We start from the raw sequence: 72,089 nt of genomic DNA, 5'->3' as shown, positions 1-72,089 counted from the left end.
GTGACTCGGGTCCCTTGTCAGGCGTTGTGCCTCACCCACACGCGTCCCTACAAAACTCAAGTCATTAATGTGCACATCCCTCTTGGAGCGGGAAACTCCAAGAGGCGACTCGAGCGGAAGACGGTCTCCCAACCGCCTTCCGTCTCCACAACAACAAATAACCAATCATGCCCTCCGACATATAGAATAACACAAATATGCAAGATACCGTATCACATGCCAATTAAAGACTCGTCCAATGCAATTAAATGGCAAATGACTCATTTAACAATTAAACACATCATCGAACTGAGTAGGATAAACCTACCTTTTAGCAAATCTCCAAAAGCAATCCGAAATCCAATAATAATACCGCTTCATAAAACCGTCACCTAATTAAAGAAATTAAATACGTTTAATTACTAACTAATTAAATTAAATACGAATTCGATTAAATAAAACCGTCTTAAACTATTTAAAAACCTGACTCACGCCTAAGCCGACAACCATCATGTCCCGCTTCCACCGTGGACCACCACCACCGGCCATGGTGGTCCACGGCCAGCCCATAACCACCACGGTACACCTCCCCTCACGACGACAACAACATACAAACACTAGCACACGACCACCAAACCCGCACCACACGAACCACACCCACCGTGGCCACCACCGGCCACGACCGACCTCACCAACACCCCCCACCTTGTCCCCTAACCTTAGTCGACACCAGCCCTCACCGACAACCACCGGCAACACCACGACACTAGCAACAACAAGGACGATAACAACAACCCGACATCAACCCGCACACCCTTCTTTAGACTCAATTTCCGACCACCACAGCCACCCTACCCACCACCCAAGACCACCAATATGACCTACTCACTCCCCTCAACACAACTATCATAAAAACAACCCTGGTCAGCCATGGTTTATGGGTCAAAAATCCGTCTTAAGACAGTCGCACAAAATAGCTATAAACATGTATATACTCGGTCAAACCACTAATTGGATGGTCAACGGGGTCAGTGGGTGGTCAACGGCGGTCTATGGCGGGTCAAAGTCGAGGCGGGTTAGATAAAATAATATAAAAAACTATTGTGAGGCGGTTTTACCATACGATCCCGAGGCGGAGGGCAAAATCTTCACTTCCTCTTCTTTTCTCTCTTTCTCTCTTTTCTCTCTAAAAAGATGGGTGGAGATTGTGTTGGGATTACAAATGGATAAGGGTGGGTGGATAAGGTAGGGTGGGGGTATAAGGTGAGTGCGATATACGTACATAATACACGTATAGTATATCGTATTATTATTATTATTACAACTTATTATTATTATTATCGTCATTACCATCCTATAATTATTATTATTATTATTATTTCATTAATCCGTCTCATAAATATTTCATATAAAATACAATATAATATTATTTATATAATTATAAAATACGGAGTATTACAATCTTCCCCTCTTAAAATAAACTTAGTCCCCGAAATTTAACCTCACTCTTCCCTTTTTCTCAAGTCTCCTCAAATCTCATCACTGATTCTCATGCACTCTATCTCGTCTCACATGCTCGTCTACCATATACGTTCCTTTATAAGTATCACACTCGTCCCAAAATTCTTCACTCATTTCTCACTACTTTCTCACATTCTGTACTTTCTCTTTCCTAAATTTCCGAATTATTACATCTACTCCCCCTAAAAGAGAATTTCTTCTCGAAGTTCGACTATCAAACCTCAAACTGCGGTCTCATATGCTCGTTACTAAATTCCACAAATGACTATGTTTCAGGTTCAACACACTCTCTTACCTATTGCCAATCCATTATCAAATCTCGTATCGTTTTATGTCATTGCTATAATCCCAATCTAGAAACCTCTCTAGAAGTCTCTCTACGGGTACTCCTACGAGCCTCCCAAAGGTCAAGCAGCAGGTGTAACCCACGGTTCGAAACTCTAATCTCATAGATAACTTCTAACTCATGTTGGTTATATGAATACGTATTTATCACGGGGTGTAACTCGATTATTACTACGTATCTATATCACGTCAATCCTCATACATTAACATGTATACACATCCAAACACCAACTATACGGACTCTAGAAAATTAAACAATCAACTAAGGCAAAATTATTATAATGTGACTCAACCATGTTCCACATTCTCATTTTCGGATATCATGTCACGCATATACCGCGTCAAATCCACCACATGATCACACATGTGTTTCCATATCTATTCCCATTCCTCATTAATACTTATACGGAAGACCACAATCAATATCATGTAATGACCACTAGGCGACACATAACTTGTATTTTCGTTTTACTTGTACACAACAAAATAAAATCATCTCAATTAACACGCATCAAACAAGGTTATCACATCATTCTTGTCATACAATTATACATGTCAATTAACAACTTTCATCTGAATTTCACTCTTAAATAGCAAAACTACCTGATATGGTCAAACGTAAATAATTCACAAAATATCACCCATGTAAGGTCCACATGTTCATCCAACACAAGTCAACTAACATAAACCGCGATATAAGGGTATACACTCAATATTTGGGTCAAGTATGAACAAAACAAGGGTCAAAGCAGATCACTCGGTCATGTATAGGCGGCCACTTGGCCGAGGAGGCGGCCACTCGGTCCAGTGTGTGGTGCACTCGGTCGAGTGTCACCTGGGAAGAAGGTATTCGCTCTCAAACTTGCTTCCAAGCTTTCCTATTTCATCACACAACTGCTAATAGACAAACTCTTGGCCATAAGGCCATCATTCTACCTCCTCAAATGGGCACTACAACGAGATCACGATGTATACTATGGGCCCTTCACTCGACGATTTGGAGGCAACTTTACAAACAACATCTATAATATCACCGTTAGGCCAAAATCTCACCAGCTACTCTCACTCGTCGTGCATGCATACTTAAATTAAACGGTTACCCTATCTAACATCAATGATCAACTAGCTTAACAACACTATTTAACCCACAATACTTTTAATACTACTTAACCACCATTCAAGGTTTAAACCAATAGTATTCATTCCATGCCTTACCACTAATAACATTATACATGTACCTCTCTACTTGACTCAGATCCGCATCACTTACTCAATTTCACCTCAATTCTAATAAAACACTTGTTTCCCATTCATAACCCTCAAGATGCCACACTCACTCATCGCACATTATTAACATTTTGCTCCTTATCCTAATGAGCTCGTCGATTCACTCCTGTCTCACGTCCCCTCAATCACAAGTCTATACGCCCTCACTCGTCAAAATCATACAATCCGCAAGGTAAGCTAAGCATTGACTTATGCATAAACAAATCAACATATTATCAACAAAATTGCAACACTATAAAGCAAGGAAACCTTATTTAAATATGAAAATGTAAAATTTAATCATATACCCTATGGTATAAAAAAAAAATTGGCGAAATTTTAAGATGAGATTCTCGAATTAAGGCAATGCATCATATCGTTAACGAGATTGGAGTCTTATTACTCAATTAAATCCGGAAAACTTTAAAACAAGATTTTCAAATTGGAAGATCATACCTAGCATCATCGTACAACATTTAGACCAACACAATATTACGTCAACAAAGACTAGGCACCAAGAAATAATTAGGTCACATTTGAAGGCAGGGATCCAAATTGTTCTTTTTGAGATAACTTTCAAAAGATTAGCGCAACGTTTCAAAATGAAATCTTGATTCAAGATGATACATGCCGTTACTACCAAGGATAGTAGCCTCCTTGGTTAATTAAACTAAGTTTCAAACGGAAACAAATCAAAGTTTAAGAATGAACCTTAAAGTTTCAAATTTTTCAAGACAAAATTTCAAATGTACGACAAAATTAACAATACAACCAAATTTTGGTCCTTGCTAAACAATTAACCAAGCAATAAATGCAAAATCAAATTATCGACTCAAGAACATATACTTTCGAGTTCATAAGTAAAAAAAATTTGGGTAAAATTCAACATGAAAACTTCATATTTGACATCATAAATGATGAAAAGGGGGATTAATATCATTAATCAAACAAAACATGCCATTAATTGGCAGAATTTGAAGGGATTAGCACAGGTTTAAACAAAATCAAGTTGTGAAAATAAGAGGAAAGAAAACGTCACATACATGTTGAAATCATTCAATTTAAGGGACTAAAATAGGGTAAAAACTTGAATTCGAGCAACAAACAATCAACAGTGACGTTTACAAGAAAATGACTTTAATTGAAGGAGCAAAGAGATAAAATAAGCAAATAACCAAATTTTAGCGAAATTCACAACCCGAAGAGTGGCACTCGGTCAAGTGCTGAGTCCACTCGGTCGAGTGCATGTCCACTCGGTCGAGTGCCTACTCCACTCGATCGAGTGACTCACTTCCATAAATTTCTTAAAGATGGTCCACTCGGTCGAGTGCTAGGGTTCACTCAGTCGAGTGACTGGTACTCGACCGAGTACTAGCTCGCACTCGGTTCGATGCCCCTCTATGGTTTGCAATTCCTGACTCACAAACATTATATTTATACCAACGACTAATCTACTAACAATCATTACTAATCATATTCTAACATGTAATAACCATTCATCAAAACACATTATACATATGAATACTTACATCCAATTTTCACACGATAGATGCGCCACATCATAAATAACGATATCAAGCAAAACCTATCGACGTGTAATAGTAAACACGTAATCACGCCACATTTCACATATCATCATGCATCGAATGGAACCATATATAAGGCAATGAACTAAACTATGATCACAAGTACATGTAATCAACGACACTTCATTTCAGTAAATAAATCATGTAAGATGCTAATCAAAATTCATATCACGCATACAATCATGCAACATGTCACTTCACGTTTACCGACTCATAACCACCCACGTAGTGACCAACCGAAATAATAGGATCTAGTTTTGAGATGAGGGATCCTTCTCACCCAAAACTGACCTCCTATTGTACTCATGTCGGGTTCATTTTATTATACACTTCTATGTTCATTTTGGTTCATTGGTTTAAGTTCCAAACTCATCGCTCTGATACAACTTTGTAACACCCCAACTATCCAGCCAAGATAATTGGAGCGTTACCATCTCGGTTTCCCGAGGTAGTGTTTTAAAACTTCAATAAAAGAACATTTTATAAATAAATGTAATGTTTAGTGAATTACATAAACGTAAACAAATGAATAAAAGTATAACTCATGACAACTATACTCTCTAGCCAACTATACTCTTCTCGTGACTCATCAAGCTCGTCCCATCTCCCACGTGTTATCCAAACAACCTGTACTTAACCTGCTCCCCATATGACCAAATAATTTCATATGGATCAACACATGCCACCCCAGAGATAGGTGACAATTACGCAGACACACAAACGTCAGTAACGATAAATAAAATGTGACACGACTCAAGTGCGTGAGTCTACGACAGGACCATGATATGAATGACACACAATTATCTAACCATCACGCCGGTACCGGGACACGCTCAGACGTACCCACAACCAATGGTGCCAAGAACACGTCCACGACACCACACTCATACAATATACTCTGAACACGTCGGTGGTACCGGGCCCAAGAGCGACCCGGGTCCCCTGCCAGACGTCGTGACTCACCCACACGCGTTCCTCCAAAACTCAAGTCATTAATGTGCACATCCCTCTTGGAGCGAGAAACTCCAAGAGGCGACTCGAGCGGAAGACGGTCTCCCAACCGCCTTCCGTCTCCACAACAACAAATAACCAATCATGCCCTCCGACATATAGAAAAACACAAATATGCAAGATACCGTATCACATGCCAATTAAAGACTCATCCAATGCAATTAAATGGCAAATGACTCATTTAATAATTAAACACATTATCGAACTGGGTAGGATAAACCTACCTTTTAGCAAATCTCCATAAGCAATTCGAAATCCAATAATAATACCGCTTCATAAAACCGTCACCTAATTAAAGTAATTAAATACGTTAAATTACTAACTAATTAAATTAAATACGAATTCGATTAAATAAAACCTTTTTAAAACTATTTAAAAACCCGACTCACGCCTAGCCCGACAACCATCATATCTTGCTGCCACCGTGGACCACCACCACCGGCCATGGTGGTCCACGGCCAGTCCATAACTACCACGGTACACCTCCCCTCACGACGACAACAACATACAAACACTAGCACACGACCACCAAACCCGCACCACACGAACCACACCCACCGTGGCCACCATCGGCCACGGCCGACCTCACCAACACCCCCACCTTGTCCCCTAACCTTAGTCGACACCAGCCCTCACCGACAACCACCAGCAACACCACGACACTAGAAACAACAAGGACAATAACAACAACCCGACATCAACCCGCTCACCCTTCTTTAGACTCAATTTCCGACCACCACAGCATCCCTACCCACCCTACCCACCACCCAAGACCACCACTATTACCTCCTCACTCACCTCAACACAACCATCACAAAAAAAACCCAGGTCAGCCACGGTTTATGGTTCAAAAATCCGTCTTAAGTTAGTCGCACAAAACAGCTATAAACATGTATATACTCGGTCAAACCCCTAATTGGGTGGTCAACGGGGTCAGTGGGTGGTCAACGGCGGTCTATGGCGGGTCAAGGTCGAGGCGGGTTAAATAAAATTATATAAAAAACTAGTGTGAGATGGTTTTACCTTACTATCTATGGACGCGGGCCCACGGGGGCGAAAAGCGAAGCAAGCTTTTCACTCTTTGGTTTGTTTTGAATTTTTGGAGTCGCCACCAATTTATTGTGGAAAATTGGAAATCATTCGAATACCTCGTGTCATGTCAAGACACAAAGTAATGACATGAACACTAAGCACTCGTGCCCCTTAGCATTCTATGTCTAAAATGACTCTCGTGGATGCCAAATAACACGGATGTTCACAAAGATCTGGAGTAAGGGGTGAGGGTACGTATTAGGAAGCTCTTTTGATCGAACACCTAATCCCGCCCGCCTCGATAGCGGCCTCTACTAATGATTAGGGAAATTTTCTATACTCGATATATTGTCGATTTATATGCATGCAATGCAACATCCAATAAATTAATCCTAACATGTGAGAATTAACTAAGTCGGTTAACACGTGATTTAACATGCAATAAATGTCGAGGAAGAAATTTAGGTTAATTACATGTGAAAGCATACAAGCAATACAGTAAAAGAAATACAATAAAAACACAATAAAGAAAATTACAATAATTACAATGGGTTAATTGATTTATGTCGAAAATACATTTAAAACAGATGGTTTGAGAAAAGAAAGAATAAACAAATAAACAAACAGATTATAGATGATAATACGATTAATAGTTAATTAATACGTAATTAATAAACTAGGTCAAAGCAGAAACGAGAGTTCAGGGACAGAAATCAAACCGGAACAGGCGCATCAGAGCTGCGTCCCTTGGAAGAGGCGCAGCAATCGCTGCGTCTGTTCCTGAGTTGAGTTCTGGCTGTGAAGCCGGAACTGCATCTCGTTAATACTCGTAGATAATTTAATGCTTGATTATGAATAATTGACTCGGATGAAAGTGATTAAACGGATTATTTACATGTGAATGAGGTCATAAAAACGATAAAACATGAATGAAACTAATTAGGATGAATTATTACAAGATTAAAAGATTATTTACAAATTAACAAACTAATCAAATTAATTAGATTAAACAGGCTATTAATAATGAATTAACGATGGTGACGAATGAATAAAATATACAAGTATATCAAAGATGAATTCCAGAGATTCAATATGGGTAAATCGAACCTCTAAAACCCGAATTGATTTTAATGACGAAAACCCGCAAATATGAATTATAAGGGATTTAAGTCGGGATTTAAAAGATGAATTAATTATGAAGAATTATAAACATATTACAGGTTAAAACTATCATGCTTAAATTATCGTGTTAATGAAAAAATGAACAATTGAAAACGAAACAAAACAAAACAATCGAATTATCAAAAGACGAAGGAAGAAGAAAGGAAGCAGGAACTGCGGCAGCCTCACGAAGAGGCGCAGCAGGTACTGCGTCCCTTCGAAGAGGCGCAGCACTTGCTGCGTCCTTTTTCGACGGTTATCTCCTGTTAATCCGTAAAAAAGGGTTTTTAAACAAGGTTTTACAAATCGGTTTTAAGAATACTTTCGACATAAATCTTACAATAATGATTACAATAAATAATTAAAAGAAGGATTATACACCCTCAGACTTACATGTTTGACGAAACGAGATGAACTAAGTTAACGTTTAGTGATGCTCGACTCGAATGTACGACGAAAGTGCCCTCTAGGAGGAAAACGAATAAGATTGATTAAAGTTGATTGATGTGGAGTTGGTCAAATTGGTAGGTCATGCAAAACGAGGCTGGTACTCAGAAAGATCCGAGCTTACGTGGTCGAAAGTTCAAGCACGTAGGCGCCAAAAATTAAGAACGTGGTCTAGAATGCAAAGGGAGAAGAGAAGGGCGGACACTCGCGTGAGAAATATGTGAGACCGAAGGTCTCTATTTATACTAATCACACGGAGGAAATAGGGTTTTCGGAGAAACTTTGGAAGTCAATCTCGAAAAGATACGAAAAATACGCAGAAAAGGACTGAGGAAGAGGCGCGGCAGGCACTGCGTCTCTTGGAAGAGGCGCAGCACTTGCTGCGTCCTTTCCTCAATGGTTTCCTCATGCGGAAGAAAGCTTTCCGTGTTTCTATTATGGAATAGCGGATTAATCTCGTTTCCTTAATATTTTGTGTGAATATTACGGGAGATATTTTACCAAAGATCAAAAGATTGGAAAAAATATGGAATAGAAATATCCGAAACATTCCATAACATTCTGACTCGGCTATTAGAAAATGAAGACGGTTTTTTTGACCCGTACTCCAAATGTACTCTAATTACTGCCAAAATGATCATATCGGCACGTAGATGACAATTAAGAGGTAGACACAAGTGTTTGAGCGATCACTTGACGATAAACTTACGAACTGTCACAAATCGTTCCGTATACCAAACATGCGGCCCAATCATCACCGGGTGGTTTGCGGGAGGTGCAGAAATGAGGTATCTACAGAGCCCCCACTTTGACTGAGGCTTGGACAAGGCAAAAGTCAAAGTATAGCCATCAGGTCAATCGAAGATTACAACCTAACGACTATGGCGACGCGAGGCGGCTCAAGGAGTCTGAGCCAAGGACCTGTCGTCGGGAATATTTTAGAGTCTGTCGACTATCGGGGAGGGTCGTTTAAAGTCCATTAGACTACGTAACGAGGCTCGCCAGCCATAAGAAGAGACCATACCTGAAATTCCTTGAAACTCCAGGGGAAACAAAACGCGATATTGGGAGGAGGCAGCAAGACGTAGTCAGGACCTGCTGGGAGAAATCTGCTTGGGTCGGCTTCAAACAAACTTCGGAAGAGCTTAGGGTCGATGTTGATCTCCATGTCTCGAGAGGGACGATTGCCTGTCCGTGAAATCTCGCTGGGGGAACATAATCGGGAACTGATCTCCATGTCTCGAGAGGGGATGTCTGTCCGTGTACTCTCGTTGGGGGAACATAATAGAGGTGTGTCGAAACACCTGTTAGAGAATATTCGCTCGTTGTGACAAGAAAGGTCTTGGTAAAAAATATGGCGACAGTTTGCAGCTAGCTTGGAAATACGGGTCCGGGCGAAGAATAAATGTCAAACGGACCAAATATGCGATATGACATCGAGGAAGAGGCGCACCAAAGATGGGCCCACAAAATAACAAACTTATAACGAATCTTCAAAAATTCGTATGGTGGGAAACTGAGGAAGAGGCGCAGCAAGAGTTGCGTCCCTTGAAAGTGCAGCACCTGCTGCGTCTTTTCCTGAACGTGGCATTTCCTGGGTAAAAACCCGATGAAACAGAGGCTTTATTTCATAATTTCGAAACACAAATTCTCTATTACTCTCTCAAATTCCAACCATTTTTGGTCAAAAATTGATCAAAAACTCGCATTTGCCATGACTAATCGAGGTATGTGTATTAATCTTGCACTAATCTTCTATAATTGATCAAATTGGACCGACAAAATCAGGGTTTTCAACCCTAATTATGTCGAAAATTTGGAGCTTTTCCCCCAAATGATTTTGCCTTACAAAATTGACCTTGTAAATGGCTAATTAGTAGTATAAGGATCATAACCATGTATTTGTTTTGGATTTTCGTTGAGTTTTAAGCATTAGAGTTAAATTGAGACGGTCTCACAGCTAAACCGTAAATCGCTTCGAAAATAGCCCTAGGATTACCCATTTGCGACGAAACTTGATATTTGGAATCCTTCTATGATGGGTAAACTTTCTATCATCTCGGAATTTTGATTTGTGACGGCTTTTTTAAGACACTTTCTAGGGCATAATCGTCGTTATAACGAAATACTGTCGAAATTCCGATTCGAACCCGTGAATAGGCTTCAACTTAGGCTTGGTTTGACCCAAATTACCACACGAGCGGTCGGGCTTGTGGGAAAATGGCCAAAGATGGCGAGAAAAGAGCGATTTCGGAGCCTTGGAAACTCGAAAATCCCCTAATTAAGGCTTGTCGTCACTTGACGCGGCCTAAATTCACTTTAATTTTGCAGGTGATGAGGCTTCTACGTCAGGGAGAGCTCCCATGGACGTGGATACTTCTATTGACCCTTCTCGTTCGCTTGAGGAGGCGTTAGACAGGCTTTTACCGTCGCGGTGATGGCTGATGAGGACGAGGTCCTTGATGAGGAGGCTCTTGAGGAGGAGGAGGCCCCGAGGCGGGCCAACGTTGGACGGGGTGGTCGCTAGCTGAGGGGAGCACCTGCGTGGGCTGAGACGTGGGACAACAGGCACCCACTTTGGGCTGTAGAGGGTCACATGTCCTACAGGACGGTGAAGAGCTTGGTAAATCGAATTCATCACTCTTCATTCATCTTCTTTTATTTCTTTTTGTTATTCCTTTTCTTCTACATTCAAGCTAAAGATAGCTTTTGTTTCGAACCCAAATAGGAGGTCGGGAACATCAGATCGTTCTTGGGCTACATGACGGCGATGGGGTGCTACGAGAGGCTGTCGGCAGAGGAGCGAGCCATCATCGAGCAGGGAGCATTCGGTGCTTTGGTGCAAGTTTGGAGGGATATCACGAGGAGGAAGCTTCGGGCTAACCTCAGCCTAGTCCGAGCTTTCTTGGACCGGTTTTGGGATACGACCTCCACATTTCACATGTCTTTTGGCTAGGTGGGGGTCACGTTGGAGGATTACGGCATGATTTTTGGTTTGCCGTGTGGGACTGAGGTGGTGGAGTAGCCAGAGACAGCCATAAGGGTAGACTCGGCTGAGGCTAGGAGACTGATCGGCTAGAACTTGATGCCGAAGGCTGCTGCGGTGCCCGGATTGGTGCCTAGTTCTTACGTCCGGGACTATTTTGCGGGGGAAGACCCCGGCGTCGATGGTGATCGAGGGGAGGGAGACGGCTCCTCCTCCCTGTACTACAGATCAGAGAGTCCACTTGTGGCTCTGGTGGTTCCTGTCTTCGATCTACCTCGGAGACAAGGGAGAGAGGCTATCGATGAAGCTCCTTCCCTTTCTTTCTGACCTAAGAGACCTAGGCCGTTGGGACTGGGCCACTGCTGGTTTTGCGGTCCTCATTCGCTTTATGAGGGCCATGGTTCGTCCGGAGTTAATGGAGACGGGGACTTCTCCTGCCGCTGTTGGCCCTAGACTGTTGTTGGAGGTATAAACCTTCATCTTATTTCATGAAAGATAATTTCCTTTTCTTATCGAACCACGAAAGATCGTTGTTGACTACCTTGTTTTACAGGTTCTACTTTCCGGGCCTCGCGCCCAAGAGGACGGAGCCGGTGGAGAGGGCATATCCCGTTGTGAGGGATTGAGTGATGTATCGTACGAGGAGCCGGCATTCCATCCACGACGTCTGTCGACGGGAAGTGAATGCTCTTCAGTTGAACGGCGCGAGTACTTCACCTTGCGTTGTTTGTCTTTCTTCTTTACTTTTTAGAACTGATCATAAGAATGACCCTTCGTTTGCTTTTCTTAGTGGGTGCCCAGGCCTTGGGCGGACTACGCTGGCGCTCCTCCCTTTGTGGCTGAGGTCCTTCGACCTAGGAGCTCGAGCCGGTTGCTGCTTAGGACGTCGATGGGTCCTGTGTGGTACTTGGGCGAGCGTTTGGCTCGTCAGTGCTCTCGGGATGTCTTGACGGTTCCCATCGATCCTCCTCGGACGATGTTCAGGGAGCCTTCTGAGGCTGAGAGGGAGGCTGACTTAGCTGGCGTTGGTAGTGACGCCCTCCTTCTTCCTGGTGAGGACTACTCGGCGTTCCTCTACGGGAGGCTGGCGTACTGGTCGGTCGTGGTAAGTGTGTTACTCTTACTTTTGATTATTTTAAGAACACGATGAATGATCATCGGTTAATGGAAATCATTTGACTTTGTAGGAGGTCAAGGCGGCGGGCATCGAGCCCCCAGAGTACCCCGAGACCCTTGAGTACACTGACGCGACGGGGATGACGACGATCTCCGAATTGCGCGACTTTAATGTAGCGGTGAGAGATGCTGGCTTGGACGAGTGGCAGCATCTGATTCGGAGGGTGAGTCTCCTAACTTGTATAATTTTGTGTAAGAACACATTTGCTTGAGTTTGTCCAACTGTTAAGAATCTCTTCTTTCGAAATGCAGGTTGCGCCATCCCAGTTCGTGGCTTTGTGGAGGGTAGCCAACCGGCTGCGGGCTACTGCCGTCGAGGCGCTTGCTGGCGGCCGAGGACGTCAGGTATGAACCTTCCATTTACTTCATTTTAAAATTTTCTAACTTTACTTATGTTTGAAATAATTGACATGAGCCAATTCTTGTTGTTTGCAGAGGGAGCGTGAGCTGGAGCGAGAGCTTGCCCAGTCCCGGGAGGAGACAGCTCGCCTGCTGAGGGAGCTCGAGGTCTGCGACGCCGAGGTTGCTGCTCTCGAGGCGAGAGTTGCTGAGCTAGATGGCGACCAGCAGTAGTTTGCTTGTTGTTCTTTTGTCTTCGGCTGTATTTTGTACATTTTTAGGACCTACATTTTGGACATTCGGACTTTGTTTTGGGGCTCGGGCCCCCAGTTTGATGTACATATCCCCTTTTGGTTGTATATATGATGGCCTGAGTGCCTTTTCTGTTGGGTTGCTTTGTTTGTACCTGCAGGTTAGCTTTGAATAGGTTTGGTAGATGACGGTTTATGTCGTCATGCTGCCGAAATTTACACGGAAGTTCACATAGAACATACATTTGTACACATGGTCTAAGTTAGCACAAAACAACGACTCGGAAATGCAAAAAAAATGCAAAAAAAATGCCGGAAATGACCGGACGGTAGGGAGGGCTACCCCCTAAAAAATGGAAAAAATAGAAACATATAAGTTTGAAATGTAATGTGGAACGGGAGTGAAATGATTCCCCAAAAAGAAAATTAAAAAAGAAATGTATAAAATTGAAAATGAATAAATTAAATTGGTGAAATGATTCCCCAAAATAAAATAAAAAAAGAAATGGATAAGCGTGCTAAGATGACGAAAATGTCGATATCACCTTGAAATGCGTGCCCGTGGAATTAGGAAACACGAAACATGGCAATTTGACGGATTTACCAAAATAATAACCCGTATGAATAGGAAGTTATTATTTGAGGAATTAGGAAAGATCCAACGCGAAAAAACACAGAAAGAAGGCTGAGGAAGAGGCGCAGCAAGAGCTGCGTCCCTTTGAAGAGGCGCAGCGGGTGCTGCGCATGTTCCTTAGTGTATCCGTCCTGAAGGATTTTAGGAAACAACATTTAGTATAAATAGAGACGTCGAGGGAGGTTTTATTCAACTAATTCTTCCGTCTTTCCTTCGTATTATTACATAAAGCTCTTAAAATAAGCATACATCATGAATACTCTCGAAATTCGTCTAAAAGAATGGACAAATGAGTTCTCTAATGTGGAGAAACACGACATGGGTGCTTATAACTTTGGATCACTTTTGAGCTTGAAGTGGATCAAGGTGGTCAAACCATTCCTAGATGCTTGTCTTGATTATTGGGACCCGGATTATCACGTATTTGCTTTCCCCGGAGGCGACATTTGCTCATTTCCCGAAGAAATTGCTGCGATTGGTGGTTGGAACCCGGAACATTTGCCTGCTATTCCCTCTACTTCTCAAGTATATAAGAACAAGTTTAGGTATTTGCTTGGGTTGACAAGAGCTGAGGTGGACCGTCTTGTGACCTCAAAGGGAGTGCGAATGTTGGACTTCATTGATCGATTCATCAATAGGGCCGATCCCACTATCTCTTATGTTGCCAGGCGAAGGGCATTCGGGTTTTGCCTACTACATGTATATGTCCTTCAATTTCATGTTGATGAGGATTTGAGAGGTGATCCTCGTTATTTGAGCTTGATTGAGCAAATGGAGCTGCGCAGGAGCCCAGCTTGCCTGTGCTTAGGAGAGATCCTGTTGGGGTTAGATAACAGGAAAGCCAACCGTGACCTTCCTTATCTGGGAAGTCCCATTATTTTGCAGGTAAAGAATTTTCTTTTTTTTTCGTTTTTTTTTTTTTTACGTTTCTTTTTTTTGCTTTTTTTTTTGTTTCTTTTTTTTTGCTTTTTTTTTTGTTTCTAATACCTGCTTTTGGGTAGGTCTTGCTTATGGAGCGTCTTCGGTTGATCGAGCCCCTAGTTAATGTTCCTGCTTATCATGCTCGCTCAATCGCGATGAGGACCAGGCTCTACATGGTGGATTTCACTCGAGTCTGTAACTATTGGGAAAACAAATTGAAGAGTGACGATGGTCCCTTGATTATATGGATCGTACCATGGTGACATCTCAAATCTGTCACTGGAGTATCATCCTTGGATCCTACCCGGTCTGTGCGCATTCCTGGTTTGGAGTTTATGATATGCATCTTTCCGGAGAGGTTGATGAGGCAGGTTGGATTGAAGCAGATGATTTCGAAGCTTGACACATCCCAGACGCCGTGGCGCTTACTACTGAGAGTCGAAGAGAATTGGCCATCAAATGGGCTCAAAGAAATATGTGGTTCTTGAACTCTTCTGTTAGTGCTTTGTGGATGTTGGATTCCTATCTGCGGTGGAGGAAAGCTACTACTCCGGAGGAGCGCGAAAGATTGAGGAAACGCGAGCCTGTTGACTACAAGGTTCGTGACGTAAAAAAGGAGAAAGAGAAGCATCTGACTGAGGGAGAGGAAGAAGTTGGGTTTCGAGTTGTTCATCCTTCGAAGAAACCGGAGACTTCTCCTGCCATCGAGATGGTGGTTGACAAGAATGGCAAGGCTAGACCACGAGAGAGACCATTGGTGATTAGATCGGAAGTGACGCAAGAGCGTCCGGCTCGAGATCGGGACAAGAAATATGATAAAAATGACAAAGGCAAAGGGAAAATGGAAGAATAGCCTAAGTCTTTTATTTATTATTTTTATTATTATTATTATTATTATTATTATTATTGTAATAAGAAGGTGGGGTTTTTAGAATCCTAGCCTATTTTTATTTTTTAAATCTTTTATTATGTAGTGTATTATTATTAAAAGAAATGAAATAAAAGAGGTTGATTGGTTATGAAACCGTTACGATTTTCTATCATTATTCTTGTCGAATTCCAAATGCATTTGCAAATGTCCTTCTATTCACATTTAAAATAATTAATGGGTCGTATCCTGTGAAGGATTGCCTACGTATTCATTTAAAAAAATGAAATCAAACCCTTGCGCGTAGTTCAAGTAAATGTAAAAGAATAATTGTTCTAAGCAAGAGCTTGTAATGAACTTAGAAAATAAGCATGAGCTTTCACTTACTCCTAAAATGCATTTCAGTTTATTTGATGATATGAGGATGACAAATTGTCAATATGCAAGAGCAAGATGACATTAGCTTAATTCAGCTTGGCCAGGGGCCGTTTATTTCGTGCCACAAGAGCGACACGTGAGGTTATGCGAGGCGCGTTTTTGCTCCTATTCTAGGCATAGTAACGTTTCAGTTGGTTGAGGTTTGTAGGGTTGGCAAATTCGTTCCCATCTAAGTCTGTGATCCTAACCGCACCCCCTGGAAGTATGGACTTGACTAGAAATGGCCCGGCCCAATTGGGTTTGAATTTTCCTCGTGGATCAACAGGTAAAAGAGCTCTAATTGATTTGAGGACCAAGTCTCCTTCTTTGATGTTCCTTGGCTTAACCCTTTTGTTGAAGGCTCGTTTGATACATGCCTGATATGTTTGCACATTGTGTAATGCACGCAATCTTCGTTCATCCAGGAGGATGAGTTCTTCATATCTATCCCTCTTCCAATCGGCTTCTGGGATTTGAATTTCTAGTAAAATACGCAAGGATGGTAGTTCTAGCTCGACTGGTTGTACAGCTTCCATGCCGTAGGTCAAATAGAAAGGGGTAGCCCCAGTGGGCGTCCTAACAGACGTATGGTATCCCCATAAAGAAAAGGGTATCTTGCTTGGCCAATCTCGATAGTTTTAAATCATTTTCTCGAGAATCGTGACAACGTTTTTGTTTGCCGCCTCTACCGCGCCATTAGTTTGTGGTCTATATGGCGAGGAGTGGTGATGCTTGATTTTGTACTTGGCTAGCAATTGCCCAGTCTCAGCTTGGAAATGTGATCCATTATCACTGATGATCTCATGTGGGCAACCGTATCGACAGATGATGTTGGTTTGTATGAACTTTGCCACATTCTTGGCTGTAAGACTGGTGTAGGAAGCCGCTTCTACCCACTTGGTGAAGTAATCGATTGCTACTAGGATGAAACAGTGACCTCCTGTTCCAGCTGGAGTGATCTTGCCAATGATGTCAATTCCCCAAGCAGAAAATGGCCAGGGAGATGTCATGGTGTAAAGCAATGAAGGAGGGGCATGTTGTACATTCCTGAAGATTTGGAAATTGTGGCAATGTCTTATATATTTGATGCAATCAGATTCCATTGTGGTCCAATAATATCCCAAATGTGTGATTTTCTTTGCCATCATGGGTCCACTCATTTGAGGGCCACATTCTCCACCATGGCCTTCTTTCATCATTTTCCATGCCTGTGAATGATCAAGGCAGCGTAAGATTACACCAAGAGGTGTTCTTGTGGGATTTATCTGTATGCATCCCTTTTATTTAAGGATTATAACGAATTATAAAGTGATGATTACGAGTCATAAAACTAAATTGCATAAACAAAACGTAAGGATTAAGAAATAACCTTCGGTCCTAGCTTTTATGGCCTATGAACAATATCACAATGATATTCTCCTATCAGTTGCACCCAAGACGATATGAGATATGCCCTTGTTCTTTTGCTAGAATCGATCCCTCAAATTTTCTGTAAAATCAGGGTTTTGTGTTTTGTTGAGATGAGAGGCAAGAATGAGTTGAAAAATTAGGTTAGAAAATTCACTCCTCTCTACCTCTTAAACCGTGTATGAGGGAAGATTAGGGTGGATTTTTCTTATCCTAATTTTCGGCCCAAATACCGAAATATAAATTGTCATCTAGTGAGGATCGATCCCATAACCTCTTGGTTTGAGTACCCTTACTATTACCACTATGACACATTCATCTTGTTGATTAAATATAACCAATTACATTTAATTACGAATTAACATATTAATTCGTCCAATATTAACATTATATACATTAATTAAATATAACATATTATATTCAATTTTCGAATTGACAGTTAATTCGTCTCAACTAATATTATTTAATCGGCATTAAATAATCGTCTCATCAACACATTGACTAACTGTTTAGTCATATAAGGCATCAATGTAATTACATTTCCATAACCACATCTCTCAAACACATCCTTTAGGTGTGACCTTTATGGACCAGTTGATCACCGCCATCTGTATGATAATAACGTCAAACTTTCTAGCAAGCCAACCGTTATTAGGTAATCGTTAATCAACTGATTAAATACGAAGTATACCCTTGTGAACCTATAAGAGATTTATAAATGTTATCACACTAATTTGTGGAGGACACAAGTTCCAACAGTTCTTTTGTATAATTCTCCTTGCATGAGAACGTATTGGGAAGCTAGTAAGCGTATAGCATGTTGTCCCCTTTTGTCCATATCCGGTGGATAGGTGTCGTTGAGTTTGAAGTTTAGGATCGCTTGGAACCATGGTTCCTCTGTGATTTCCTCTTCATCGGTGATTTGGTGTACATAAGCTGGCTCTGACCGTCGTTCGATGCATAAAGGCATTTTTACCATGCTATCCGGCATATTAATCAAAGATGCAAGTTTTGCAAGAGCATCTGCTAATTGATTCTCCTCTCGAGGTAGGTGTAGGTAAGTTACTTGATCGAAGAATTGGGCTACTTGGTCTATTCTGGCTTGATAAGGTGCTAAGCTTTCACTTCGTATTTTCCAAGATCCTGTGATTTGGTTGATGATCAAAGATGAATCCCCATGCACTCGAAGATTCTTGATGCCTAAACCTACTGCCGCTTGCAATATAATGAGACAAGCCTCGTATTCTGCAGCGTTATTTGTCACCTCGAAGTCGAGTTTGACAGAGATTGGTGTATGCTCGCCTTCAGGAGAAATGAGCAACACTCCTATTCCAAATCCTCTTAAGTTCGATGCTCCATCAAAATAAAGGTCCCGGGAGTCTACATCGGTTTGGAGTATATCCTCATCCAGAAATGACCAGGCGAAGAATTCGGCAACGGCGCGCCCCTTTATAACTTTCATTGGTACATAGTTGAGATCGAACTCTGAGAGCATCAAAGTCCATCTTGCTAAGCGTCCATTGAGAACTGGTTTCTCGAAGAGGTGTTTGACAGGATCCATTTTGGAGTATATTTTGACAGAGTAGCTAAGCATGTAATGGCGTAGCTTCTTCGTTGCCCACACAAGAGCGAGGCATGTCTTCTCGAGTGGCGTGTATTTGGACTCGTACTCCAAGAACTTCTTACTAAGGTAGTAGATAGCTCTTTCTTCTTTTCCTACGGTTTGAGCTAGCATGGCGCCCATGGCCGTTTCAGTTACTGTGAGATATAAACCAAGAGGTTGATCTCGTTGAGGTGGCATGAGCACTGGTGGTTTGGCTAATATTTTCTTGATTCGGTCGAAAGCCTTCTGACAGTCATCATCCCACATGGTGTGATCTGTTTTCTTTAACTTTTTGAAGATAGGTTCGCAGATCATGGTGAGTTTCGATATGAATCGACTTATGTATTGCACCTTGCCTAGGAATCCTCTAACTTCTTTCTCCGTTTGAGGTTGAGGCATTTCGATTAGAGCTTTGATCTTAGAAGGGTCTATTTCTATTCCTCGTTAGCTAACAACGTATCCCAGAAGTTTACCAGATGTTACTCCGAATGCGCATTTCTGAGGATTGAGCCTCATGTTGTACTTCCGTAGCCTTGAGAAGAATTTGCGAAGGTTCGCAATGTGCCCCTCTCTATCCTTGGACTTGACAATCATGTCATCTACGTATACCTCAACTTCTTTATGCATCATGTCATGTAAGAGCGTAGTTGTGGTGCGTTGGTATGTAGCTCCGGCGTTAATTAACCCAAACGGCATAATCGTGTAGCAATAGTTCCCCCATTGAGTGACGAAGGCGGTCTTATGCATATCTTCTATGGCCATCTTGATCTGGTTATATCCTGCATATCCATTAATGAAGGATAGTAACGCGTGATCTGCTGTATTATCCACCAATATGACAATATGTGGTAGAGGAAAGTCATCCTTGGGACTCGCTTTGTTTAAGTCTCTAAAATCAACACAAACACAGATTCTCCCATCCTTTTTGGGTACGGGTACTATGTTAGCTACCCAGTCTGAGTACTCGGAAACTTTGATGAACCCGGTTTTGAACTGTTTGTCGACTTCTTCTTTGATCTTGAGAGCCCATTCTGTCCTCATTCGACGAAGCTTCTGTTTCACGGGTTTGAAACCTGGTTTGATTGGGATTCTATGCTCTGCGATGTCCCTGTCGATCCCTGGCATGTCTTTGTAGGACCAAGGAAAAACGTCTTTGAACTCGTGTATGAGGTCTATGAAACTGGCCCTTTCGGTAGGGCTCAAGGCCGTCCCTATCCTAAGTTCTTGGGGTTCTAGTTCGGTTCCTACGTTGATGGGTTCAGTGTTTTCTATTACAGGTCCCCCTTCCCCCTCTTGTAGTATTTCTTTGGCTATGTAGGGAGGTATCTCGATCGAGTCTGGGTCTGGGTCATCCTCAGTATCATCGTAAACAGAATTGCATTCAAGATAACACGAAGAGTAAGCAGAACTTGATTTATTCATATTAAAATTTGAGAAAAGTTGAAACAAAGAAGCCATCTGATCTGTAGTCAGTGGCGGTAAAGGGACAGCCGTTAGAACATTTCCCGAACTACTGTTACTACTTGATACTAAGCTAGGAGAAACAAAGGGAGTGGAAATGACGACAGGCGGAGACTCTCTAGGAACTTCTCTAGACTCCGACTCTGACTCCGACTCTGACTCTGACTCGAATTCATCGTCTTCCGGTTCTCCTTTGAACATCTCTCCTTCTCCAGTGGTGAGCTTGAAGAGTCTTCCTTGATTGTTTGTCCACTTGATCGACTTTCTCCATCTCTTCTGCTGATTGGTGTTGGTTTCTGTGATTAACGCGGTATGGTTGAAGTGATCGTCTTGAAGTATCATGGTAATGATCTCATACTACGCGGCTCTAACGAATCGATATTCTCCAAATACTAGACTAACAGCTTGTTCGTCTAAGCAAGGTGCTTGACGAGTCTTGACGGTAGGAACCGTTTCTGGACGAATGAAGTAGCAATCGTGAAAGATCTCGATTCCGGCTAGCTTCCTTTCGAGATAGTGCCAAGGTTCGGGAAATCCGTGAAAGATGTATTGACTTCCTTCCTTAACGAAGTATCCATTTAGGGTAGGGAGGTAGGGTCGCATTTAGATTCCCACATTCTTACGGTTTTGAACTTGAGCGAGCATCTCGAGAACTTCCTCTTTAGTGGGTTTGTATCCTAGTCCAAGGGGTATTCTTTGTGAGTGGCCTTCTTTGTAGGGTGCAAAAGTGTTCCTTCGGATAGGATTCAAAGGCATTCCCGGGAAGTATCCCTGGGATTTGAGTATGGGTTGACCACTAAATTAGAGTAGGGATTGAAGTATAAGGGTGCCAACTCACTTTTTATGACGTTTATGATGTGGAAGCCACCAAGTTCATATACTGGATCTGCAAGGACTTGATTACCTGATTTCTTTTCGATTATTGCCTTGATGGGTGATGAAGTGATCGTCACCACTTTACCGTTTAGTGGGATTTTGATTTTCTGGTGGAGGGTGGATGTTACCGCTTTGGAAGCGTGAATCCAAGGTCTTCCCAGAAGTATGTTAAAGGATGCTTCAATGTCCACTATTTAGAAGTTGACTTTTCGTTCAATCGGCCCTGTGGCTATGGTTAGGTTAACAAGTCCTACTACCTTTCGTCGTGTACCATCATATGCGCGAACACCTTGGTTGGTAGGGGTCCAATCCGACTCTTTCATGCCCAATTTGTATGCCGTTTTCAAGGGTATGACATTGACTGCGAGCCATCATCTACCAAAGTCATTGGCACATTATTCTTTAAGCAAATGACAGTGATATAAAGAGCCAAGTTATGACTAGCACCAAAGGGTGGCAAATCTTCATCCGAGAAAGTAATGGAATTACTTAGCTTTGGTGATTCTTGGAAGACCAAGTTGACCACGTCATCGGGTGTGGAGTTATGTGCCACATTTAGTTTGGCCAAGGCTTGCAGTAAAGCTTAGCGATGTGGGAATGAGCTTGCCACTAGTTGCCAGACTGAAAGATCAGCCTTTGTCTTCTGTAGTTGCTTTAGCAAATGGTCGGTAGAGTCACCTTCATTATCATTTGATGTGACCACATTGGTTGGACCGTTCGTTATGGGACCATTTTGAGAAGTGTTTTGGTATGGGCGTCCCGAACGAGTAAGGTGGTCTACATCTTGATCTTCACAATTTTGGACTATTTCTTCCTGACTTTGACTAGGTAGTGTTCAGTGAGATACTCATCTTCATCATCATCAGCCCATATTCCATTGACAGTAGCAAGTTCCCTCATTCTTATGATTTCGGCCTCCAATTGGATAATTTGGTCGACTAGTTCATCAACCATGGCTACTACTTCTTGCATTGTACCGTTTTGAGAGAAGACTAGTGGTGCACGTTCTTTAGGTGTTGCGTTGGGATCACGTAGGGTTGCCACTGCACTCTCTAGTTCCATGACTTGCCTATTCACACTTTTTGCCCATGCAATGAAATCGGTGATGGTTGGGAAAATGGTAGAGTAGTTCCCTTCATTCTCTATTGCATGAATTTCGTCTTCGACTGGAGAAATGAGGTGTGAACAATCTATGGTAGATTCTTCACTTGTAATCACTAGAATTCCAAGAGGATTCTGAGTGTTGTTAGGCTTACCTCCAGGCGGTATTGGTAGGCGACCGTCTTCAATCATGTCTTGAAGTACATTTTTCAGTTTGTAGCATTTCTCTGTATCATGTCCCTTGCCTCTATGGTATTCGCAGTACGAATTCTCATCCCAGAACTTGGATTTCTTTTCTGGTTCGGGTGTAGGGCCTATGGGTTGAATTTTACCCAGTTTCATCAACCTTTTTAGAGCATTGGAATATGTGTCCCCAATATTTGTGAATTTCCTTGGTGGGGTACTCTTCTTAGATGGCTCGAGAAGGTTAACTTCATCAGTTTTGCTAGTAGAGCCGTAAGAACGACTTGTTGAGCCTTGATATCCACGACCTACCGTTTTGGACAAGAGCCATTTACGGATGTCATCTTCGATCCTTGTTCCTAGTATGGTTAAGTCTTTGAAGGTCTTAATGCTTTGGTACCTCAAATGACTTGCATAGATGGGCTGAAGGTTGTCCACGAACTTCTCCATGAGGGTAGCTTCATCTGGACGTTCAACAAGTTGAGTACTAGTCTTCCTCCACCTACTTAGGAAGTCGGTGAAACCTTCTTTGTCATTTTGGGTAAGAACCTCTAAAGTGCGCATGTTGACTTCGATTTCAGCATTATCCGCATATTGCTTGGCGAATTCAATTGCGACATCGTCCCATGTAGAGATCTTCTTCTTATGCTCTAGAGAATAGAACCATTGTTTTGGGATGGTGTCAAGAGATGAAGGAAAGATCCTTAAGAACATATCGGGTTTAATGCCTTTGATAGACATATAATCCTTGAAAGCACGGATATGGTTCAAAGGGTTTTCATGCCCCTTGAATTTAGGGATATCCGTCATGTTGAAGTTGGTTGGCAACTTGGAACTCACGGCTTCATATTTGCGATTATTTTCCCTATAAATGTCATCCCCTTTGAGATACATCGATTGTTCCTCCAAGTATTGGAGTCGTTTCTCAGCTGTAGTCATACATACGGGAGGGTTCTCGTCCCCGAAGTTATTCACAAACTCATCAGACACTTCACTTTCTCGAGGAGGCATCCTCATTTCCAGGGCATATATTCGCCATTCGATTGTGTCAAGGCGATCATACACTTGGTCTTGAGTGACTTGAAGACGAGCTAATGCAGCTAGGATTTGATCATTACTATTCTGGAGTTAGTTGAAGTTCACGTCGCTTATTTCAGGCATCTTGGAAACTGGATAAGAGATCGACGACGAATCAAAACACGATCGATCATTCTAGCACACTTACTCGAAAAAAGAAATGTTTTGACTCGTGAAGTGGGAGTGTGCCACTTGTGTCAAGTGAGTTTTGAGGAAGTGACAAAGTTTGAAAATGTTGGTCCTAGTCAACTTTAGTGTAGTTGTAGGAGTGGACTAGAAGTGAGGTTTTGAAATGGGTTTTGTGGCCCAAATTTTGACTCGACAATTGGACAGAGTTTCGACTGGTTTTGCGCTAATATTAGGCCTATGTTTCGAAAAAATTTACATTTTAAAAGGGATTTTGATTTTACAAAAATCATCATGGTTTTGTTTAGAAATGGTGATCACATATAGTACCAACATTATACAAGCATTATAACGGGATGCTGAGTGCATTTAGAAGGGTTTTGGCTTTAAAGGGTGGGTTGCCATACCGAACAATCATACCCGAGGTATGTGGAGAGGCTCGTACCAAACAAGAGTAAGGCCGATTCCTAGTCCATTTCCTCAAGTAGTGAAAGTCCTTGATACAAACACGAGTAAGTACCATGGTATGGATGACGTCAATCGTTATCCATCCTTAGGCCCAAATAAGAATTAGGACTGTTTAGACGGGACGATTGGTCGAATGGGTTGGGTTGGGTTGGGCCTAGGAAGGCCGAATGAAACAATCTAGGAAGACCGAGTTATGAAAACCGACAATTGTCTTTTACAAACTATTCCCTAACCTTGTTCAGGTTTCACCCTTTTGGCTACACGTAAGTGTATTATCCCCAGCGGAGTCGCCAAACTGTGGACGCGGGCCCACGGGGGCGAAAAGCGAAGCAAGCTTTTCACTCTTTGGTTTGTTTTGCATTTGTGGAGTCGCCACCAATTTATTGTGGAAAATTGGAAACCGTTCGAATACCTCGTGTCATGTCAAGACACAAAGTAATGACATGAACACTAAGCACTCGTTACCCTTAGCATTCTATGTCTAGAATGACTCTCGTGGATGCCAATGAACACGGATGTTCACGGAGATCTGGAGTAAGGGGTGAGGGTACGTATTAGGAAGCTCTTTTGATCAAACACCTAATCCTGCCCGCCTCGATAGTGGCCTCTACTAATGATTAGGGAAATTGTCTATACTCGATATATTGTCGATTTATATGCATGCAATGCAACATCCAATAAATTAGTCCTAGCATGTGAGAATTAACTAAGTCGGTTAACACGTGATTTAACATGCAATAAATGTCGAGGAAGAAATTTAGGTTAATTACATGTGAAAGCATACAAGCAATGCAATAAAAGAAATACAATAAAAACACAATAAAGAAAATTAAAATAATTACAATAGGTTAATTGATTTATGTCGAAAATACATTTAAAACAGATGGTTTGAGAAAAGAAAGAATAAACAAATAAAGAAACAGATTATGCATGGTAATACGATTAATAGTTAATTAATACGTAATTAATAAACTAGGTTAAAGCAGAAACGGGAGTTCAGGGACAGAAATCAACCCGGAACAGGCGCAGCAGAGCTGCGTCCCTTGGAAGAGGCGCAGCAGTCGCTGCGTCTGTTCCTGAGTTGAGTTCTGGCTGTGAAGTCGGAACTGCATCTCGTTAATACTCGTAGGTAATTTAATGCTTGATTATGAATAATTGACTCAGATTAAAGTGATTAAACGGATTATTTACATGTGAATGAGATCATAAAAACGATAAAACATGAATGAAACTAATAAGGACGAATTATTACGAGATTAAAAGATTATTTACAAATTAACAAACTAATCAAATTAATTAGACTAAACAGATTATTAATAATGAATTAACGACGGTGGCGAATGAATAACAGATACAAGTATATCAAAGATGAATTCCAGAGATTCAATATGGATAAATCGAACCTCTAAAACCCGAATTGATTTTAATGACGAAAACCCGCAAATATGAATTATAAGGGATTTAAGTCGGGATTTAAAAGATGAATTAATTATGAAGAATTATTAACATATTACAGGTTAAAATTATCATGCTTAAATTATCGTGTTAATGAAACAATGAACAATTGAAAACGAAACAAAACAATCGAATTATCAAAAGACGAAGGAAGAAGAAAGGAAGTAGGAACTGCGGCAGCCTCACGAAGAGGCGCAGCAGGTACTACGTCCCTTCGAAGAGGTGCAGCAGTTGATGCGTCCTTTCTCGACGGTTGTCTCCTGTTAATCCGTAAAAAAGGGTTTTTAAACAAGGTTTTACAAATCGGTTTTAAGAATACCTTCAACATAAATCTTACATAATGATTACAATAAATAATTAAAAGAAGGATTATACACCCTCAGACCTACATGTTTGACGAAACGAGATGAACTAAGTTAACGTTTGGTGATGCTCGACTCGAATGTATGACGAAAGTGCCCTCTAGGAGGAAAACGAATAAGATTGATTAAAGTTGATTGATGTGGAGTTGGTCAAATTGGTAGGTCATGCAAAACGAGGCTGGTACTCAGAAAGATTCAAGCTTACGTGGTCGAAAGTTCAAGCACGTAGGCGCCAAAAAGTAAGAACGTGGTCTAGAATGCAAAGGGAGAAGAGAAGGGCGGACACTCGCGTGAGAAATATGTGAGACCGAAGGTCTCTATTTATACTAATCACACGGAGGAAATAGGGTTTTTGGAGAAACTTGGAAGTGAATCTCGAAAAGATACGAAAAATACGCAGAAAAGGACTGAGGAAGAGGCGCAGCAGGCACTGCGTCTCTTGGAAGAGGCGCAGCACTTGCTGCGTTCTTTCCTCAGTGGTTTCCTCCTGCGGAAGAAAGATTTCCGCGTTTCTATTATGGAATAGCGGATTAATCTCGTTTCCTTAATATTTTGTGTGAATTTTACGGGAGATATTTTACCAAAGATCAAAAGATTGGAAAAAATATGGAATAGAAATATCCGGAACATTTTGACTCGGCTATTAGAAAATGAAGACGGTTTTTTTGACCCGGACTCCAAATGTACTCTAATTACTGCCAAAACGACCGTATCGGCACGTAGATGACAATTAAGATGTAGACACAAGTGTTTGAGCGATCACTTGACGATAAACTTACGAACTGTCACAAATCGTTCCGTATACCAAACATCCGGCCCAATCATCACCGGGTGGTTTGCGGGAGGTGCAGAAATGAGGTATCTACACTATCCCGAGGCGGAGGGCAAAATCTTCACTTCCTCTTCCTTTCTCTCTTTCTCTCTTTTCTCTCTAAAAAGATGGGTGGAGATTGTGTTGAGATTACAAATGGATAAGGGTGGGTGGATAAACTAGGGTGGGGGTTTAAGGTGAGTGCGGTATACCTATATAATACACGTATAGTATATCGTATTATCATTATTATTACAACTTATTATTATTATTATTATTATTATTATTATTATTATTATTATTATTATTATTATTATTATTATTATTATTATTATTATTATTATTATTATTATTACCTTCCTATAATAATAATAATAATAATAATAATAATAATAATAATAATAATAATAATAATAATAATAATAATAATAATAATAATAATAATAATAATAATTCTTTCGAAAAGGGAAAGTGATGAGAAAAGTTAACACAACCCTCCTTGCCCTCATACCCAAGAAAAGTGTGCCTTCTCTGGTACATGACTACCGGCATATTGCTTGTTGCTCCGTTGTGTACAAAACCATCAGCAAAATCATTGCAAACCGCCTCAAAAACGTGCTCCCCGACCTCATTGGCAATGAACAGGCAGCCTTCGTCAAGGGACGCAATATTTTTGAAAATATCATGATGACCCAAAACCTTATCAAAAGCTACAACCAGGGAGCCATATCCCCCAGGTGCCTTATAAAGGTAGACATTCGCAAGGCTTTCGACTCCATTTAATGGGACTTTATCTCTAACATGCTCACGGGTCTCAATTTTCCTACGACTTTTGTTAAATGGATCATGGGGTGCATCACGTCTACTTGGTTCTCTCTGAAGATCAATGGCAACCAATGCGGGTTCTTTCCGGGAAAATCTGGAGTTAGACAAGGGGATCCCATTTCTCCGTATATTTTTGTCCTTGGGATGGAAATGCTTTCAAGGCATTTAAGGAGCATTCACCTCCTCCATCAAGTATCCTATCATCCCAAATGTGTGAAATTAAAGCTCAACCACCTGATTTTCGCCGATGATCTCATGGTCTTTACGAGGGGTGGCACTCCTTCTGTGGCAGCGGTTGCTAACTGTCTTGATTCCTTTGCTTCTATCTCGGGGTTATATGCTAACCCCGCCAAAACTAACATCTACTATGGTGGTGTTGATGCCAAGGTGAAACGGCAAATTAACGCACTCACTGGCTACATTGAAGACGCTTTCCCTTTCCGCTACCTTGGCATCACTTTGAATCCTGGTAGACTAACTTCCAGTATGTTTAACATGATAGTCGACAAAATCCAGGGTTCAATTCTCCACTGGTCTGGAAACCTTCTTTCCTATGCCGGGAAGCTTCAGCTCATTAATGCGGTCGTATTTGGACTGGAAACTTTTTGGTGCTCTGTCCTGTTCTTGCCTTCTCACATTATTAAACTTGTCAATAAGCTCTATAAGGACTATTTCTGGGGGACGGTTGGGCGGCAAAGACGGATGGTTTTTAAAAGTTGGTCTTCAATCTGCAAACCTTGGATCGAGGGAGGCAATAATGTCAAAGAACTTCTCAGCTGGAACAAAGCTCTTCTCAGTAAGTGGGTCTGGCAACTTACCCAGAACCGGGACAAAATTAGGGATAGCTGGTGCCGTTCTTACAACCTTAACGGTCACACAATTTGGGAGGCGCAACCAAAGATTCGGCATGCTGAAAGCTGGCGAGACATTATTAAAACTAAAAATTTCCTCCTTGAAGCTGCTGGTTCAGTTACTAATGCACAAAGGTCAGCTGAATCTGCGTTAAAACGGCAAATTCAGCGTCGGAAGGGCGTACCATATTTTCAGGGACAGGGGTCATAATACGAGGTGGGCTGAGGTACTTAAGGCCACCAGCGTTATTCCCAAACACCGTTTGTGCACCATTCAGGCCGTGCAGTGACAGCTCCCGACGGTCGACAATCTCAACCTGCGTGGTTTCATGCATGTAAACCGTTGTTGCCTCTGCAACGCTGCCCAAGAAACGCATAGGCACATGTTCTTCAGATGTCATTACTCGCAACAGGTGAGGCGTAATATGCTTTTATGGCTTGGTTTTTCTGGTATAGGGGCTGACATTGATGTTAAGGACTACCTCTACAAGCTCATGGGAGGTACTAAAAAACGAAAATGGAGGAACAAAGTTGCAGCTAGTTGTGTGGCTGGCATGGTCTATGAAATTTGGCATGAGAGAAACAATCGTATCTTCGGTGGGCCTTTTTCTACTCCTGACCAGATCTCTATTACGCTTCAATACACGTTGAAACTCAGGCTCTCGGACAGCTGTGATAGACACACGCAGAATTGGTTGGCAACTAAAAGCTAACGCCTTTGTTTTCCCTTTGTATTCTTTTTGTATTGGTAACTTTGTAAGTTCATGATGGTCATTGGGTTTTTGTAAGATCCCTTCTCATTTTCCTTCCCAATTGGATGAATAAAATGAGTTTAACTTTCTTGCAAAAAAAAATAATAATAATAATAATAATTATTATTATTATTATTATTATTATTATTATTATTATTATTATTATTATTATTATTTCATTATTATGCCTCATACATAATTCGTATAAAATACAATATAATATTATTTATATAATTATAAAATACGGAGTATTACAATTTACATATACCCTTTGTCCAACAAGTCGTTCAATTGATTCTTCAATTATTCTAATTCCTTCGGGCCCATTCGGCAAGAGGACTTAGAGATAGGTCCCGTCCCCGATTTGAGCTCCACATTAAACTCCACGGCTATATTGGGAGATAATCCCGGTAGTTCCTCCGAAAATACATCCTCAAATTCTCCGACTATGGGAATGTAACTAGCCCTAGGTCCTTCCATCCTAGTGTCCCTCACATGACACAAAAGCATGGGACAACCTCTTCCTAGACACAACTTTAACGTAGTTACATTGATGAGTTTGACTTTTGGTTTAATCATAAAACCTCGGTATGACACCCTAGCTCCTTTAGGACCCTTTAACGAAACCTTCTTTTGATGACAATCTATTTTGGCCTGATTCTTTTGTAACCAATCCATGCCTAGGATAACTTCAAAGTTTTCTAAGGGATATTCGAACAAATTGGTCAGGAAGTCAACCTCCCCAACCATTACTGTTACTTCTCTAAACAACTGAATACATGTAATGGACTTTCCCGATGGTATTACTACGTCATCCTTTACAGTATCGAACTCACCCAATCCCAAGGTTGTCACATGTTTTCTAGAAACGAAAGAGTGTATTGCACACGAATCGAAAAGTACAAAGGTAGGTATAGAGTTCACAAGAAAGGTACCCGAGATGACATGTGCATCTTCCTCCACTACTTGCTTCTCCAAGGCCATGAGCTTCCCACTACTCTTTGCACCTCCTTGTACGGAACTTGCGGATGTCGTAGGTCGAGTCTTCGAAGATGTTGGTCCTCCATACCCTTACCTTAAGTATGCTCCATTCTCCAGTTGAATCCTCCACGAGACACGCTCCCTTGAGTGGCGCCACCACGATTTCCTCCCCAAGTAGTGGTAAGGCGGTTACTTGCCATGCTTTGAGAGTACGTTTGGTAAGAGCTAGCCTCCTTGTCTACGCCCCCTTTGAGCACCACCTCCGTACTAATGCAATCGAACTTCTTGAAGCCAAAACCCCCCACAATTATAGCACCTATTTCTGCCTCCTTCACTAGAAGCCCTAGTTGCTCCTCCGTCATACCTAGCTCCACCTCCATGATAGGATCCTCCCGATTTCGCCATTGCTTGGTTAAAGTTCCCTTTCTTATAGTTGTTGTTTTTGACTCCTCCCTCACTTTCGGCTTTCCTCTTCTCACTAGCCTTCTCCTTTGCATCCTTAACTATGTTCACAGGCTTCTCCAAATGCCTCGCACTTCCATACACTTCCTTCACCGTGGATAAGACTCCCACTGACAATTTCTCCAAGATATTTAGGTGTAGACCTTGATCGAAGCGGATAGCAAGCATTTGTTAGCTCATGTTGAGATCCTCCACATAGGTTTGAAGTTCATGAAATTTGCTATAGTACTCTTGGACCGTCATACCCTCTTCCAACACAAGCTTATCGAACTCCGCCCTCAATTGGCTCCTAATATGCTCCATGATGAATTCGTCACGAAGATCCCCCTTGAAATCCGACCATGGTATGGCCGACTCGTCCTTCTCCTTATAGTATTCTCTCATCAAAGCTTTCTCTCATCAAAGCTTTCTCCCTTGCCCACCATTGTCCGGCGGCCTCACCCAATTAGAAGGCGACTTGGTTCACTTTGAGATCTTCAGGACAATTTGTCACGTCGAAGATATATATTTTCCATCCCCTGATCCAATTATCCATTGGATTAGGAGCCCCCGTGCCTTCGTACTTGACGGGACGGTGGCGAGCAAAGTCATTGCTTATGGCGGTCATATCTACTAACACCTCATCTTCCTTAGCCTTGAGAGCTTCGTTGAGAAACTTATTTTGCGTTATGAGGTTCTCAATTTAGTCCTCCGTCAACAAAGTGGCTCTAAGTGGACCGTTTACCCTTCTTCTCGGCATCTGAGAATATAAATGTAAGCAACATGTCCCCATAGCTATAACAAACACCAAGGGCTGCCTACAGGAAAAAATCGGTCGAGTATCCAGAGATAATCGGTCGAGTGGGGCACCACTCGGTCGAGTACGGTTTCTACTCGGCCGAGTGCCCGGTATCCAGGATTTACCCAAATGTTGGTCATGTGCCACTCGGTCGAGTGACACTCCACTCGGTTGAGTGTTGGCTTCACTCGGCCGAGTTCCCCTATTCCCAGAATTTGTCCCCAACTCTGGAAATGACCCTACTCGGCCGAGGGTAAAGTCCACCCGGTCGAGTGGCTCCTACTCGGCCGAGTCCCTCGACACCATCGATCGAGTCATGTTCCCCGGTTCCCGTATACATCTAAACATCGTCATAACATGCAAGGAGGTCCTATGCCACATGTTTCTATGTGTACAAACGTAAGGAAATCATATGGTTCTACTTCATATCAACACGCATGGTTAAAAATTGTCACATGTAAAACATAGATTGTTCCTTTTAAATCTCTACTTCACATACTATCCCATCAAAACATGTCACATTACTATGTACACTATTTGCCATCATTTCTCTTGAAATTCATAGGTTAGCATGCATGTGAACTTCATGCACTCTACACATCAATCATACACACACAATGGCCACTTCACACATCAACTACATACACTCTACCCCCCATTCACTCTCTTTACCACGTTGTGACCGGATCAAGATTGGAAGGGCAATGGTGCGATTCTAGGACGTCTCCTAAATCATTGCAGAAGCACCTAACAATGTTTCTCCGGGTTCGTTTTATTTAGACTCTTCTAAGTTAATTGGGTCATTTCTTTAAGGTTCCAAAATTGTTGCCCTGATACCACTTTGTAACACCCCCAAACACCGAGAAGCCTTCGGCTAGGCATTCCCAACGCTTGGGAGCGTTACATGTCTTGGTTGCCCAAGGAAATGAAAACCATACAAGGTAAAGGTAACACATTAATAACATAAATAAGTTTAAGGTTAAAGGGGTATAGTTAAATGCCATAATTAAGTTATAAAAATTCAAAGTATTGCCTTAGGGCCCAATAAATTACACAACCAAATGTTTAATATCCCAAGCTAATATAAATAAAGAGTGAGACTCACTAGGTGAAATGCGCCCTCAAGCCTTCATGTATCATCACAAATAAGCACACCTATCAAACACCTACTTCTCACATGACCGTAAATATCATGTGGTTAACCACAGTTTTGAAAACTTAAAAGGTCAGTTTCAACATTATAATTGATTACATAAAAACCAAAATAGAAATTGTCACTCAATAATCCACAAGGTAATCCAATATATATCAAAGCTTGCCCAAATGACTCCGCCATTCACACTCTTGATGACGGCATCGCAACACCATAATCACTCTGTCGGATCGCAACCCGAGGTACCCGCATCGCAACACGGAATACCGAAATCGCATCGCAACACGAACCCATTAACCCGGACCATTAATGTGCACATCCTCCTTGAGGGTGGGTCCCTCCAAGGATCGGTCTCAAGGCGCAAGGTCGATGTCCCACAAACATCACTCTGCTAAGTCAACACCCATCCATCACCTGCAATTCCATCCAAATTCATCATCACATAACCAACAAGATTAACCTCACAATTATAATGACCAATCAAGTAACCTCAAACATACCATAATCGTAATCAGGTTTTAATCACCATTAGTATCAATAACACTCAATAATCATATTATCCACCAAAACACATGCAAGCAACTATAATATTGAAACCGCGTAGGAAAATCCTACCTCTAACAAAGTCTCCACAAAAGCAAACAAGAACAAGCAAGGAAGTCAAACTCCTCCTCTATGAAGTCTCCACCTACAATTAGTGTATAATCTATTACAACATGTACTAATATGATAAATTGTGATTGTTTTGATGACTACTATCATTACATGATATTAAATAACATTAATTACCCATAAACCTACCCAATTATCAAAATTCCCAAAATCTAGGGTTTAGGTGTCTTAAATGAAGGTATGGAAATTACAAAAATAAAGACATAAGAATATAAGATTACTCACCAAGTAATGAGGAACAAGAATATGTAAACACCTTTCTAAGATTCCTCCAAACAAAGTGTAGATCTAAGATTTGAGGATGAAGGGTTGTAGAGAGAAGTGGGAGAGGTTTAGAGAGATGTTTTTAGGGTTAAATGAAGGAAACACTGTTCATAGGTCTTATATATCACACCAACACGGAAATATAGGCCCGCGTAGAAAACTGGATTGAACCCGGTTCACTCGGTCGAGTGGCTAGGGCACTCGATCGAGTGGACCGCACTCGGTCGAGTGTGATAACTTTAGTCCCGGATTGCTCAACTCACTCGGTCAGTCTACTCGGTCAAGTAGTGGGGCACTCGATCGAGTGTTCCCTTATGATCGATCGAGTGAATCACTTATGAGGGAGAAGTATTACATAGTCATTCCTTTAGTTTGCTTGCAGTCATGGAGTTGAGTTTTAAGAGTATGAATCTTCGCACCATCAATAACCGAGAAACGCTCCTCCAAATCAGTCCAAAAGAGACGAGCGTCCTCATAATATGAGATATTAGCCTTCACGTTAATATCAATAGAGTGCATAATCCATTGTACAGCGGTGCAATGAACGACCTCCCACTGATCTAGAAGAAATTTATCATTGGGTTTAGTTATTGAACCGTCGCAAAATCCGAATTTACGTCTCGATTCAAGAGACATTCGCATAGATCAACTCCATTCTTCATAATTATCGCTGCGGAGATTGATATGGGTAATACTTTGACTTGGACCTTCTTGATTTACAAGGGAATAAGGGGATAGAGGATCGATTTTAGGATTGGAAGCAAAAGCGTCGGCGTCTTGATCCTTCGTCATCTAGGAAGTGAAAGACGCAGGAGAAGGGTAGGGTGTTTTGAAGTTCATTGATACCATGTGAAATTAGTGATTAGGTAAATGATGTGTTACCTTTCTCATTAACATACGTAAATATTTATACAAGACGGAGTTGGGGCAAAGCCCAATACAATACGAGGCCTAATCCGGCCCTAATAGATTTTGTTGGGTATTTGTTTTTATATTAAATGAGCTATACCTTTTTCATGTTAGCTCTTTGTATTGACTTGTACTCACTTGGTCCTCATACTCCAGCAATGGGCAGTTAATGTTCTTGAATAGAAAGTATAGTTTCAATGTCGTTGCTTTACCATTTAATATCAAAACCAAAATACAAGACGACAGTATCAGAACTATGCAACAGAAACAAAACAAGGCAACCCAACGTACAGTCAATTGACACTTTGACAAATGAAATCGGAGAAATAGCACCGGCAAACTCTCTAGCGGTATGGTCTGTAGGAAGGACTGTACATGCAACTCTCAGCGTACTTAATTAGATTCCCAGGTTGTGGGAGCCGGGTTGCAAGGCCTGTAAAACAGCCAAAACCAACAGCCAGAATTATCATTTTTGTAACATTGTCAACCTTTATCATATACCGAATAAAATACACGAAAGTAAGACGGAGAAAATCACCGAGTTCATATGCTTTAGATGCCACACTGGCTGCGATGTCGGCTGAGATTTTTCTGATGTTCTTAAATGGAGGGTACAATAGTCCTTTTGCTAAGTGCTCCTCACTTACCTGGGCTGCCAAGGCTTCAGCTGCACCACATTATATATGTCATGTTCATGTAAAGTGAAAACTAGTGTAGAACTGTAGTCGAGCCATATTCTTAGTAACAAACAAGTCAATAATAGTTAGTGTCATTGTATGGAAGCGGAACATATATCGGGATTTCAAATTGCCGCTCATGTTTATCTGAAATTAAGCAATTTCTCATTAACTTACATATCCTATTTAGGGTTCTAAACAAGGATAGATCAAGTGACAAACCAAGGGAGTAAAAGAGAAAGGGGAATAAATGAGCAAACTAGCAAAGCATTACAAAGCTCGGGCTTGGCTTATTTGGCTGTAGATATTTAGTCAATAGCTTCTGCCATCTCTAGATTCAAGTTAAGTTATTAACCAAATCGTAAGGGATAAAAGTCTTACAACCCAAGTGACTAGATTTTTCCGTACAGCGACAACTAGTATTCGGAATAGACTTACAGGCGGCTAAGAGCATGTCATCATGAACACGGATAGCACCCGAAATAATCAAGCCAAGACCAAAGCCGGGGAAAATGTATGCATTGTTTGACTGAGGCAAAGAAAACAAAAGAAACAAACAAATATCAGTTTTTCTAGATCCTCAATAAAGAACAAGTCCTCACAAATTTAAATCACCAATAAGTACCTGTCCCGATGTATAAGTCTTCCCTTCATACTCAACGGGATCAAATGGGCTTCCACTAGCAAAAATCGCTCGGCCCTACAAGGGACACCAGAATTTCACGAGTGATTTATGTAGTACGTAAGAACACAATTAGCATTAACATTGGTTAAAATTCAGATTTATTGGCTATTAACCTTGCTCCATGTATAAGCTTCCTCAGCTGTGCACTCTGACTGGGAAGTTGGATTAGATAAGGCAAGAATCAAAGGTCTCTGGCATGAAAGTTAATCACGGAATGATTTAAGAAATTTCACAAGGCATTTCAATGAAAAAACAGAGCCAGAAACATAAATAAGGTAGGAGAATACCTCATTGATCGAAGCCATTGCCTCAACCACCTCCTTGGTGAACGTTCTTCCAACTCCTGACGAGCCTATCAAAACAGTAGGCTTTAATGCCTACACAAAAGGGTGACAAAAAAAGCGATGAGGCATGTGTCCAGAAATAATATTTTCTCGGGTGCTATGGAATTAGAAACAACACCTTGACAGCATCAAGCAGCCCCTTTATAGGTTCATGCACATGAGCCCATGGCTTCTTGAATTGTTGTAGGGACTCCATGCGACTATTGACTATAAGTCCCTGATGGTATATTGAAAACAAAATGTAAGCAAAATTAAATAACGGTTTTTCTAACCTATGCCCACTAGGCATAGGATAAGAAACCAAAATAAGAAAGAATTAAATGCTATGGGCATAGGTTAGAAAAACCCATTAAATAAACATCAGAGAAACAATCCAGGAAAGTGTTTGGCTAAGTTTTCAAACCTTGGAGTCCACAAGCCAAATTTTTTCCCGAGCCTCCTCGAGGGGTGTGCTTGTCTACAAGAGCACGTATATATATTATTGTCTCTCTTATCCCCTAACATTCAAATTCATCAAAGAATTATTGAGTGTGGCCTAACCTGCTTTGAAATTTCAAGAGCTATGAGCTCTGCTATACCAGTTCCAGCCTAGAGCAGAAGTAAAAGCAAGTGAGCAATCAAGAAATACATATACCGATCTCAGTATGCTAAACCAAACAAATTAACAGGAGGTTTGCGGTTTCAGGTCGCTCATTCGGATTTAAGTCTACTTCATGTGCCGGGTTTAGGTGGCAGGACTAGTTTCAAGGGAGGGAGGTGGGATTACATGAGAAGCCTTGTCATATGAATGATATTGTTACTTGCCATAGTATAATATAGTGCGATCCATCTAACCGTCAATCTCCACTAATCAGACACTTAAAAGTTTGATATTACATTCCTAAACACAATGTGTACGAAATATATACCTCTCCAGCGCCAAGGAATAAGTAAGTGTGATCGGCTAATGATTTCCCTACCACTTTCTGTGATGCGATAAGTCCAGAAAGGACTACAGAGGCTGTCCCCTGCAACAGATAGGAAAACAAAGTATTTAAAAACAAGACTTGACTCTAAAGCTGACATAATTATTGACCTGAGTTATACCTGTATGTCATCATTGAAGACTAGATGTGTGCTACCATATTTGGCAAGTAGGTCAAATGCATTATGATTAGCAAAATCTTCAAACTGCAAATTTGAGCACCGAATCATAAATAGGTTATAGAGATTAATGCACCATAACTCCCTCCGTCCCAATCATTTTACCTTTGATTAAAATACCCCTCACTAAAAAAGGTAAACGGTTGAATGGGACAAAGGGACAAAGGGAGTAGAATAGAAGCGAACCGAAGGCTAATAACTAGTATGCCTCTGTTGCAGTCAATAATCTCATCTTCTGTACCTCTCCTCCCAAAGGGGTTTATTGACTGAAATTGAGGAAGTAAAAGCAAATCAAGTAAATCACTACATCACCTGAATGAGGACCTTCTCCCCATAAATTTGCTTCACTGCTGACATAAATTCATCCATGAGCTCAGCATACTCCTGTAGTTGCCACCTTTAACCATTAGCTACTTCTGAAACTCAAAAGTTGATTTCTAATTGTAAAAATGTAACAAAGCATCACCTGCCCAGTTGCTCTTCTCTGACGAAGCCCAATATAGAACTCATCCTCTAACAATGCCTCGTTGTTTGTTCCCACATCAATAGTGACAGGCAAACACTGAAAGAGAAACCGTATAACTGAAAACCGAGAATATACAATCGAAAACCAACATACAGTGTATTTTATAGTTAACAAAACCATGCAGCCAATTTTCGCTTTCCAATATATGCAGCATTTAATATCCAATTTATGTCAATTTATAAAGCAGGGAGACTAGGAGATTATAGCATGATAATATTATAGAAGGTACTTGGGATATCAGCCTTTTGTAGATTATTGGAATCCATGCTATACAACAGATCAACCCATAAACCCTACTGGCCTTTGCAGAGAATTAACTTCAGCATTTAGCAAAATTAACATTATAACATCACCTTTTTGGACTTAAATTCTACCCTTTGGACATGGGAGGAAGATGGCTCACAGGAAACCCATAATCCCCGAGTAATGCCCAAAACAATGACCATCTCAGACACCCGGAAGTTTAATTGTCTATATTTCATCAAGCGGTGGGACTTGGGAGTGAGTTAAGGAAAAGAAGCACTGTAAATAGAAAATCACTTACTGTTGAAGGACGAATGCCACCAAGAGCAGTATATAGAGAAAGCTTGCCAACTGGTATTCCCATACCCTGATGAAACATTTCACCATCACGATCAATTAATTTTGTTCGACGCACTAAACACGAACAACATTACCCCATCAAGAGGCAGTAGGGTTGGATGTACGCAGCCTTAATGCATCTAAAATTTTATCAACTAACAGCTACCTTAGACGGAGTACTTCACAATATAAGAAGCTCAGAAATATTATTTAGCCCTTCTATCTTACTCTAACAAGTTTCAATGCACTGACAATGATCAAATTTTAGGGAAAATGTTTGTTACTTTTGCGGTCTAAAATCAATTAATGTCCCACATGTTCACAAAACAAATACCGCACCTGACAACCAAGATCGCCGAGACCTAATATTCGCTCACCATCCGTGACTACAATTACTTGGATCTGCCTCTCAGGCCAGTTCTTTAATACTTCTAGAACTTTCCCTCTGTACAAGACACCCTCCAACCATCATTAGAACATTGAAGCGTAAATTGCATTACTTTATTGATTACATGATTAGACTGCATACTTTTCTTTCAAACTGATGAAGAGGCCTTGTGGTTGCCTGAAGATACATCCATACTTCTGGCAAGCCTCACCGACAGTTGGGGTGTAGACCACAGGGAGTAGCTCTTCAACATTGTCAATGAGAAGCCTGTAAAATAGTTTTTCATTCCTCTCCTGTAAGAAACAATCAATGAAAATGTTGTAAACATTCATTAGCTTTTTGTTCATCCTCTTCTTCCTATTTGCAGAACTTAGAATATTGTTAGTGTATTAGATATGTACCTGCAAATCCATCATTGCCATGTACTTCTGTAAAGGAACTTGGTACTGGCGGATATTGTGAATCATTTTCTTCACCTGGATATTTGCAGACAGCAGGAACCCGATATAAAATAGCAAACGGAATTTCCAAAAAGAATATCTGAATAAACAATATAGATAACCTGAAGTGGCTGATTGACAATAGCTGGGGGAAGCAGGCCGCGCAAGTAGTGTGCATCTCGTTCCTTCTCTGAGAAGGCAAGCCCTTTATTGTGGTGAGGATCCCGCAACAATGAATAACCACTTAGCCAAAATAAGCAAAAAGGTTAGTACTTACTACTGCAAAGGCCGAAGTTGATAACATAGTCGAGCAGTGCCAAATATAATGTAGTTGCATTACAGGTAGAGCTTGTGGAGATGCTCAAAATAAACTATTTGGCAAAATAAAATTAAGAAAATGCATTCATGTAGGAATGATTGCTGAGCAAAGAGCATGAAGAACGCTGAACGAATAGTCAATTTCATACGTACTTGGCTGAGCCATTGGCTGCTATAACGATTATCATACATACTGATTTTTTAAATAAATTCACACTCTTTAGATTCTTTGCGAACTGATTTAGATAAGTTAGTCTAGACCTACAGAAAGTCGAAAAACACAGCAATTGTATGTGTACCCATTTCTAAATCAGTAATTCCCTCTTGTACACAGGTTTTTCCGTGTTTGACATCAATCTACTACTCACTCTGCAACTAACAATGTGATATTGCAGTATTAACAAGTTGATCCTCCCGTTACTATAATATCAATTAACTATACATCACAAATTATTGTTTCAGACGGACCATTTTCGTCATTTTAAAAAAGACGGGATTTTGTGACCATTTTATGGTCAAATGTAACTATAATGGTCCAGCTAGTTTTACTGCTTACGGTAACTTGTTTTCCAAAACCGTAAAATGGTCTCAAAATCCCTTTTTTTGGAAAAGATCAAAATGGCCGATCTTAAAGGAGACCGACTGAACATACATAGGATGGAATGGAAAATTTGAAGTACCTAGCGACAGACAAAGCCCAAGGTGTAACAAGTTGATCCTCGGTGGCAGAATCCTCGCCGTACAAATCTTCAACACCACCAATCGCAACCATTGATTTCTGAGTCGCCGCGGCCTCCTGTGTCAACGCGATGTTTCCATCAGCTGAGGGGCCAACCGCGACTCGAACTACCACCGGACTTCTCCGGGTTGGACCCAAATACCTTCCTGATACACTTGGTGCGTTGTTCTGCCCATTTTAATCCAAATTAAACAAATAATTAAAAGAAAAACAGTGGAAAATGAGAAGAATAAAAAGGGGAATTACCAAGAAATTGGGTTTGTGTAAGGAGAGCATTGTGATTAACGAAGAATTATGGTTTTAGAGAGAGAAGTGAATAATGAAGAGAGAGAACAAAATCAAAGTGTTGGTTTAAGTTGTCATCATTCCCTCTTAAATTCTCACGTGCCTGTGGACTCACAAATCTTAATGCAGGGAAATGGGAATGAGGACAAAACGTGTTGTTTTAGCTCCCCTATAAGCTCGACTCACAAATATTATGCTGCTCGAAACGTGACAGAATCACCAAAACGCCATTTGCTTCCATTTTTTTTTTTTTAAAAATTAAAAACTCTAAGGTAGTGTTTGGAAAAACGGAATTGATTTCATTTTCATGATTTCAATTGTAGAAATTGAAATGTTTGAATTCAATTCCAAAATTGTGTTTGGGAAATCCATGGAATTGGAATTGAATTTGGGCGAGACGGAGATGGGTCGAGGCCATTGGATGTTTTATATTTGAAAAAATAAAATATTGTCTCGAAAAATATTTGTCATCGGAAAAAACATCATAAATAAAAATATTGTGATGAAATTTGCGTCGCAAAATAAAACGTAAGAAGTCATGTAATTGAAATGACTAGTATATGGTAGGTATTTGAAAACCCCAAATTTTAACTAGCTTGGAATTGATAAGGAATTGAGTCAATTCCAATTCCAAATTCTAAGAGTTTCCAAACACTTGAAATGTCTCAATTCTGGAATTCAATTCCAATTCAAAGTTCCCAAACATAGCATAAAACAATTATTTCATTCGTTTCACTTTTATTCTGGTCGTTTTCTCTAAATTTATTCTAAATTGATTGTCTCACTAGTAGAAAAAACTTTTATAGTGGCGGTCATAAATGACCTTTTTGTGGCGGTTTCTACAGATTTTGGGTGCGCCATATATCACGAGATTGTTTATACTTTGCGGCGGTTGTACAACCGTCACTATAACTTACCTACGGAACAAAACCGCCAATATAAGCTTATATAAAATGACGGTTGTTAGACAAGAACCGCCACTGTAACCCATCTATAGTGGCGGTTATTGTTTGAAAACCGCCACTAAAGAAGAACTAATATTGGCGTTTCATACTTAAGAACCGCCACCATAATTAGATATTTTTTTTAAAAAAAAAATTATTTGCTACCAATATTTCGGCAGCTATATCCTATAGAGTTGGCAAGCCAAATAGCGAAATAAACAAACAATGCATACAAAAGAATGTCAACCAATGAACTTGCATATCATGCGACAGAACAATAATGTTGATGTTCAAAATCATACATCCAAGTGTATAAATAATCACATACACGTCTTAGTTAATAAACTAATTAACATTTCATGTTCTCTAAACATTTGATAACTCACACGTCTTTAACATCTTTCATCTCGTCAATCAATATTGTTGAATCTCCAATAATACATTTAACAACCCAATAGTAAGAAAAACAACCTTAACATTATTAAAATCAACATAAGATATTATATATAATAACTATCAATCCACCTTATGATTAGCACTAACTGAAATGCACAATGGATATATGTCAAGAGGTGCACACCCACAAGACTTTAGTAACAAATTCTTGACGCACTATTGCATAGCTTAATAAATGAAAAGACATTGCATACATACCATGAAATCACGCTGCTTGAGATAGGATTTGTTGTCATTGTGATGAGTTATATTTATGTACATTTATAAGTCTCCCCTTAGTTACTTTTGATATGGTTTTCGTGCTAAATTACATTATTTATATATCATTTACATTAGAATGTCGATACTTCCCCTATTTGGTGTTTAATGCAGAAATGATGCATTTGTGGAGCAAAAGAATTAAATGAGCACCGCGGATATGGCATGAAGGAATACACGAAGCATGGCACGGAAATCTAGAAGAATAAAGGAAGAGAATTGAAGAAGACTAGACGAAGAGAAGAGCTGAAATGAGGAGTACTCGATCGAGTTGCCAAGTACTCGATCGAGTGGTGTGTACTCGATCGAGTCTCCATATACTCGATCGAGTATGCATCATTCAGATGACTTTCCGCGCAAGTTTCCTAAAGTTGTGCCCTATTATGGGATTATGCTTGTTACGCCACTTTTTACTCTAAAAATTCCTAGAAACTCTTAGATTAGTTTTAGCTACTGTTATCATTACGGATCTACGCTCTCTAATTTCGGTATTCATCAATCTTTCTTTATTAATCGTTAATTCAAGTTCTATTTTAATAGTTTCTTGTTATTCATCTTTACATGCCTTTAATTATGTTCTTCATTCATCTTATTGTTATAGATCTTGCTAGTATGAGTAACTAATCTTATATTCTAGGGTAAAAAGGGATATAGGTTGTTAGAAGGGGGTAATTGGTGAATTGATAGTTAAATTGCTTCTTTGTTGTTAACACCCCCATACTCCAAGTGCCTTACCAGGACCACTCAGGTATGAAGACATCACCATCTCGGTCGCCCGAGGTATGATAATCAAATAGACAAAACGGAAACAACATTTATTATAAATAGTTTAATGATGAATACAATCCTCGAAACCAAACTGAAAGTACAATACATTATTCCAAACTATCTGTTCTCAACTGAAATATAAATAAATGCTAAACTACGAAATGAAGACTCTATCGTCATGTCGTGGCCATCCCAGATATCCCCGTACTCATCTCTATACCTGCTCAATATCTGCTCACCATCCCCGAATGGATCACCGCAGTTTTACAAAACAACACCGGGTCGATACTAATCACACAATCAATATAGATAACAATAATAATACAAACAGACAAAAACGAACACACACACACACACACACCACCAACTCCCATCATCTCAATCTTGACGCCCACCGGACCCCACGCGCTGGGGGACCGCACCGTTCCCACCTAAGCCCCGCTCATCGTACGAGCGATAACCCTGTCCATTAATGTGCACATCCCCTTTCGTGGCGGGTTCCACGAAGGGCGAAACTAGGGCGTGAGATCACTCCCGCAAGTGACCCCACTCAGCCGAGAACGCATCTCGAGAGCCAAAGAAACCACACACAATCACAATCACAAACACAATCATCATATCAAACAACTAACTACAGCACATCACCAATATCCCATTATGGGACTAATACGAGTAGAAATCCTACCCGAAAGCACAACACGCAGACGGTATCTACAGCTGTATCAAAACGGCTCCTCTACGAATTCTCCTCCTATCATACATAACACATAAAGACTACCAATTACTTACTACTCGTAAAACCCCTAAACCCTAAATTAGGGTTTGACCAAACCTAGCAAAACATTATAAAAATTATGCTAGAAGCTTACCCTCGACGCAAGGAATCCAACGACGCGAACTACGATACAAACTGACCGTCTGAACTCCGGGAATTGTCAAGAACGCGATTAGGAAGAAGAACCAGTTGCTTTCTCTCTTAAACAGGTTTTAGGTTTTGTAAAAAGTGATTTAGAATAAAGACGAATATGTTTAAATACCTTAATCGCGTAATTAACAAAACCTGAGAAAAACCCCGATAAACCGGGACACTCGATCGAGTACCCAAGGATACTCGATCGAGTACCCCCTACTCGATCGAGTGCCCCAACTACTCGATCGAGTGCCCAACAGTCGAAACTATTTATCTTCGCAACTTGCCCTTACTCGACAGAGTAAGGGCTACTCGATAGAGTACCCCCCAAGACATAAATACGGAGTATTACAGTCTTCCCTCCTTAAAAAGAACTTCGTCCCCGAAGTTCAACCCACTACTAAAACAAAGGTACTCCAAAACATTCCCGACCCATAGTCACAACAAAACAACATAAGACATGACACTAAACCCAACTTATCCCGACAAACATACCGACGCGACGTACAAAAAGGTGCATAGAACTCTTAAAAACTGCTCGCGATCATCTCCTACCCCCCTAAAGAAACAAGGTTACGTCCCCGTAACCACACATACCGATCAAAAAAGAAAGGGGTAACGCTCTTTCATGATATCCTCTGCCTCCCATGTAGCTTCCTCGGTCTCGTGGTTAGACCAAAGGATCTTAAGCAAAACTGTCTCACCACTCCTGGTCTTTCTAACCTTTCGGTCTAGGATCTGCTTAGGTACCTCAAGATATGATAAAGACTCATCCAGCTCTAAGCTCTCTGCCTCCAACACATGTGACGGGTCACTCACATACTTCCGCAGCTGCGATACATGAAACACATTATGTACTCTCTCCAACGCAGCCGGTAAAGCCAAACGATAAGCAACTTCCCCAACTCGCTCCAAGATCTCATAAGGCCCTATAAACTTCTGACTTAGCTTGCCTTTCTTCCCAAATCTCATAACTCCGCGCATAGGAGACACTTTCAGAAGAACCTTGTCCCCAACCTGAAACTCTATATCCCGACGATGTAGATCTGCATAACTCTTTTGTCGATCCTGGGCTGCTCTCATCCGTTCCCTGATCATCTTAATCTGTTCCACCATCTCATGTACCATCTCTGGTCCTAAAACCACTTTGCCTCAAAGACTATCGTCCCAACAGATTGGACTCCTACATCTCCTCCCATACAAAGCCTCAAACGGTGCCATACCTATACTGGTGTGATAGCTGTTGTTGTAAGAAAATTCTATCAAGTCCAACCTCTGCTCCCAGCTACCACCAAAATCCATCACACAAGCTCGCAACATATCCTCAAGGGTCTTGATTGTTCTCTCAGTCTGCCCATCTGTCGCGCAGGGATGAAATGTCTTTGTACTCATCTTCAAAGCTGTTCCCAACGATTCCTGCAACTCCTTCCAAAACCTCGATATAAACCTCGCATCTCTGTCAGACACTATGTCCTTAGGGACTCCATGTAACTTCAGCACGTTCTTTCGATAGGCCATAGCCAATTGTGCCTTAGTCCATGTATCTTTCATTGGAACAAAGTGAGCTGACTTGGTCAGACGATCTACTATCACCCAAATCATATTGTTACCTTGTTGACTCTTCGGCAAACCCACAATGAAATCCATGGAAATGGATTCCCACTTCCACTCAGGCACCTCCAAAGACTGAACCTTACCTTGTGGTCTTCTCTGTTCCCCTTTAACTGTTTGGCATGTCAAACAACGGGACACAAACTCAGCTGTCTCTTTCTTCATCCCAGGCCACCAAAACGTTTTCTTCAAATCTTTGTATAGCTTGTCTCCACCGGATGAATCGAATATGGTGTGCAATGCGCTTTGTCATGATTGTCTTTTTCAACTCCTCGTCATTAGGAACACACCACCTACCATCAAACCTCAAACTACCATCTCGTATGAATGGAAAAGCGGGACACCTCCCTTTCTCTACCCCAACTCTCCACTCCACTATCTTAGGATCCAAAGCCTCGCTTATCCCGAATGTCATCATAAAACTCCATATGTCTGTCATATCACCCATGGCATCTCCTTTCTGCATCATATGTATCCCAAAGCTCGCTACCTCATCTCTTAGCCTCATCAAAGATAGAGCCGTACACAAGGAATGTACACTCTTCCTACTCAAAGCATCAGCTACAACATTGGCCTTCCTTTCATGGTAGATGATCTCCATGTCATAGTCGCCAATCAACTCCATCCACCTCCTCTGTCTCATGTTCAACTCCTTCTGCGTGAAGATGTACTTGAGACTCTTGTGATCAGAAAATACCTTAAAGATTGCTCCATAAAGGTAATGTCTCCAAATCTTGAGAGCAAACACCACTGCACCCAACTCCAGATCATGAGTAGGGTAGTTCTCCTCATAAGGCTTCAACTGCCTAGAAGCATAGGCAATCACTTTACCATTCTGCATCAACACACACCCCAACCCATTCTTCGAGGCATCCGTATAAACCTCGAAATTCTCGCTCCCCTCGGGTAATGCGAGGACGGGAGAGCGTGGTCAAACGCTCCTTTAATGTTTGGAACGCCGTCTCACAACTCTCATCCCAACGAAACCTGTTCTCTTTCCTCATCAACGCTGTCATCGGTCTAGCTATCTTGGAGAAATCTTTCACGAACCGTCTGTAGTATCCAGCTAAACCCAAGAAACTCCTAACCTCAAAGAACATTCTTTGGTGCTTCCCACTTTGTCACTGCCTCAATCTTCGCCGGATCCACAGCTACCCCATCTTTAGAGATTACATGCCCCAGAAAGGCAACTTTCTCCAACCAGAACTCACACTTGGACAGCTTAGCATACAACTCATGATCCCTCAAAGTCTGCAACACGATCCTCAGATGCTCCTCATGCTCCTCCTTAGTCTTAGAGTAGACTAAGATATCATCGATAAACACCACCACGAACTGGTCCAAGAACTGTCTGAAGATCCTATTCATCAAATCCATAAACACTGCCGGCGCATTAGACAACCCAAACGGCATCACCACATACTCATAATGGCCATACCTCGACGTGAAAGCTGTTTTCGGTATGTCCACATCTCTAATCTTCACCTGATGGTACCCCGACCTCAAATAAATCTTAGAAAAGACTGTTGCACCACTCAACTGATCAAACAGGTCATCTATCCTTGACAAAGGATACTTGTTCTTTATCGTCACACGGTTCAACTCTCTGTAATCTATGCACAGCCTCAAACTCCCATCTTTCTTCTTCACGAAAAGAACTGGTGCTCCCCAAGGCGATACACTTGGTCTAATGTATCCCTTCTCTATCAAATCATCCAACTGCTTCCTAAGCTCCTCCATCTCCTTAGGACCCATACGGTACGGTGCCTTAGAGATTGGCCCCGTCCATGGCTTCAACTCAACGGTGAAATCTATCTCCCTCTTCGGTGGCAACCCCGGAATCTCCTCTGGAAAAACATCTGCAAACTCTCCCACCACTGATATCTCGTCAACTGCCGGGCTCTCTATCCGGTCATCTCTCACATGGCACAAAATCAGAGGACATCCCTTCCTCGATACGACTTCAAGGTGACAGATGCAATCAACTTAACTTTGGGTTTGACTAGAAACCCACGGTAAGACACACTAACACCCTTAGGGCCTCTTAGGGACACTTTCTTTTGATGACAGTCTATCTTAGCTTTATACTTTCCTAACCAATCCATCCCAACTATCATCTCAAAACCATTAAAAGGAAACTCTAGCAAGTCTACAGGGAAATCGACTTGCCCAACTATCAAGGATACATCTCTAAACAACCTCCCACACGATACAGACTCTCCCGAAGGTATGAAAACTTGCTCCCTAACAGACTCATATACTCTCAAACCCAACTGTTTTACATGACTCGAAGACACAAACGACTGAGAAGCCCCCGAATCAAACAAAACAAACGTAGGAACACCATTAACAAGAAATGTACCGGTGATAACGTGCTCATCCTCCTCACCGCTTTCTTGTCCATCATGAACAACTTGCCATCGGTTTTACGCCCGCCTCCCGGACAAGATCTTGGGCCGATGCGGTCGGCTTAGCACCCGACCCTTGATTGTTGTTGTTGTTGTTCGCCGTGTCTTCGATAAGAATTACCGCCGTTGCGGTTGCCTCCACTCCACTGTAGCTCGACCTCCCGGTTTGGCCATGATCCCGCCGGTCCATGTTGCTCGCGAAGCTCTGCGCAGTCTCCGGAAAGATCCCGGTGCACTTGTGCACTCATGTCTCTTGTGGCCTACGCCACCACAACCAAAGCAGTCACTCCCCAACTATTGCTCACACTCCCACGGCCTCTCCCAAAGGAAGTTCCAAAGACTAAACCCGGACCCAGAAGAAAACCCCTTAGATTGATTGTGGTTGCCTTTCTTGAAATTAGATTGGCCACCACCCTCGCTCTCGAGACTTCCTCTTCTCTCCACCCGATCTCTCCCGAGCCATCTCCACTAGCCTCTCGGCTCTCCCGGCCCTCTCATATGCTTCCTTTACATCGGTAAGGACTCCCACGGGTAACTTATCCATAATTTTCGTGGTTAGCCCTCTCTCAAACCTCAAAGCCAAATTCTCCTCACTCAAACCCATATCCTCGGATATCTAGATTTCTCATTGAACTGCCGTAGTACTCGGCCACGTACATCTCGGCGGTCATCTTAAACTTGTCGAACTCCTCTCTCAACTTACTCCTCACATGTTCTTCGCACGAACTCCTTCCTCACCGCCCTACGAAACTCCTCCCAAGGTATAGCAGGTAACCCCTGGTTGGTATATATCTCCTTGGCACTCACTTTCACCGAGTCCCACCACTTGCCACCGCCTCCCTCGGATAAAATGCGGCTGATCCACTCTCATCTCATCAGGACAACGAACTAAATATAGTATGTTCTCCATCTCCCTCAGCCAACTATCTAGAAGATTAGGCTCCTCAACTCCCTTATACTCCTTCGGATTAAACCTCGCAATATAGAGGCTGACTTTAGCATGGTCAACCTCCTTCTCCTTACTCTTATCCTTGTCCTCATTCACTCTCTTCGGGTCTCGATAAGAGCGTCCCCGTGCTCTAACATCTTGACGATGTCGTCCGTAGTCATAAGCTCAGCTCTCGCATACAAGGCATTTCTCTTGGGCGGCATCTTGAAGCTATACAAGAAAGGGATAAACATAAACACACGTACTAGACCTCAAAACACGAAAACGCGTTGCCCAGCACCTACTCGATCGAGTATCCAAACCCACTCGATCGAGTAACGGGCTACTCGATCGAGTGCCCCCATGTACTCGATCGAGTACCCAAACTCCAGAACCAAACAGACCTTCTGATCTCTAACCCACTCGATCGAGTATCTAGGCTACTCGATCGAGTGACCCCCTACTCGATCGAGTACCCCTAGTTACTCGATCGAGTGCCCCAAAGCGCGATTCTGGACTCAAAATCGTCAAAAACCTACCCGATCGAGTCAGTCTCACTCGATCAAGTATCACTAATACGTAAAGGCTACCCGCATGTTACGTCACATTCTAACATGCTAAACTTTATAAAAACCGCATGATATCATAAATAATATGCTACGCATCTATTCTACTTATCAACAAAATCAATTCATCATGTTATGAAAGCCACGTTGTAAACACTCAACATGTTATTCCAATCATATATTACTTTTCTTTCACATTCTCAACTTCTCCTTCAACACCAAACAATCAACACACTTCATCACTTTGTTGCACAAGTTAACAGGCACACATATATTCGACAAACACCTTCCCCCGTGACCGGTTCAAAGTTGTAGGGCGACCCCTTGCGACTTTAGGACGTCTCCCGAGCCTTTGCACTAGCTCCTACAACTTTTACCCCGGGTTCATTTTAATTGACTCCCTATGTTCATTAAGTTCATTGGTTACAGGTTTCAGGATCGTCGCTCTGATACCATTTGTAACACCCCCATACTCCAAGTGCCTTACCAGGACCACTCAGGTATGAAGACATCACCATCTCGGTCGCCCGAGGTATGATAATCAAATAGACAAAATGGAAACAACATTTATTATAAATAGTTTAATGATGAATACAATCCTCGAAACCAAACTGAAAGTACAATACATTATTCCAAACTATCTGTTCTCAACTGAAATATAAATAAATGCTAAACTACAGCGGAAGACTCTATCGTCATGTCGTGGCCATCCCAGCTATCCCCGTACTCATCTCTATACCTGCTCAATATCTGCTCACCATCCCCGAATGGATCACCGCAGGTTTTACAAAACAACACCGGGGTCAGTACTAATCACACAATCAATATAGATAACAATAATAATACAAACAGACAGCTGAACTGTCACACACACACACACACCACCAACTCCCATCATCTCAATACGACGCGCCCACCGGACCACCACGCGCTGGGGGACCGCAGCCGTTCCCACCTAAGCCCCGCTCATCGCACGAGCGATAACCCTGTCCATTAATGTGCACATCCCCTTTCGTGGCGGGTTCCACGAAGAGCGAAACTAGGGCGTGAGATCACTCCCGCAAGTGACCCCACTCAGCCGAGAACGCATCTCGAGAGCCAAAGAAACCACACACAATCACAATCACAAACACAATCATCATATCAAACAACTAACTACAGCACATCACCAATATCCCATTATGGGACTAATACTGAGTAGGAAATCCTACCTGGAAAGCACAACACGCAGACGGTATCTACAGCTGTATCAAAACGGCTCCTCTACGAATCCTCCTCCTATCATACATAACACATAAAGACTACCAATTACTTACTACTCGTAAAACCCCCAAACCCTAAATTAGGGTTTGACCAAACCTAGCAAAACATTATAAAAATTATGCTAGAAGCTTACCCTCGACGCAAGGAATCCAACGACGCGAACTACGATGCAAACCGACCGTCCGAACTCCGGGAATTGTCAAGAACGCGATTAGGAAGAAGAACCAGTTGCTTTCTCTCTTAAACAGGTTTTAGGTTTTGTAAAAAGTGATTTAGAATAAAGACGAATATGTTTAAATACCTTAATCGCGTAATTAACAAAACCTGAGAAAAACCCCCGATAAACCTGGACACTCGATCGAGTACCCAAGGTACTCGATCGAGTACCCCCTTACTCGATCGAGTGCCCAACAAAGTCGAAACTATTTATCTTCGCAACTTGCCCTTACTCGACAGAGTAAGGGCTACTCGATAGAGTACCCCCCAAGACATAAATACGGAGTATTACAGTTCAGTTGATTGTTTCGAATCTAGTTGATTAATTACTGCAGGATTGATTAATTAGTATTGCAAACTAGGATTTTCACCGATCGGATTAAGACTGTTATAGGCTGTGATACTTGAATAGAACTGACTTAATGATAGAGACCGAGTGTTAATTTAGATCTAAAGGACATATTAGAATCGACCGATCATATGACCTTAAACAACATAAATTGCTCTATTAATGAATTAAATCTCACCCCCGGATAACTACCTAGTGAACTTGATCCCTAGACTCTGATGCGTGTCTAAAATATGATGTTTCACACTCTATTCTACACGCATTTCAGAGCTCAAATGTGCAATATATGCCATTATTTCCCTATTTTCCTCTACTTTCGTGTTTTTGTCTATTATTGCAGAAATATGAAGAATTGAGCGGAAATTGAGCCGAATCCGTCCCTAAGTATTTGACATTGCATTTGACATGAAGTATTGACTCGAGGAATGAGCTTGGTGCGCGTTTCAAGGCCTAAAGATAGCGAAAGCAAGGGTGCGTACGAGTTTAACAAGCAAAGAAGCATTTCACGATATTGCAGCCCCATTCAGATGGCCATATCTCGAGTTCTATAGCAGATAATCAAGTGATTCCAATTGGAGGTGAAATCTTATCCTCTTAGCTTTCCAACGCCGCGTAGAACGCCTGATTTGACCAAGTAACGAAGAAATGGCAGCTGTTTTAAGATCGGTGCGCGCTGCAGAATCGTCGAAATGCACTGCATGCAGCGTGTTGGTCGATCGATCGGTCCAAGTGGTCGATCGACCACCCCACGGGTTCCAGTAGCTACTGTTCGCTGCTACTCAGTCGATCGACTGGGTCTTGTGGTCGATCGACCACCCCTCGACTCTGACGCAAATTAAGAACGAGAATTAGAAGCCCATATTGTAATTAGGTTTTGGTTTTAGGTTACGTTATTCTTCTATATAACGTAACTCTTCCTGTTTCTTTAGCATCCATCTATTCATTAGCTTAGTTTACATACGCTTCTTTAGACAAGAAATTAGGGTTCGGAAATATTGCTTTGCAAGGGATTTTCGTTTGAGTTTTTAATCTTTCCTATGCAATTACGGTATTCCCTTGTTCTTATTTCAGTTTATTTTTATTGCTTTCTTAGTATAGAAATTGCTAGCTAGTTCCCTAAACCGATTCATCGTTTATGTTAATTGTTTGTTCTATTATTTCAAGCATGAATCCTTCATTTATTTCATCAATTTTATTGTTGTTATCATTGCTAGTATGTGTAGCTAAATCACCTTTGCTAGGATGTAGGCGAGCTATTAGTGTAGATGGCATTAGAATAGGTTACCCTCGATTAGGGCTTGGTCGACCGATCGCTTAACTAGTCGATCGATCGAGCCGAGGAGGTTGGTCGATCGACTGGGATAGCTGGTCGATCGACTGACTTCGTGTTTGATTTGCTTCGTTTGAATCGTTAAGTGCAATATCTATCAATGAGACCTAGCGGAGATTTGTTAGATGCTTAGTTTTGACCAACCCGTAGATCGAAAGATAGGGAAGGACTTAAATTAACGAATTAAGACGGCTAAATTGCTAGATCGAAAGATAATGCAATTTAGGCATTAGGATCACTAGTCAAGAACGAAAGTTAGTATTAGTGACATCTAGGGACTGATAGCATAGACCGAAAGGGGCTATTAGTTGACTTGGACCGAGAGGACTTGTCATACCCATCACCCACGACTGTATTTCGAGACCTACCTAGACTTATATGCCATCGCAGCTATAGTGACCCGATCATCCTAGCTCCTTTTCATTATTTGTTCACACCCTTATTTTTATTGCTTATTTTTATTGTCTTATTTATTTTTATTTGCACTTAGTTTAGTTTTTAATCAATCCGAAACCCTCACAATCATTACCCTTAGACTAAAATTCGAGCAACTATTATCTCCCTACCTCCTCATGGATCGACCCTTACTACCGCTTGCTAGTAGTAGTTCGAATTATAAATATTATTTTTGATACTCACAACGACGGTATCAAATTTTGGCGCCGTCTTGGGAGGCAGCGCTAGTTTTAGTTGTTTTTCATTTTAGTCTGTTTTTTTTTCGCCTCAAGGGAAGACTGAGTACCTTGAGGCGCTTCTTACCTTCTTCTTTAGTGTTGTCTTTTTGCGATCTGCAGAGAGTCCACTCTTGTTCCGTTCTCATGAGCATCGGTCTGTTTTGTGAGAGATGCGGCGGAGTTGGACACACGTCTGAGGCATGCAGGCACCCTAAGGAGAAGATGTTTGCTTTTCATCAACTTCAGCTCGACAATTCATATAATTACACTCCTACTTCACCGCGTCAACCATATGAGCCTCCAAATGAAGCCCCACCACCATCCACTCCGTCACAAAGAAGAGTTGAAAAACGAAGTTGCGAGTTGACGAGTCTAGTGCTGTTGCTTAGGGTGGAGGTACGAAAAAGCAATGCGGCGAATCGGTCCTAATCGCGAAGTGATATCTCATATTGCAACATTGGATCAAAATGCAAATGAGATACCGAGTCAATTTCGGTCTCTAAATCAGCGTATTGAGACCGTACATGCAATGACGCCGAGGAGCGGGTCCGCCCTTGATGGACCTAAGAAAGTCATTGGAAAAGGAACGAAGAAAAAGGGCGAGAAGAAGACGGACAAGACGACTCGGTCGATCGACCGCATCACCTAGTCGATCGACCACTCCGCGATCCTCAGTGATACCTTCTGATCTCTCTGTTCATTCTGGAAAAGAAGAAGTCAGTCGATCGACCGACCACACCGGTCGATCGACTGATGATGCTGCTAATGATGAGCCAATTCGTCCTCCAATGCCAGATCACTTGAGGGATTTCTTGTTTCGGGATGAGACGACTCCGAAATTATTGAGGCAAGACCCAAATGCTGATGGGTCAGTTCCGGTTCCAAGGTATGACCCTACGACGATCAATGGGTCATTTCTGAGACGGTCTGAAGAAGGGTCAAGATACAACAAAGGCAAAGTAGTGGATTTTCAGCCTAAATCCACTGATGCCGGTATAAGAGACCTAGAGGAGAGGGCAAAGCTACTTCCGACAAATGACCCTTATCCGAAAGACTAGTGCCGACCAAAGATGAGGTAACATTCAATAAATTTAAAGATGTCGTGCGTAGTCTTAATGTGCAAATACCTTTCTTAGAGCTAGTTAATCAAATACCCGCATATACCAAGTTCATGAAACAAACTGCTAGCTAAGAAAAGGTCTCTCGAATGCTTTGTCGAGTCCGTGCAATTAATCAAGAGTCTAGTTCGTACTTAACTCACACTCGCTTACTCATAAACCGTCGACCCGTAGTTTCTCTGTCCCCTGCAATATTGGTACCTTCTCAATCGAGAAGGCATTATGTGATTTAGGGGCTAGTGTCGGTGTTATGCCTTTGAGTCCGGCTAAGAAGTTGGGATTGACTAGATTTGCCATTACGATATGATCGTGCAAATGGTGACCGTTCTGCTCGATTCGAAGAGGGGTCTTAGAGAATGTGCCTGTGCAAATTGAAAAGTTCTTTTTTCCTGTTGACTTTGTTGTTTTGGATATTCCTCAAGATGTCAACACCCCAATTATTTTGGGAAGACCGTTTTTTCACATCTTCTTTGGTGCAATAATTGATGTAGGAGAAAGAACTTTGAAATTTAAGGTAGGGAAGCATTCTATTATGTTTGCCCAGTCCCCTAGGAAGAAAGACCCCATGTGGCCCATGACCTGTAATATGATTTCTGAAAAGAAGTCTTATTTCGTGCTTTCTGACACTCCTACTTCCTTGCATGTACCTATTCCTGTTATGACACCTCCGCCCCAGATTGGGAGCAAATTGGAGGAAAATTCTTCTGTTTTGACTGTTGCAGGAACTGGTTTGGGGAAGGAAGAACCGCTCATTGCTCCAGCTGTGAAGGAGCCCATTGTTCAGAGAGGCGGTTTGGGATGTCTGAGCTATGCAACTGACGAGGAGCCAGATGAGGAGCCCAAGAAGGAAGAGCCAGTCAAAATTTCGGAGTCGGATCTCGAGTATGAGGAGCTAGGAGATGATGGCCACGCTTGGGAAGATGCTAGAGATGATCCGTTGAGTATTCCAGGCGGAGTAGAGTGGAGTCCAGCTTCTGAGATGAGCACTGCGGAAGCTACTTCATGTAGACAGAAGCCTTGGTCGGAGATTTTCCATAGTTTCCGCTGATCTTTGCGTTTCTTAGAACTTTTTAAAGACTATTTTATTGCTTTTAGACTTTTTATTGCTTTTGTGTGCGCGAAACTTCGCCTTTATTTATTGTTGCTTAGGATTTTACGGACTTTAGACTGTGTTTTTGGGTTTTGCGCAATCTTGGGCGCGGTATTTTGTGCGTTTGCAGGTTTATAGACCATATTAGCTCAAGTTCTCGAGCTAATTCAAGAAATCGAAAGTTACAAATGAGTTTTCCGTCGATCGATCGCCTACCCTGGTCGATCGATCGAGGTGCGACTTCCAGGAGCTTCATTCTGTTCATTCTGTCGATCGATTTTCTATGGTCGATCGACCGTTGTCGCTGCTGTACATGTTCATGACCTTTCCCCTGCTGTGTTTGGTCGTTTTGCGGAATTGAGGGAGTCTTTCCTCCCTTTTATATTCCGACATTTTTCTGTTTTCTTCCATTTCTTCATCTTTTGCACATAATTACCGCTTCCACGTTGCTTTCTTGGTTTTATGCGTGGTATTGTTGTCTTTTCAGGTCATTATTGGTAGCACTGCTAGCTACTGAAACCTCCTAGCTCACGCTGGTTTGGGGAGGTTTCCTTTACTGCGCTTAAAGTCTTGTGAGTTCCTACTTTCTTTACTTCATGTCATTATGTTTTATTTCTTTTCTCGCAATTCCCGTTTTCTCTTTTCTTCATTACATGATTTTGCACAATGGGGACATTGTGCGATTTGGTTTGGGGAAGGGTTTTGCGTTGCATTTCATTTGCTTGCATTCACGTTTACATTTCAGTTTGCATTTGTTTATTTCATTTTCCCTTATACATATACAAAAAAAAAATCCAAAAAAAAAAATTTGATAAATTTCAAAAAAAAATTTCAATAAAATGCACGTTTATTTTAGCATATAGGTCGAGTCGGAACGGTAGTATTTCTATGATGACATTGCATTTTTACCTGTTTTGCCTGAGCCTTGCTAATTGACATGTTATTAGTAGAATCATATATGCATATCTACGAGTTTTCGTTAAATTTCTTGCTGAACTTGATAACTTGACTTAGATTTTTGGCAAGCTACATCATATTTTCTGAGGTTTAGAGCCTTATAACTGGTGACATTCATGACCGGTTTATCTAGGAATGTGAGTAGTACTCCTTATGAGACATGTTTCCTTAATATGCATAAGTATGAACTTAATCTGCTTAATACCTGTATGCATTCGGTTTGTGGTTTGTTGACACATGTGGTAGAGGTCCCCTTTTCTCATTTTACCCATAAGCCTCACATAGCCAAATCTGCCTTTTCGTCCCATAAGCTACATACCATTATTTAGCCTACCCTATCCGAGCTAGTATTGGTAGTTGTGGGAATGTGTTTATTGCATCTTGGTTATATTGCTCTGTATGTGAAGGTTGGTGGAATGTTGAAAGGAGGAAAGAAAGGAAAAAGAATTGAAAAATGAAAGAAAGAAAAAAAAAAGAAAAAAAAAAGAAGAAAAATGATTCGAAAAAAAAAAAGAGAAACAAGTTCGATACATAGTCGATCGACTGAACTCATTGGTCGATCGACTGCATCCCGAGAAAAGAAAGTTCAAAAAAAAATCACACGCTGTAATTATTATGATTTGGTGATTTCCGCTCCCATTTTATCATTTGTATTCTTGGGGAGTTAACTTTTATGGAGGTTGTGAGCTTTGTGCCTTGAATTGGCACCGTCATGTAACATTTACATTGAGTTTGAAGTCGGGATTCGCTTATAGTTTGGATTGAAGTTACTAGCTTGGCTTATTACTCCTCTTATCCAAATTCATTTTAGCCCCTTCTTACCCATTACCTCACATATCCATATTTACCTCGGCATGTGTCATGGTCATTTGTTTGGTTGGAATGCATATGTACGGTTGTAGAGATCATTTTCATATTAGACTGCAGGCATGTTCTTATAGGTCGTAGTTAGGTGAGAGTCATTACAATAATACTTCTTTCTATCTTTTACATATACTCACCCGTATTCATTGAGTGATTTGAGCGACCCGCGAGAGTCCAATTTGATAAGTCTCTATGGTTGATGGTTCAGCAGTTTTTAACGACTTTATAACTCGTTTGCATGATTCACATTGCTAATTGATTGTTGGTTATTGCATTAAATTGGTTTAGGCTTAACAGTGTGCATTTCGCTCTGAGATTGAGCTCGTTCCATTAGGTTTTAGGATCGAGTCTAGTTCTTGCTTGGGGACAAGCAAGGTTTGGTTTGGGGAGATTTGATACCCGTCGTTGTGAGTATCAAAAATAATATTTATAATTCCGAACTACTACTAGCAAGCGGTAGTAAGGGTCGATCCGCAGGGAGGTAGGGAGATAATAGTTGCTCCTAATTTTAGTCTAAGGGTAACAGTTGTGAGGGTTTCGGATTGATTAAAAACTAAACTAAGTGCAAATAAAAATAAATAAGACAATAAAAATAAGCAATAAAAATAAGGGTGTGAACAAATAATGAAAAGGAGCTAGGATGATCGGGTCACTATAGCTGCGATGGCATATAAGTCTAGGTAGGTCTCGAAATACAGTCGTGGGTGATGGGTATGACAAGTCCTCTCGGTCCAAGTCAACTAATAGCCCCTTTCGGTCTATGCTATCAGTCCCTAGATGTCACTAATACTAACTTTCGTTCTTGACTAGTGATCCTAATGCCTAAATTGCATTATCTTTCGATCTAGCAATTTAGCCGTCTTAATTCGTTAATTTAAGTCCTTCCCTATCTTTCGATCTACGGGTTGGTCAAAACTAAGCATCTAACAAATCTCCGCTAGGTCTCATTGATAGATATTGCACTTAACGATTCAAACGAAGCAAATCAAACACGAAGTCAGTCGATCGACCAGCTATCCTAGTCGATCGACCAACCGGCTCAGTCGATCGACTAGTTAAGCCAGTCGGTCGACCAAGCCCTAATCCGAGGGTAACCTATTCTAATGCCATCTACGCTAATAGCTCGCCTACATCCTAGCAAAGGTGATTTAGCTACACATACTAGCAATGATAACAACAATAAAATTGATGAAATAAACAGAAGGATTCATGCTTGAAATAATAGAACAAACAATTAACATAAACGATGAATCGGTTTAGGGAACTAGCTAGCAATTTCTATACTAAGAAAGCAATAAAAATAAACTGAAATAAGAACAAGGGAATACCGTAATTGCATAGGAAAGATTAAAAACTCAAACGAAAATCCCTTGCAAAGCAATATTTCCGAACCCTAATTACTGTCTAAAGAACTGTATGTAAACTAAGCTAATGAATAGATGGATGCTAAAGAAACAGGAAGAGTTACGTTATATAGAAGAATAACGTAACCTAAAACCAAAACCTAATTACAATATGGGCTTCTAATTCTCGTTCTTAATTTGCGTCAGAGTCGAGGGGTGGTCGATCGACCACAAGACCCAGTCGATCGACTGAGTAGCAGCGAACAGTAGCTACTGGAACCCGTGGGGTGGTCGATCGACCACTTGGACCAGTCGATCGACCAACGATTTGTCATGCACTGCATTCGACGATTCCTGCAGCGCGCACCGATCTTAAAACAGCTGCCATTTCTTCGTTACTTGGTCAAATCAGGCGTTCTACGCGGCGTTGGAAAGCTAAGAGGATAAGCTTTCACCTCCAATTGGAATCACTTGATTATCGGCTATATAACTCGAGATATGGCCATCTGAATGGGGCTGCAATATCGTGAAATGCTTCTTTGCTTGTTAAACTCGTACGCACCCTTGCTTTCGCTATCTTTAGGCCTTGAAACGCGCACCAAGCTCATTCCTCGAGTCAATACTTCATGTCAAATGCAATGTCAAATACTTAGGGACGGATTCGGCTCAATTTCCGCTCAATTCTTCATATTTCTGCAATAATAGACAAAAACACGAAAGTAGAGGAAAATAGGGAAATAATGGCATATATTGCACATTTGAGCTCTGAAATGCGTGTAGAATAGAGTGTGAAACATCATATTTTAGACACGCATCAGACTCTTTAACCTTATTGAATTTGTCTTATTTACTCCGCAATTAGTTATATAAATCAACAAATCAAACCTTCAAGAAATAGTTACTTTAAGACAAACTTAGATAAAAACGAACTAGAACATTAACGCCTCCTTGTGGATTCGACCATTTTTTGCCACTAGCTACCAGTTAGTAGTAATTTGGGATTATTTCGATATAGGCCATACGACTGAATCCTTATCACATCGCTATGCCAACCAATACTCGCTCCATTAGTCCAGCTATCATACAAGAATAAGTTTTAAAAATAATGCAAGAGGGGGAAACAAGATACTCTGCCATCCTATAGGACAAATGTAGACAATAAAACTAAAATGACCAGAAAGAAGAGCTCAAGATTAACCACTTCATTTTAGTTTTGTAAAGAAATGGATCTGGGACTTTGAACTATTTTTGCAAGAAATTCATCTATTGTAAGAGGTTGTCTAGCACTCTAACATCATTTATTTCCTCACAAACTTTAAGTTTCGGAGTGCAGGATTTTGGGAAATTCCTAGCAGTTACATGCTATGAGAATTTATAAAACACTTAAGACACATATATATTGTTGAGGGACGTTAATGTTCTCTCCTAATGAGAACATGTACTAATGCAAAGTTATGAACATCAAGGGGGAAAAAGCATAACAACACCAGTTGCATAGTGTAGCTTAGTACTCCGTATTTTTTGTGAACTTCACTTATAAGACACGGCTAATCTCAATATGCCTGTCATTGAAGCGTGGAAGAAACACAATCCACATTCTCACTCCAAAAAAATATGCAAGAGGCACATCTTGTTGACAAGTGCCAGGAGGAAGTATACCACTACCACCAGAAATGTGAACTGAACCAAAGGGTCGGGGACAGTCTAGGCTCAACATAAAGACACTAATTCCTATTGTTTTATGGAGTATTGTTATTGGAAGTATGAAAAAAAATTATTCAATGATACAAGGATCATGCGCCTGAATTCCCAATAAGGTATAGTAGTGCGAAAATTTGGATGCCAAAAGTTGGTAGAAGCTGATACAATATGATATTTTTACCCTTCTCCAATTACGAGCATCAATCAATATTTACATAAAGAAAAGATGATACATCAAATATACCTTGACATATGATTCAAACTCTTCTTTTTTAATGCTAAGCTTTTCACTTTGTAGTAAACATTTCCCAGCCTCCACCTTCAACTTCTCAGATGACTCATTCTTTTCCACGAGTTCTAACTGTCACACAAGGACAAAAAGAGGCGTACATGATTGTGAATTTAAATCCAAACTTTAAGAAAGATAAGTATTTAAAGAAGATAGTGTGCAAACTACCTAGTCATAAGAATCAATTTAAGTTAGAGAACGCACATGCACATACACTCAATAAAAAAAAAACTCTCTCTAGCGAAATATATTTATTCCACCAACTTCAACATATTTAAATGGTGTTGAACAATAAATAAGTGTAAAGCTAGAAACCCGAGCATTCGAGTGCGTCACTTTTATGATAACAAAGCAAAACAAATGCAAGTACAAATGCAGATGGGAACTTATAGCTCCTGACTCTAAAGATCAACAAAACAAGATTAGGTAAATTAGCCCAAAAGATTCTCCGGCAGAATTTAAAATTATATCCCATTAATAACCATTTTTCAGAAGCTAGCCTTTTCTAAAGAACTACTCTGTACATGTTAGTTTCTAGCTTTCCAGTCATTAGATGAAGAGCAAGCCACCATTCATATCTCGATGAATCATCATTTATCACACACTTTGATCAAGAGAGCACACTCTGATGCGTGTATTTTATATAAGGTTTTTACCCTATTTTTACACGCATTTTTGTGCTATTTATGTGGCGGCTAGCTACAAATATCCCCTTAATAGTCTACTTTGGCCTATCTTCTATTAATTGCAGGAATGAGCCGGAGGGAGCACAATCGAGCCTAAACTTGTCCCGTTTGCATGCATTTCGGAGAAAGAAGAATCGGAGCCCGAATATTGAAGCCTAAGGATGCGTGAATTGGTTACGGAAGATGCTTTGAGTGCACCCACTCTGATATGGTGCTATTACTCTCGATCAACCAAGATTGGTTGCCAAAATAAGTTGATCGAGTGCCTTGGATACTAAAATATCTCGATCACGGAAGGATTGGAGTCTAAAGTCAGTGTCCAACATCGTCGCGGTTTGGGGTATCATCTCCAAACCAGTGGACAGGTTGAGGTCTCTAATAGAGAAATAAAAGAGATTTTAGCTAAAGTTGTCTCTAAATCACGGAAGGACTGGAGTCTTAAATTAGATGACACATTATGGGCGCATCAGACTGCCTTTAAAACGCCGATTGGTGCATCACCATATCGGTTGGTTTATGGGAAGTCTTGTCATTTACCTGTTGAACAAGAGTGTAAGGCTTGGTGGGCCACTTGTCAATTAAATTATAATCCTAAGTTGTGTGATGAGAATCGTTTGTTGCAGCTAGATGATCTGGAAGAGGTTAGGCTAAATGCCTATGATAGCTCACGTATTTACAAAGAGAAAATGAAGAGATGGCACGACAAAAGGATCATACCTCGAGAATTCCAAGTCGGGCAGAAGGTGTTGCTGTTTAATGCCCAACTGCGCTTGTTCCCTGGCAAGCTGAAGTCCAGGTGGAGTGGCCCTTATACAGTGACGGCTGTCATCAAATTTGGGTTCGTTGAATTAGAGAATTCTGAGGGCGAAAGATTTGAAGTGAATGGCCAATATGTGAAGCACTACTATGATGCAAATGACGTGGTTGGCAAGGTCGAAGTTCTCTACTTCGACAATCCAGATGAACCAGACAATTGAAGTCAAAAGGTCGTGCGAGACCTCTTAAACCTGCGCTATCCGGGAGGCAACCCGGCTTGTAATTTGTTGTACCTTTGTTAAAACATTTATTTCGATTTTGTATGCTTTAGTGTAGGTTTTAGAAACGATAGACTGAACGTTTGAGCTTGTTTTGTTGGTTTCGTAGTTTGTGTGTTGCGTTTTTGCAGGAACTTAACGTGCATGACTCGATCGAGTACTTTATATACTCGATCGAACGTTTTGGCTGCTCATTTTACTCGATCGAACATCTCTTCTTCTCGATCGAGTACTTGCAGAAGAGGACATCTCGATCGAGAGCATCACTTCCTCGATCAAGTACTTTTGCCAGTCCCATGCACTCGATCGAATGCTCCATATCTCGATCGAGTTCTGCTGTTTTGCCTCGTGTTCTGTGAGGCTATTACGGGGCTATTTACGACCTCCCATGTTGCTGGCTGGTTTGGGGAGGTCGTTATTTCGCGTCATCTTGTAAGTTTTCCGAGATTCCTTCTTCTTTTATCTTCAATTTACATTTCCTTTTCCTATTTTTGGTACAATGAGGGCATTGTACGGTTTGGTTTGGGGAGGGTATGCATTCATATCTGTGTCTGCATATTATCTTTAATGCATTTCAGTTTGCACGTTTATTTTCGCATGCATTGTTTATTTTAATTTCAAAAAATAAAAAAATTATTAAATTCATAAAAAAAATTATAAAATTCAAAAAATTCCACGTCTACTTTTGCATTTAGGTTGAGTCGGAACGTTGGAACTTTCATGCTACTGTGAGTCTTTTACCCTTGCCTTGCATATTCTTAACATTTTTGTTGGCAGGGTAATGTGCGTAATCTACGAGTTTTTGGTTTAACTTTATCCGAACGAATAGACTTGACTCTCTTATTGGCAAGCTACATATACATTCTAAGATTTAGAGCTTGATAAACTGGTGACATTCATGACCGGTTTCATATAGGATGTGAGTAGTACTCTCTATAAGACATGTAACATCAATTTTCACATGCATGACGCCCTTTTCTAAGTACCTGTATGCATTCGATTTGCGGTGGTGACACACGTGGAAAGGTAACTTACAACCCTTCTTTCATTACTACCCACTAACTTCACATTAGCCAAATTTGCCTTTTGACCCTCCCTAACTACATCCATATTTAGCCTGCATTGTCAAGCTAGTTGAGTGGTTTTTATGGGTATGCTGTTATCCATGTCAAATTTGGTTCGCTTCGAAAGATCTGAAGTTGGTAGTGAATAAAAAAGAACAAAAGTGAAATGAAAAAAAAAAGAGAAGAAAAACAAAGAGATGAAAAAAGAGAAATTTAAAAGAAAGAAAAAGAAAACCTACGGAAAAAGATTGTTGATATGACTCCCATGCTTATCATTATTTCTTATGGGGAGTCTTTTATTGATGTGAGTGATGATTTGCCAAAATGGCACGGTTTTGCATTTTGCGTTGAGTAGTGAAGCGGAATGTGTTAATTATTTGGTTTTGGTTATACTAGCTTGACTTACCTCCACCTATCCAAATCTAGTTTGCTCCTTCTTGCCCAATTGCCTCACCTCACATTATATGTAAGTTCTCGGCGTGTGTCTTAGTTCTGATTGGTTGGAATGCATATGTACGGTGGGTGGAAGTCGGTTTCATGTTAGCTGCATGCATGTTCTTATAGGTCGAGCGTCTTTACTTCTTTCTATGTCATACATTTATACTCACCTTGTGCTTAATTTGTGTGATGAGCGACCCGTGAGAGTCCGATATATATGAGTCTTGCAAGGTCGACGATTCAGTAGTTTAAAACATTGATTTAACTCGTTTGCACTTACCTTTCGCCACTTTGTTAGTTGTTGCATTAAATTGGTTTTGGTGGACAATTTGTAGCTGGTAAGTTGGTCCCGTTCCACTAGTTGTCATTAGTTGCATTCATAGTTTGCTTGGGGACAAGCAAAGGTTTGGTTTGGGGAGGTTTGATGCGTGTATTTTATATAAGATTTTTACCCTATTTTTACACGCATTTTTGTGCTATTTATATGGCGGCTAGCTACAAATGTCCCCCCGAATAGTCTACTTTGGCCTATCTTGTATTAATTGTAGGAATGAGCCAGAGGGAGCACAATCGAGCCTCAACTTGTCCCGTTTGCATGCATTTCGGAGAAAGAAAAATAGGAGCCCGGATATTGAAGCCTAAGGATGAGTGAATTGGTTACGGAAGATGCTTTGAGTGCACCCACGCTGATATGGTGCTATCACTCTCGATCGACCAAGATTGGTTGCCAAAACAAGTCGATCGAGTGCCTTGGATGCTAAAGAATCTCGATCGAGTGCTTAGCTTACTCGATCGATATGGGTGATTATGGAGTTCCTTGATCAAGTTCTTAGCTTACTCGATCGAGAGGTTTGTTGAGATTTGTTCTCGATCGAGTAGTTTATTTCTACTCGATCGAGAGCCTTTGTCTTTTACGCAATCTTTTTGGATATTTTAAGTTGTAACTTAGAATAAATAAAGAGAGAAGGGAACGACGACATCACTTCTTCTCTTCCCTCTCATTCTTTCTCTTAGAACTTTACTCTCTAGACCTAATTATTCCATCGCTACTCTCTTGTATTCGGTATTCCTAATATTTGTTTTAATTAATCATTATTGCAATTTTATTCTTGTTCTTATCTTTTCTATTGATTTCTCTTTCTCTTATCTCTCATCTAGTTGATTGTTATGTTTAATTTATTTGTTGTGTTTATCATTATTTTATCAATATCCATCATGCATAGCTAATCCTTCAATGCTAGGATATAGGGGAGCCATGGTAATTAGGGAATGATGAATAGGTGATTAGGGTTTGATATAAATTAGGTTTATGTTGTTATCATTGCTTTTAACTGTAATTAGCTGTTTGAGTCGAAGCATTTGGCTAGTTAATATTGGTACACCTTGACCTAGATCGAGAGATTGGAAGGGGTAAGACCTGCAATAAACATTAGGGCATGCTAGTGAGGGTGAAAGCTAAGCTAGTAATGTTTTAGGGCGAATAGCGGACCGAGAGGACCTTTTCATTACCCTGCAGACCGAGTTTATGCTGACCTATGATCCTAGACTAGACTCCTAGAAAACCATGGTGAACCGATTGTCCTAGCTATTTCTCTCTATCTGGTAATTTCTCTTACTCTCTTTCCCTTTTAATCTCCGTAGTTTAGAACAAACCATCAAAATCTCCAAGAAACGGTTACTTAGGCAGACTTAGTTTAGAATACATTTTCCCATCTCCCTGTGGATTCGATACCCGACTGCCTCTACTACATTTTATAGGGACCAGTTGGTTTTATTTTTGATAGGGTTGCGACAGCCGTGTCACACTCCATCTTCATTTTCTAAATAATCATTGGAACAAACAGACTCATTTATAACAAACTACAACTAAAACACCACGCCCGCGTGTTATATATCCCAGTAATCCAGTTACCCCACACATACCGCATCACCTTAAAATTCAGAAACCAATGCCATATACCGTCCATGAGTACTCCTTCAACCCTAGCTTTTTAAATTTAGTATGTTACTCTCTCCCTTCGAATTCACTCTACTTCTTTTCTTTGCTCTTTGCACGAAGGTTTAAGGGTACAATTAAAATAGTATAAGTGGTACTTATTGGACATAGCACAAATTCTCCCTTGTGACAGAGATACCCGTCGCAAACATGCGACGGGTCAATTACATACCATATTAATCGCGGGTCGGGAAACAGGAAAGGGACAACACATTGTTGCTCATTTATGGCGTGTTGTACGTGTTGCTCATTTATGGCGTGTTGTACGTGTGTGTCCTTGTCACATTATTTATTGTCAATTATTTGCAATAAGTCCTTCTTGCTTTTAATGCCATATATCTCTCTCATAAATGTCATATCTCTCCCATAAATGCAAGTCTTCTGCGTCTTCTTCTTCACTTCAACATTGTTTCATTTGTAAGAAAGCCAAAAAAAAAAAAATCTCATTCATTGCTCTTTATTGTTCAAAATTATATATGCGTCTTACAATCAATTGTCGAAATTTACATTCTTAATATCTCAAAAAACTTGCGAACCAAAAAATGGCGGACGAAAATGGAGCCTTAATCGACGTTACGATGTTGGACGAAGATGATGATGATGTCATAATTCATGGAGGATTGACGGATAATAGTAAAGGTATGTATAATTAGGATGTTTATGTTGTGTAGAACTTATAGCTTATTATCATTCCCATTATTAGGGCACAAATCCAATTACAACTTATACTTTATAACTAGTTGAGTCAGAAAATCTAAAATTACAACAGAATGGTTAAAATTTTTTCTCCAATGTTTATCAACTTTTGTTGCTATTGTCAGACTGTCAAACTGCATTACAACATATTCTAAAATTACAATAGAATGTTTACATTTTTTTTAATGTCACCATGTCAACTACATTACTTCAGTTCATATTATTGTACATGTCGTTTGTATTTTTCACAAAGGTGTTTACTTTTAGGGCAAATGTCAACTGTCAACTAGAGTAAGGCATATAATGTAAAATGCAGTTGTTGTGTTGTATTTTATTGATGTCTATACTTTTTCTTCTAATGTGATCCTCTTAACTAGATTATGTCAGTTCATATAAATGCACATGTTGGTGGGTTTTTCAGAAAGGTCTACACTTTTAGGACAAATGTTATCCTGTCAACTATAGTAAGACATATAATTTATTGCACTTGTTGTTTAGTATTGTATTGATGTCTGTATTTTTTGGGCAAATGTCACCCTGTCCACTAGACTATCTCAGTTTGCATTTGTTGTTTAGTATTGTATGTCTATACTTATTGGGCAAAGGTCACCCTGTCAATTAGACTATCTCAGTTTGTACTTGTTGTTTTCTACTGTGTTGATGTCTATACTTTTTGGGCAAATGTCACCCTGTCAACTTCACTATCTGAGTTCATTTAAATGCACTTGTTGTTTTGTATTTTATCAATGTCCATACTTTTTTATCTAATGTGACCCTGTCAACTTCCGTAGGCACTTCCGTAGGTACTGATTATTCAAAGTCCCTGTCGGGGATATATGACAGCAGAAAAATGGGAAGAGATCTACTAGATGTATCGAAAACACTCACATGCAGTTGGTTTCAGCATTAGGAAAGCAACTTCTCGTAGAGCAAACGGGTCTGGCACACCCGAAGTCGAGAGATAATTTGTATGCTCATATGAAGGAAAACATGGGAATGGTTTACCTCATATTGCTATGACAACAAATTTCGGCCATCTTGTCAACATTTTTAACATTGTTGTTGATAGTTTAAGTTACTTTCTATGTGAACAAAATATAACGACATTAAAAGACTAACACACATACCAAAAATGTATCATTTCATTACAAAAATGACAACAAATTCAGGCCATTGTGTTACCATTTTATATCACTACAAACATCTCATAAATGGTTACTCAATGACTGAAGACACATAAAAAATAACAATAAAATTCCATAAACTTGTCACCATTTTGAAACAATGTTGTTAATAGTGTATGCTACATACTATGTCAATAAAAAATGATGCCATTAAATGAGTAACATACATAACAAAATGTCAACAGATATACCCCACTATGTTATCCTTATCATTTTATTACAATTGACCGATATTTAAATCAGAATGCAAACATTAGAAGACCAACCCACATACCAAAATGACAACAAATTTCGGTCATCTTGTCAACATTTTTAACATTGTTGTTAATAGTGTAAGTTACTTTCTATGTGAACAAATATAACGACAATAAAAGACTAACACACATACCAAAAATGTAAACAAATCCACCCATTTTGTCACCTTTTCATTTCATTACATTTGAACACCCAAATAATGAAGAAACATAAAAAGTACAACTGTGCAAAAAACTTGTCAATAATCAACACCTCCACTGCCTTTCGCTTGCCCTTATCTTTTGCACTCCCTAAACTAAAAGTCGCCTTCTTCCTCTTACCTACATGTATTGCCTCCTCATCTGTACAGGCAGCCACATCATTCTCCTCGACTTCATCCTCACTGCCACAACCTTCTTCCTCTTTCGACCAGTTGAAGATCTCGACTGGTTCATAGCCACCGCCCCTTCATCTGCCCCTTAAACAAAATGACAACAAATGCACCAACGACATACAATCAGAAAAAGAGAACATAATCAACAAAAATTATAATAATTATCATTTACCAAACATAAAAGAGAACATAAATTTTTATTTGCATGTCTCAATTTTATTTGTACCCCAAAAAAATTACCCCAAAAAATAATAATCATAACCATTTCTATTTGTACCCCAAAAAATTATCCCAAAATATAATAACAATAGCCATTTTTATTTGTACCCCAAAAATTACCCCAAATAATAATAATAAAAGCATCAGAAATACATACCTCCACCGACATCGTCACTCTTGCTTGTGGATCTTGTGTTCTTCTTCAGTGTGATACGTTTTGTTACCATTTTTATTGATAATGTTTTATTAGTTTTTGGCTAATTAGGAATGATCGGCAAGAAAATTAAAGGTTTCTTCTACACTCTTTAAAAAACCCAAACTTGGGTTACTATTGCTGTAACAGTATTTTTGAGCTTTTTCCCCAATTCTGCCCCTAGCTTTGTTTGTTATTACTTCCGTGCCATTTTTCCAATTCATCTTTTCCAATTTCTCCCTTTAACTACTCCTCATTCTCCATTTCTATATAATTAAATCATTTGTTGTGTTCCTTTCCAGTTTCTTGTATCCTCTATTTTATGTGGATCTTTAATTTCTTCATTCATGAATGTCAATCAATTATAAGGCGAAATCCCTTTTTTTTTGTATTTTTTTGTAGGAAAAACCCAAACTTGGGTTACTGTTGCTGTAACAGTATTTTTGAGCTTTTTCCCCAATTCTGCCCCTAGCTTTGTTTGTTATTACTTCCGTTCCAATTCATCTTTTCCAATTTCTCCCTTTAACTACTCCTCATTCTCCATTTCTATATAATTAAATCATTTGTTGTGTTCCTTTCCAGTTTCCTGTATCCTCTATTTTATGTGGATCTTTAATTTCTTCATTCATGAATGTCAATCAATTATAAGGCGAAATCCCCTTTTTTGTAGGAACCCTTACTCTAACCCTAGCCAAAACAGTCACCATAATTCTTTTTCCAGAAATCAATTCACTTATCGAATCCACAACAATGGCGATGACGAATTCAATCTGGCTGATACGAACACGTAGTAGGTAAGTTGTCTTGTTCAGTATTCAGATTTTCTTCCTATAGGTAGAGGTTAACTATTGAGGTAGATTATTGATTATGAGGTGGTTTAAATTGATTGCATGCAATTATTTGGGTTTTTTTTAGGTTTAAATTGATTGCATGCCATAATTTTGGTCAATTTAAATTTCCGGGTTATTTTGGTTCTTTACTTTTATTTTCTATATCTACATTATTGCTCTTACGCATCAACTTTGTTTTCTTTACGAATACTGCCTTGTGATCACCCATTTATACAACAATTTCAGTGCAGGCTCTTAACTACTTTCATGTCGTTATCAATACTATTGAAGAAAGGACAGTTACGCTGTTAACAGACCATGTACATGTGCGAGTGCATGAGGTACGCTAATGTTAGCTTATGCAAATTCTTGGTACTGATTGGTTGTCTGTTATGGTTGGTAATCTGGTGTGGTGAGTTTGCAAGAAGTTGTGGTGTCTAGCTGCAATGGCGGTGTTTTCACAAAGCAAGAACTTATAACAAATCTCTTGAAGCTTATGATATTCATCTTCGTCAGGATTTTCATTCAATATAGTTAGATGGGTGCTTTATTAAATTCAAATTAACCTAACAAATCCCTGAAGTAAAACTATCACAATAGTGAATGTGAATATGTGGTCGTACCAGCACTAATGTACCTTATTTTCCATGAAACTCCGAAGTTACACGCTTGAGAGAGAGTAGGTCTAGGATGGGTGCTCCTCTTGCCAAGGCATCTTGTTGCATTCTATTTTTTTTTTTCTGTTTTTTGTTTCTACAAAAAAATATCAGTCAAGCTCTTAGCACGTTTCTAGGAATTACTTGGATTGATTCATATAAAAAAAACCGAGTTGATTGAGAGAATATATATCATTTTCTGGACACATATAGGCTACTGATAAAAAATATTCAGCAAGTCTGTATATCAAGTGATTTCCATGCTTCTGTTTTCCTGCTAATCTCAACTCTTTTTTTTAAATTCAGGCTGTGTGGAATTTTTTGTTTTGCTGTTCTGTATTGTATTTTCATGATTTGTAATTGATATTCACAAATCACAAGTTCATGTGTTGTTGATTGGCCATCTCCTATCGTCAAGTCTTTTTTGTTCCTTTGATAAGTCTGAAATTGTGATTCGAATTTCAGATGAAAAGAAGCGGAGAGAAGAAGAAGTTCCCAACTAAGAGAAATTGTCCAAAGTTTTGACGGTAAGTGATCACTGATGATATTTGCAAATTTGGTACACGTTCTGGAAAGCCTATTTCTTGGCCAGTTTATAACAACAAATCAAAAAAGCTCATTCGAGTTCGTCAATTTGTTGATATGTTGTTCTTTTACTTTAGCTTGATGTTTTACTGAGGCTTTATGTTCAACTATTTTGTTTTTTTGTGTAGGGAAAGGCCATCATCATTTAGGCCCTTGTTCTCATGTTTAGGAGCATTAATTGAGCACCTGACTCATTAGCTTTCTAATATGCTGAAACCAAGGTACCAGTGGCAGCTATCGTTGTCATGGCCTGCAGTCAAGCTTATTACTTGGAAAGAACTATTAAATCGATTTTGAAGTATGTGTCCCGTTCCAAGTTTAGCATCCGTGGCCATTGGCCACCACTCAGAGTTTATGTGCGAAAGATTTTAGTGACCTCGATTCTATTTACTGATCAACTTACCATTCTTTTACAGATATCAAAGCAACGTTGCGTCAAAGTATCCGCTTTTTATATCTCAGGTATATATTTTGGTGATGATCACTGGGCAAGCTGAAAAAGGTTCAACTTCATGCTTAATATCAATCGATTATTCTGTGATCAGATTATTACCTTTTAATAACACGACATGTGTGCTATTGGCAGTGATCGATGTCATTGAGAGACAACTTTAAAAAAGAGATGGTGTTCCCTTTTTATGGCGTCTACTGGTACTTGTTTCTAAGACTTTAACAAACTTTTTGACTGTTAAGCATGAAGTTGGACCTTTTTCAGCTTTCCCGGTGTTCAGTAACAAAGTCTACCACGTGTGCGTGTATACTACCAATAAATGTATAATAAAGGCACATAATATGAAATGAAGTGCGTACCATGGTTTGGTACTCTACTTTCCTTGCTTGGCCAGATTGTTAGGAATACTGAAAATGAAAAATATACACCCTTTTACTTTATTATGTGCACTTCTATGCCATCTGTTACATCATTAATTTTGTGGTAGGATAGAAATGTTGAAAATTGGAATTATGCTAGATTAAGAAATGGGATTTATGGAATCTTATTGTGGCTGTTAATTTCATTAGAATTTGCTCAATTGCCTAATCAACAAAATTTTGAGATGGCGAAGATGCGACACAAAGTAGGATAGACTCCTCAGGAAAATGAATGTAGTCGAAAGCATAAGAGAGTAGTTAATGGTTGAATCATTGTCTTCTTATTGTGGGTTAGAAATCTGAATTACTATGTGATGATACAT

General features: G+C 40.5%; 2 protein-coding genes and 1 long non-coding RNA gene across 3 annotated transcripts; all 3 read right to left on the bottom strand.

Annotated features, from left to right (window-relative positions):
* Positions 1–29,601: 29,601 nt before the first annotated feature.
* On the bottom strand, positions 29,602–30,282 carry LOC141601072 (uncharacterized). Its single transcript, XM_074421334.1, has one exon. It carries the CDS (start codon positions 30,280–30,282, stop codon positions 29,602–29,604), a length of 681 nt encoding a protein of 226 aa, XP_074277435.1.
* A 4,424-nt stretch (positions 30,283–34,706) lies between these two features.
* Positions 34,707–40,798, bottom strand: LOC141599799 (NADP-dependent malic enzyme-like). The gene is made up of 20 exons (XM_074419917.1): positions 40,606–40,798; positions 40,301–40,527; positions 39,425–39,545; positions 39,264–39,338; positions 39,004–39,155; positions 38,814–38,919; positions 38,437–38,502; positions 37,833–37,928; positions 37,679–37,750; positions 37,310–37,393; positions 37,132–37,230; positions 36,764–36,811; positions 36,627–36,680; positions 36,342–36,440; positions 36,167–36,256; positions 35,993–36,070; positions 35,820–35,894; positions 35,633–35,723; positions 35,056–35,184; positions 34,707–34,950 (listed from the first exon to the last, which is right to left on the bottom strand). Exons 1-20 carry the CDS (start codon positions 40,633–40,635, stop codon positions 34,862–34,864), a joined length of 1,881 nt encoding a protein of 626 aa, XP_074276018.1. The 5' UTR covers positions 40,636–40,798; the 3' UTR covers positions 34,707–34,861.
* A 27,383-nt stretch (positions 40,799–68,181) lies between these two features.
* Positions 68,182–69,020, bottom strand: LOC141602704 (uncharacterized). Its single transcript, XR_012524623.1, has 2 exons — positions 68,790–69,020; positions 68,182–68,497 (listed from the first exon to the last, which is right to left on the bottom strand). It is a non-coding gene; the product is annotated as an uncharacterized LOC141602704 (long non-coding RNA).
* Positions 69,021–72,089: the final 3,069 nt, after the last annotated feature.

This window comes from Silene latifolia, chromosome 9, assembly GCF_048544455.1.
Source record: "Silene latifolia isolate original U9 population chromosome 9, ASM4854445v1, whole genome shotgun sequence".
Classification (NCBI taxonomy): Eukaryota; Viridiplantae; Streptophyta; class Magnoliopsida; order Caryophyllales; family Caryophyllaceae; genus Silene; species Silene latifolia.
Note: the sequence above shows the minus strand (reverse complement) of the source record. Positions and strands in the feature narration are given on the sequence as shown.

What these genes read in the sequence shown, in the direction of transcription:
- LOC141599799 (XM_074419917.1), bottom strand. Translation starts at nt 40,635, where the DNA reads ATGCTCTCCTTACACAAACCCAATTTCTTG. An exon ending in TGGCAATGATGGATTTGCAG is followed by an intron (nt 39,156 to 39,263) that starts GTACATATCTAA and finishes TGTTTCTTACAG; the next exon opens with GAGAGGAATGAAAAACTATT. An exon ending in AGACTTATACATCGGGACAG is followed by an intron (nt 35,724 to 35,819) that starts GTACTTATTGGT and finishes TCTTTGCCTCAG; the next exon opens with TCAAACAATGCATACATTTT.
- LOC141601072 (XM_074421334.1), bottom strand. Translation starts at nt 30,282, where the DNA reads ATGGCCTTGGAGAAGCAAGTAGTGGAGGAAGATGCACATGTCATCTCG.